The sequence below is a fragment of the Xenopus laevis genome, chromosome 2L (genome assembly GCF_017654675.1).
Source record: "Xenopus laevis strain J_2021 chromosome 2L, Xenopus_laevis_v10.1, whole genome shotgun sequence".
In the NCBI taxonomy this organism is placed as follows: domain Eukaryota; kingdom Metazoa; phylum Chordata; class Amphibia; order Anura; family Pipidae; genus Xenopus; species Xenopus laevis.
In genome coordinates this window covers 86,214,377-86,286,465 of record NC_054373.1, presented here as the reverse complement: position 1 = coordinate 86,286,465, position 72,089 = coordinate 86,214,377, and the positions used below count along the sequence as shown (strand labels likewise).

The window sequence follows — 72,089 nt, the reverse complement described above, 5'->3', positions numbered from 1 at the left end:
CGTTTTTAACATTTTTAATATTATAACGTTATCTTTGAATGCTATTTATAATTTTGCCATAAAAGTATGGGCATCTCTGCAAAAATATTAACTAGAAAAGGCTTTTCACACTGTTAAACACAGAACAAAAATGGGATGTCTTTAAAATGCTACTTAATAAATATCCATGTCAGTTTATTCCCCTTGTAAGCAAGGAACGTCGTTGCAATGCAAAACCTTATGGTTTGACAATTGTTGGTGTTGAGGTTGGTAAGAAAAGATGTGCTTTTAAGGCTTTCAAGTTAACCAGGACAGCTAAAACGTTTGTCAGGTTTAAGGAGGCCAATAAATAATGAAAAAAAAGCTATCAGACAAGCTAAATATGGATTTTAAAAAGGGTATTGCATCAAGGAGTAAAATGAACCAAAAACAATTTTTTATATATGTAAATAATAAAAAAAATTAGTTGGATGGTGTGGGACCATTGTTGTCAGAAGGGTGTCAGTTGATTGATGAGAACAGAAATAAAGCAGATATTCTGAACTATTATTTTTCATCTGTCTACACAAATGAGGAACCAAGTAATGAAGATTTCCTTCTAAACAGTCACAATTCTATTAATTCAACAAATGATGCATGGTTCACGCAAGGGTAATTTAAAAGAGACTAGAACATGTAAAGATAAACAAAGGTTTGGGACCAGATGGTATTCATCCCAGGGTACTAAAGAACTTGGCTCTGTGGTTGCCAAACCTCTTTATTTAATTTTTCAGGATTCATTGAAGTCTTGCAAATTGTTAATGTGATGCCACTATCCAAAAGGGATCTTGTTCTTGGCCTCAAAACTATAGGCCGGTTATTCTGACGTCAGGGGTATTTAATAGCCTTTTATGAGGAGGTGAGCAGGAACCTCAAATCTGCAGTGGCAGTGGATGTAATCTACTTGGAATTTGCTAAAGCATTTGATATAGCACCAAACAGAAGGTCAGTAGTTAAATTAAAGAATATTAGCCTGGAACATAATATTTGTAATTGGATAGAGAACTGGCTTAAGGATAGATTACAAAGAGTGATGGTAAACATTTTTCTGATTGGACCAGTGTTGTCAGTGGTGTACGACAGGGATCTATACTTGGTCTTTTGCTATTCAACTTGTTTATTAATGACCTGGAGGTGGGCATTGAAAGTACTGTTTCTATTTTTGCTTATGAAGCTAAATTGTTCTGAACTATACTACTAGGATTTTGCCACTTTGCACAGTGATTTGACTAGATTAGAAAACTGGGCAACAAATTGCAAAATGAGGTTCAATTTTGATAAATTCAAGGTTATTCACTTTGTCAGAAATAATATAAATGCAAGTTATACACTAAATGGCAGTGTGTTGGAGGTTTCCTAAATTAAGAGGGACCTAGGGTTTTTGTAGATAACAAGTTGTTCCAGGCAGTGTCATTCTGTGGCTATTAGAGCAAATAAAGTATTGTCTTGCATAATAAAGGGCATAACACAAGGGATGAGATCATATTTTTGCCTCTTTACATGTCCCTGATAAGGCCTCATCTTGAGTATCCAGTGCAGTTTTGAGCTCCAATTCTTAAAAAGAATATAAATCAACTGGAGAGAGTGCAGAGACTTGAATTAAACTGGTTAAAGGAGAACTAAACTAAACCCTAAAAATTAATATGGCTAAAAATGCCATCTTTTATATACTGAATCTATTGCACCAGCCTAAAGTTTCAGCTTGTCAATAGCAGCAATGATCCAGGACTTCAAACTTTTCACAGGGGGTCATCATCTTCGAAATGTCTGCGACACTCACATGCTCAGTGGGCTCTGAGCAGCTGTTGAGAAGTTAAGCTTAGGGGTTGTCACAAATCATCAAGCAGAAAATGAGATTGGCCTGTAATATAAACTGATGCTACAGGGCTGATTATTAAATTCTGATGCTAGTTGCACTGGTTTCTGTGCTGCTATGTAGTAATTATCAGTATTAATTACTAATCAGCCATCTCTTGTGACATATCTATTCTGTGTCTACAGGATATTGTGCGTTGGTCCCTAAGCTCAGTAAGTGACAGCAGCACAGAGCATGTGCATTGAATTAACAGAAAAAAAAATGGGGAGCTACTGGGGCATCTGCAGAGTCACATATCTTTACTGCTAAATGGCTGTGGTTGCCTTGGGCTGGTTTAGAAGCCCAAAACATAATGTACAGCATTTCTAGCCTCATTTTTTAGGTAAGCTTTAGTTCTCCTTTAAGGAGATGGAAAATTTAAACTATAAGCATAGCGTGTCAAAGTTGGGGTTGTTTTCTCTGGAAAAAAGACGCTTGCGAGGGCACATGATTACTCTTTATAAGTACATTAGAGCTCATTATAGACTGCTAGTGGAACATCTATTTTCCATAAAATCGGACCAGAGGACATACCTTTACATAGTAAGTAACATAGTAAGTTAGATTGAAAAAAAGACACACATCCATCAAGTTCAACCTTTTAACTCTATTTTAACCTGCCTAACTGCTAGTTGATCCAGAGGAAGGCAAAACCCCCATTTGAAGCCTCTCCAATTTGCCTCAGAAGGGGAGAAAATTCCTTCCTGACTGACCAAAATGGCAATTGGACTAGTCCCTGGATCAACTTGTACTATGAGCTATCTTCCATAACTCTATATTCCAACCCCTTCTCAAAGCTATCTAATGTATCAGCTTGTACGACTGATTCAGGGAGAGATTCCACATCTTCACAGCTCTCACTGTCAAAAAACCCTTCCAAATATTTGTGCGGAACCATCTAATCTTCTAATTGAAATGGGTGACCTTGCGTTGGTTGGAAAGATCTATTGGTAAATACAGCATTAGAGAGATTATTATATGATCCCCTTATGTATTCATACATAATTATAATATCACCTCTTAAGCACCTCTTCTCCAACATGAACATCCCCAATTTGGCCAGTTTTCTCTCATAGCTAAAATTTTCCATACATTTTACCAGCTTAGTTGCCCTACTCTGTACCCTCTCTAATGTCCTGTTTGAACACTGGAGACCAAAACTGTACAGCATATTCTATATGGGACCTTACTGCTGACTGGCATTGCTTGCTAAGGCCAAGTTTTTTATCTACAAGGTTCTCCAAGGTTCTTTTCTATTAGGAATTTGCCTAGTACAGTCCCATTAAGGGTATTAGTGGTTTGGATATTTTTAAATCCCAGGTGCATGGCTTTACATTTATTAACATTGAATCTCATTTGCCACCTAGCTGCCCAGATTGCCAGTTTGTCAAGATCCTGTTGCAAGGGTACCACATCCTGGATGGAATTAATTGGGCTGGATAGTTTCGTGTCATCTGCAAACACTGATACATTACTTACAATACCCTGCCCTAAGTCATTAATGAACAAGTTAAATAAAAGTGGACCCAATAACGATGCCCTGAGGGACCCCACTGAAAACCTTACTTCAAGTAGAGAATGTACCATTAATAACCACCCTCTGTACAAGATCCTGTAGCCAGTTTCCTATCCATGTGCAAACGACTTCATTAAGCCCAACAGACCTTAGTTTAGAAAGCAGTCATTTGTATTGTGGCAAAATCCACATCTACTGCTTCCCTACTGTCCAGCATCTTACTTACCACATCATAAAAAGCAATCAAATTTGTCTGACATGACCTATCCTTCATAAAGCCATGCTGATTGCTGCTCATAATGCCATTCACTAGGACAAAATTTTGAATGTGATCCCTTAAAGGAGAATTCAACCTGTAATAACAAAACCCTCCCCCTACCCTGGGTAGACCCCCCTCCTCCCCCCAGCCCACCTGCCCCCCGAGCAAATGCCCCTAACTTTTTACTCACCCCTCCATGTAGATTCTGGCCTCTGAGTTCACTGGTGCCATCTTCTTTCTTCTGTATTTTTTTGAAGTTTCGGTGCATGCGCAGTTGGAGTAAGTTTCTGGTCCCGAACCACTGTGTATGTGCTGAGATTCACGAAAATTTCTGCATGCATGCGTAGTGGTTCAGGGCCAGAAACTTACTCCAACTGCGCATGTGCCGAAAATGCTGTCAAGACACGAACATTACTGGAGAAGAAGAAGATGGCTGCCGTGAACTCCAAGGCCAGAATCTGCACGGTGGGGGGAGTAAAAATTAGGGGCATTTGCCGGGGGGGGGGGAAGCAGGTAGGCTGGGGGAAGGAGGGAGGGGGGTCTACCCAGGGTAGGGGGAGGGTTTTTTTATTACAGGTTGAATTCTCCTTTAACTAGCCTTCCGATAATTTGCCCGCCAAAGATGTCAAATTTACTGGCTTATAATTGCTGGACTGAGATCGTTATCCCTTTTTAAATATTGGAACGACATCAGCTTTGCTCCAATCCATAGGTACCATACCAGATGAAAGCAAATCTGAGAGAATCAGAAATAGGGGCCAGTCTAAAATTGAACAATGCTCTCTTAGAACCCGGGGTTATATGCCATCTGGCCCTGTCACCTTTTTTACATAAATTTTTATTAAAGCTTTATGAATCATATCCTGAGTCAGCCAATGGCTAGATTGAGCTGAGCCAACAGTGCTGCTATGAAGTTAGTACCATACTGGTACCATTATCTTTGCTTTCTGGATTGCTGTTTTACAACATTTATTATAGTGTTTATATTCATTAAGTGCAGCTTCTGTCCCAATAGACGTGTAGTTTTTCAATGCCTTTCTCTTCTTTCCTATTAACTTTTTACTTCTATATTAAGCCACATAGGGTGATTCTTAGTGCTTCTACATTTACTCCTTAAGGGAATAAATTGAGAACAGTAACAATTTAATATCAATTTAAATGACAACCATTTCTGTTCTGTTTTTAGATGAAAATATAAAGCCCCAATCTATGCTCTGATACATGGTTTTTGTTGTCCCAGTGTATATTTGTTTTATGCACCAAACATTAAATGATATCATATTATGGTCAATATTACCCAGGGGTTCAATTACTAGCCCATTTGCTATTCGTTCTCGGTCATTAGAGATCACTAGATCCAGAATAGCATTTATTTCCAGTTGGCTCCTCAATAACTTGTGTCATAAAATTGTCATGCAACAAGTTTATAAACTTGTTCCCATTAACTGACCTGGCAGTACTGTTGCTCCAGTCAATATCTGGGTAATTAAAATCCCCCATTGTCATTACTTAACCCAAACTAGCAGCCTTTTCTATTTGCATCAAGAGCTTAGCCTCCTCCTCCTCACTTACATTAGGGGGTCTATAGCATACTCCTACAATTAAATTGCTGGACTCTTTACAATCGGTGAAGAGCTCCACCCATAAGACTTCCGCCCCCTGATTTTCTAACACAACCTCCTCCTTTGTATAAGCTTTTAAATCCTGCCTAAAAACAGACATACCCCGCCTCCTTCTCTATTGCCTCTTTTCATCCGAAACAAAATATATCCGCTGATATTAACTGCACAGTCATGCGACTCATTCAGCCATGTTTTGGCCACACCAATCACATCATATTTTCCCTCCAGCACCTCCAACACTCCAATTTTAGACTAGAGGAAAAGACCTTTCACTTGAAACTGTGTAGGTGGCTCTTCACAGTGAGGACAGTGAGGTTGTGAAATGCCCTGCAGGATGATGCATTACCCTGTAATCCCTCATTTGCTAAAAAGCCATCCAACCTCTTCTTAAAGCTATCTAATGTATCAGCCTGTAAAAACTCTTTCTGAATATTTAGACAGAACCTCCTTTCTTTTAATCGGAATTGGTGCCCTTGTGTCAGTTGGTTGGACCCACTGGTAAATAAAGCATTATTAGAGATTATTATATGACCCTCTTGTACATAGTTATCATGTCACCCCTTGAGCTCATCTTCTCTAGCATAAACAACCCCAACTTGCCAGTCTTTATTCATAAATATTGGTATTTCCATACCTTTCACCAGCATAGTTGCCCTTCTCTAATCTTCTCCAATTCCAATGTCTCGTTTGTGAGCTGGAGAAATTATTCTAGTTTGGCTCTTACCAGTGCTTTGTAAAGTGGAAGAATAACCCCCTCCTCCAGTGAATCTATGCCCAGTTCAAGACCTTATTTGCCCTTGCAGCTGCTGACTGGCATTGCTTTCTACAGCCATATTTATTATCTATAAGGACTCCAAGGTCCTTTATCATTATAGTTTTGCTTAGTGCAGTCCAATTAAGGGTATTTGTGACTTGCATATTTTTACATCCCAGGTGCATGACTTTACATTTATCAGCAGTGAATCTCAACTGCCAGTTTGTCAAGATCTTGCTGCAAGGATGCCACATTCTGGATTGAATCAATTGGGCTGCATAGTTTTGTGTCATCTGCAAACACTGATACATTACTTACAATACCCTCCCCTCATCAATACCCTACACCCTACCCTACACCCACAATATCCTCATAAATGAACGAATTAAAAGTGGACCCAATACAGAACCTTATGTGACCCCACTAAAACCTTACTCCAAGTAGAGAATGTACCATTAACAACCACCCTCTGTACCCAATCCTGTAGCCAGTTTCTTACATACATGTGCAAACTACTTCATTAAGGCCAACATACCTTAGTTTAGATAGCAGGCATTTGTGGGGCATGTATCATGTAACATGTATCAAACACTCATCGAAATGTATTACATTTACTGCTCCCCTGTTGTCCAGAATCTTATTTACATTATCAAAAAAAGCATTCAAATTTGTCTAAAATGGCCTATCCTTCATAAAGCCACACTGATTACTGCTCATAATGCCATTCACCAGGACATTATTTTGAATGGGATCCCTTTACAAGCCTTCAATTAATTTGCCCACCATGGATGTCAAACTTACTGGCCTATTATTACCAGGGTGTGATCATAATCCCTTTTTAAATATAGGAATTACATCAGCTTTCCTCTAATCCATAGATACCATACCAATTGACCTATTTTATAAGAAATTGCAAGATGTGTGATCAGTTTCTTTGCACACCATCCAGTGCAAGTGTTTCCCTGTCAAGACCTAGAAGGGAGAAAATTACAAATTATGAAAGCAAATATCAGACCATTTACCAAACTGCAATAAAAAAAAACAAAACAAATATATATATATATATATATATATATATATATATATATATATATATATATATATATATATATGCTTCTTGTATCTTATCAGAGTAATTTTATTTCCTCAGCTTTTCTTCATATTTATAAGTCAAAAGCACAATATAAAAAAAAAAACCATGGCAATTTGTCATTTTAAATATACAAAGACCTAGAAAGACTGGGTTCTATCATGAAATATGTATATTTAAATCCTATTCGTAGAGTTATATTTACTTTATCTTGTTACTGAATGTTCACAGTTTTTACTGTTCAGTGTAATCTGTTTGAAGTAGAGCCCTTCTTATTTCAAGACATAGAAGTTAGATTGTAACACTAATCCCAGAAATTTAATTTTGCAGTGTGGCAAATCACATCCCACTCTTAAAGCATCAATAGAGAAGCCATGAAAAAAAAACTTAGTTCTCTAGCCATTAGCAATTCTGTAACAAGATTTGAAGCCTGCAGTCCATTAGTTGGTAGGCTGCACTGTTCTACCAAGAAGAATGAGCAAAACTGCTCCAATAAAAATTAGTACACACCTGTTTTTCCTTCAGTTGAACGAAAGGTTTAGTTTTCTACACAAAAAGTTGGTAGGTTAATGCATGACCCTTCTTGATTAACATTTTATGGGACTGATTGAGGATTTTTTACAATGCATTGCTCTACATATCTACTGTTTTTAATATGTTGCAGTGGGTCAGATAAACAGGTGCAAAGTTTGGTCCAAGCCAAGTAAGCAGCCACAAATCCGATGTTTGCTTTCAAACATCAGACCAGTAAATATTGCCTACTTACTGGTTGCTATGGGTTACTAGAATTGTCATTAGATGAAATCATTGTACTGCATCTACAGTATAAGCCTGATAGTGTGATCAAACATGATAGTGTGGTGCCTGTTTGCTTAGTGATATACAAGTTCTATGGTCTGTTTCATTTTTCTAAAACTTTCAATTTTTGTGATGTTAGAGAGCAGGGTTATAGGGCTGAAATGAAAGGGGTGCATTTAATGTGCAGGAGTACATCAGAGTGGTTTATGGGGGGGGGCTTTTTATAGCTGCATGTAGTTAAAGGAAAACTATACCCCCCAAACAATGTAGGTCTCTATAAAAAGATATTGCATAAAACAGCTCATATGTAAAACCCTGCTTCATGTAAATAAACCATTTTCATAATAATATACTTTTCTAGTAGTATGTGCCATTGGGTAATCATAAATAGAAAATTGCCATTTTAAAAAATAAGGGCCGCCCCCTGGGATCGTAGGATTCACTGTACTCACAAACATACCAACAAACCATACATGTTAGGTCACATGAGCCAATTAACAGACAGAGTTGTTTCTTTTGCTTCCACCCTTCTTCCTGTTACAGTTAAAGTTGAAGTATTTCTGGTCAGGTGATCTCTGAGGCAGCACAGAGACCATCACGAAATGGTGGCTCAAGGCAAGAGATGTAAAAGGGCAAGATTTACTTAAAGGAAAACTATACCCCCAAAATGAATACTTAAGCAACAGATAGTTTATATCAAATTGAACGACATATTAAAGAATCTTACCAAACTGGAATATATATTTACATAAATATTGCCCTTTTACATCTCTTGCCTTGAACCACCATTTCATGACTCTATCTGTGCTGCCTCAGAGATCACCTGACCAGAAATACTACAACACTAGCTGTAACAGGAAGAAGTGAGGAAGCAAAAGGCAGAACTCTGTCTGTTAATTGGCTCATGTGACCTTACATGTGGTTTGTATGTGTGCACAGTGAATCTTACGATCTCAGGGGGCGGCCCTTATTTTTTAAAATGGCAATTTTCTATTTATGATTACCCAATGGCACATACTACTAAAAAAGTATATTATTATTATAATGGTTCATTTACATGAAGCAGGATTTTACATATGAGCTGTTTTACTCAGTATCTTTTAACAGAGACCTACATTGTTTGGGGGGTATAGTTTTCCTTTAAATATATATTCCAGTTTGGTAAGATTCTTTAATATGCCACTTAATATGATATGAACTATCTGTTGCTTAAGTGTTCATTTTGAGGGTATAGTTTTCCTTTAAGTGGGTAGTCCATGATTAATTAGCAATTTACTGTAGAACTGAAAACATTTATATCTCTCCTACAAGACTCAATTCCTTTCCCCTTTCTTCCACTCCATCCTTCTCCCCCCTTTGTATATCAGATTCTCTTGCTTTCAGTATTCATTTTTATTTTTTCTGCCTTTCCACTTTTCTACCTTCACTCTCCCTTCTGTGAAGCCCTCTCACGTCATGTCTTCCTTTCTCTGCATTATCCCCCCTCATAAAACTCTGGCCCTTCTGGCACGGAAAGGGGTCAGATCACCACACCATTAAGCAGACAAGCTGCTTTATAGCTGTGTTTTTTTCTTCATTATATATTACTTAAGGGATTTAGCTAAATAAGCACATATAGCCTAAAATTCCCCCGCAGGCTGTTTGCGCGCTGAGCTACAGAAGGATTCTGGGAGAAATGTGGTTGCAGAGTTCAAGTCAATGTTTTGGATGTCATTAGAAGCTCAGCTGCATTCTCCTGCTCTGTTCTCTGAAACAAATATATGGCACAATAGTTTGAAATGATTTGCAGCTGTTTTTGAATAGCTGAAAATTGTAAGAAATATGTTTTCCTATTAAGTTATGACAAAGAAACAGAAGTTGCAGTTTCAGCAAGTGTGGTTAAACTCATTCATGGGGGTGTAAATAAAGTAATAAAGATCATTACAGGGGGTATTGAAGAAGAGAGAAAGGCATGGTAACATATATTGGCTGTGTAGTACAGTAGGAAATGTTAGGTGAAGAGGTTTATATGAAAAGATACTTGCAGAAGAAAGTCTGTGGTGTGGTAGGCCATGGCCACTTGATTGGTTGGGAACAAGGTGGACATGACAGGTTTCAGTTGCTAGGGGGCAGGGTTCTCTCGCCTCAGTACAAGCCAGAGATTAGGGAATTCAACAGTTTCCACCCACCATCTTGGGTGGACCAACAACTTGGGTTGGCATTGCCATGTTTTAAGTATAAACTTTTCTCCTTAAATTGTACAACATTATTGATTTCAATGATTACTTTGTTGTTTCACAGATTTTATTTGGAGACAGTTTCACTGTCAGAGTTAAAAAGGATATAGAGAGAAAGGAACATGATAAACAAACAAAGAAGGGTTATTATGGAGTGGCAGGGGTTTAGGGGAAATGAAAATAAAGCAAAAAGGAGACTTTAAAGTACTGCTAAAAAAATCATTGATGTAGATCAGAGCTTGGTTTGTGGGTCTCTGAGTCCACCAAGTGGTGAAAAGTGGAACTCGGCCTCTATACAAATCCACAGTAATCTAGCACACCTCATGCTTGAATAATTATTTATGCTATTTTATGCTGTTGTATTTGTGGGTTTAACAGCCAGTAGCGCCACGCAGCAAGGTGACCTAGTGACAAGGATGTGTTTGCTGAGATAAGGCATCAGTTCCAGTGAGCAGAAATGTGACATTATGACAGTGATGGGGTGTGTGTTTGTGGAGCTCCTTCTGTGCTTCTCCTTTTAATCAGGGATGATTTATTCACTGTATTTTACTTCATACAAGCATTTGACAGCTTGCTAGTCCTGACCAATAACTCTTAACTTACTTGGAGGAACTTCATGAAGTCGTACAAATTGTGCAGTAGGTGTATGTTTAGACTGAGATTCCACTCAGCTTAGATACTGGAAAGCTGATCTATTGATTTCACAGATATACATATGGTTGCAGGACGTACCTCTATTTCTAGATTTGAAGACACTAAAGGGGTATTATAATTAATGTTGCAAAATTTGTACCGGGTCTAGTAATTCACAGCAGCCAATCAGCTGGTACTCTTTGCTGGTCACCTGTAAGCATCCGATGGTTGCTATTGATTACTATACCTGGCACACACTTTGCAACTTTTATTGCATTACCTATAAAATTCAAATTTTGCTTTCCTTTCCAAGCCCCACAATTGTGCCTTTCATTTCATTTGCACACAGCTTGCATACTGAGCCAACTTGCCTCATGGTAACATTTCTTTGGCACTGATTTTATGCACCCTGGATTTAATTCTGGTTATGACTTTGATCTTTCTTTATACCTGAAATGTTTTAGCCATTTCATGCTGCAAGGTCCCTTTAAAATCTCTTTTAAACAATTCTTACCCTCCAGCTGACTGTGCAGAGTAAACACTTGGTTCTTTTTACAGACTGCAGTGTAATTAGAGAGTAATTAGCAATTAAATAAATGTCCCCTTTTTTTGTTATTGCACTCTTCTATAATTTCCTACCATACGCCGCTTGCAAGGTTTAGTTAATAAAACTGTTTTTCTCACTACCACAGGCTTCGGCTGTGTAAATGACATTGTTTCTAGTTACAGTGTTCTCTCTGTGTGGGTTATGGCCTTTGTTCCCTAAGCCTCTGTCCAGAAAGTGCATTTACAAAGTGTATTGTTATTTTTTTCCTAATTTTTTCATATTATAAAATATTTATAATATAATATTTATTTTTGTATATGTAAATTTTTTTAAAGGGTTTGTGCTAATGGAGGAAAATACTTTATTTATCCCTAGGATCTCAGTGTTTTAATTTTCTATTGTTTTTATATAAATGGGTTACAATTCAAAGGATCCTGAAATGGAGAAACGCATTTTGCAATATATTTTCTGCGCTTGCCTGGCAGAAAGCTCCAACATGCATGCAGAAACAAGCTAGTTATATCCCTACTGCCTATTGCAAGCTCAGGTACTGTGAAAATGCATCTTACAGCAACTTATCCATATCATTTAAAAAAGATGCTTGTGATTATCAGCCGTGACATAACTACACACCCTGGCTCCCACGGGAAAATCTCTTAAGATTGCACCCCTGAAACATTTTTTTTCAGGATGAAGATTTGTTTTGTGCTCAACCATCCAAGGTGCCTCTGGGCCCACTATCCTCCTACCTCCCCACCAGTTATAAGGCTGGATTTGTACACTTTCTTAAGTTTTCTCTAAATTATATTTTTGAGGAAAAAGGTTGCCAAGTGCCTTTTATGATAATAAAGTACTATTTTGGTTTACAAAGTTAGGAAATATAATATAGTTGAATCTATGACTAACTCATCACTTAACAGTTAACATTGTGTTTACCAGTTTTGCTGAGAATGTCTTCCTTTTTACTTCAGTCCCTAGAACAGTGATCCCCAACCAGTGGCTCGCACACAATTGAAAATTCTAATTTTTTTATGGTCAGAACTGTCAAATTCGACTAGGGAAAGTCTGGGCCTTTAAGAATTCGAATTTGTCTATTCGTCACCTAAAACCTGCCGAATTCCTGTATAAGTCAATGGGAGAGGTCCAGCGACCAATTTGAAGTTGTTTGCAGCCTTCCTGACAATCAAGTTTTTTTTTCGGAGAAAAAACTTGAATTGAGTTTGTCCGCGTTTTGCTTATTTGATATCAATAAATATTCGAATAAATCGAATTCATGTGAGTTAAAAAAAACTCAAATGAATTCGAAATTCAACCTGTGATAAATGTGCCTCAAAATGTTGTTCGCCAACTCTATGGATGTTGCACTTTGTGACCTCAAAGCAGTTGCTTTTTTTTGAATCCCTGGCTTGGAGCCAAGTTTTGGTTGAAAAACGAGGTGTACTGCCAAACAGAGCCTCCTGTGGGCTACCAGTCCACATAGAGTCTACCATTTAGCCATCCACAGCCTTCATTTGGCATCCCATTGGACTTTTGTAATGCGTGTGTTGCTCCCCAACTCTTTTCACATTTGAAAAAGTTGGGGACCCTGCTTTAGAGGGATTATTTACAAATGCAAGTGCAATGTAAAACAGATGCTAAGTGCCATATTTTTATATCCACATGAATTCCCCAGAATTCCCAGCCACCTGCAGAATATCATGTGCCAGATGCTTTGTTACTAATGAAATACGAATAGCATATGCTTTCTTAGTGGGAATCACCTGAATTGCTGTCATGCTGATGTGTGTTACACACCTAATGGTTTAAAATTGTTTAGTGGTGAGCACAACTTTCCTTTTTGCTATAGTTTCTATAGGAGCAGTGGCCAGCTCCATGTTGTAGCTCCCATCATTCCCCAACTACAGTCAGGTGATCCCCATTTCACAGTAGCAATGTTACAGGTAAAACTATTGGGCTTATGTATCAAACCCCAGACAAAATCAAGTTTGTGAAATGTTACAGGTTATTCTACTTATAATAAACTTTAATTTAAAAAAAAACTCTGAATGCTTACTTTATTTATTAAAGAATCTGAAAAAAATTCAAATTCAAAAAAATTTGAATAGCTCGATTTTTTACTCTAGTTATCGAAAAATAAGAAAAACTTGCACTGAAAAAACGCCTTAAAATTGCCATAGATGGCTCCCATAGACTTCTACATGAACTCGACAGCTTTTAGAATTCTTTGTGCTTAATACATGTCATACATGAGTCGCACAAAAAAAGTTTAATTTGTTGAAAAAATGTAAATACTTTTCACATACAGTATGTGTGTATGTTAAAGATTCTTTAGTGGAAACTTTCTGCAAGAATTTATTTTCGGAATCATGTATTTAAACTGCAAATATTTTAAGGATGCCTTGAATCCTAGGGTTAGTTACCAGATCACCAAAAAATTCAGGGACAAATCAAGCTAGAATGCCTGCAGCGTTGCAACATGCTTTTATCAGACGTGTGACTGTTCCTACATTTGCAAGTTTCCATAATTATAGAAGTGAATTACTGAATCCACCACAAAAGATTCGACTGAATCCCGAATCAAACTATTGATGTGCGGGTTGAGATATTCTTGATCCGCACCCGGCCGTAACCCGTCCACACCCAATACACATCCGGCCCACTATTGCCCCCCTATTCATTGTCTTGAGTCTATAACTTTAGTTAGTGCTAGGTCACAGGTGGGGAGAGCAGGAGAAGGGCTCGACCCAGACCTGTCTGCGACCTGAAGATTTGGTGCAGGAGTCTGCACAAACCCACCCAAACCTGCAGGTTTTGGACCGGCCCGTATATCACTAAACCAAACCCCTCATTTGTGAATGCAAATAAGCCCCTCCTCAAAAAAAGTCAGCATACAAAAAACTGCGTTACCTCTAGTTGTCAAGCCATGTGATATTAAGGGCTCAGATTTAGATCGACCAAGCACTCAAAATTTAGATAAATATCATGGATTATAGGGCTTCAGATCTGAAAGTAGTACAAGTGTACTGTAGGCTTTAGAAATCAAAATTCAGACAATTTGATTTTAATCAAGGCCCTTAATATATTTGAATAAAACGTGTTGGGGGCCTTGGTTTTAAATTAGGAGACACAAATCCTACATTAGATAAAAAAATGAAAGTAGTTTTTAAGATCCAATGTAACATAATCCAAATATTTATTTTAATCCTGTCAGAAAAGATTCAGCATTCTACTAAGAGTAAACAGCCCAAAAAACATGCTTAGTAATGTACAAATAATAAATGTTCATTTATGCAGATTTATTTTCCATTTATTTTCCATTTATGGGCCAGATTCAGTTCAGTGAGAAAAGGTTATCACGTGAAAAATCATGGACGAGATTTAATTCAAAGAAAAAAACTTTTCTCCTCATTTACTTCCATTTTTCCTGTAGACTTCCTGTAGAGATTAAAAATGAGATAATTTTTTTGGAAATAAACTACATTCCAAATTAAATCTTGTCCATGAGTTTTGACATGGTAAACCTTTTTTTTCACTAAATTGAATTGGCTCTATGACTTTTATTATATTCCTGCCCATAATGTCCTAATGTATGAAACACAAAAGATAAACGTTTTTAAAGATTATTTCTATAATTCATTTGGATCTAAAATTTTGTAAACAGAACACCAGTTACAGGAATACATTGATGCTATTTTCCTCAACTGAGCATGGCAGATAAAGAGTTGCAGGCACTGATAACAAAAAAAAAGCAAAGACCTGTCTTTATTTTAATTATTTTATCCAATATGACTGTTAAATAGTAATATCACAAGACACTATGATTAATGTTATCATGAAGCTGGTGGCTGTAAACCAGATTGTTTACTTTATTAGTTGGTTATTTGCCAACATGCAAACATATACTTTACCAGGCAAGTTATTTGCTGCTCATTCTAATGCAATACAGTCAAGGGCTTAGACTGTGTGTAGTGGGTATGTTGAGAAGTCCCAAAGATATTTTGATCTGTGCTAGGTTTCATACAATTTTCTGAAGCTTTTGTGGTTTTCAGCAGAAATCGGAAAAAATCTGAGTTTTCGGGTGGAAAATTCCAAAAATTTGTATGATTCGTTTTTTTTCAATAATTTTTCATTTTTTTTCCTACAAACAAAAGTTTTGACAAAAACTGCACGGATATGGTCAGAGTATTTTTCAGAAAATATTGAGATAAATTTGGACTTTGATAAATGGGCCTCAAATTGCAATTTTATCCACAAACCTCAAAAGATTTGCGGTTTTCCTATATTTTTTTAAAATCTCGAAACATTTAAAATTTATTAAGTGAAAAAATCACGAAAACCTTTAATACCAAAATTTGCCCAGTTAAAATTGTCAAGGTGCTATAGAAGTCAGTGGAAGTGGATCTTATTGGACACCTTTTAATCAAATTGGACTTTTAGTGGTTTTCAGATTTTTTTCCACTAGGAATTGTTTAAAAAAACCGCAAATTTTTAGAGGTGTTATTTTTTTAGTGCATCATTCAGTGTTTTTTTCATTCTCACTTTTTATTTTTAGATTTTTTCTAATAAATTCAATGACATTCACGTTTTTAGAGTTTGTGAGTTTAGTTGTGATTTCCAAAACATCTAAAAACACAAAAATATGACCTTTAATAAATAAGCCTGCACATCATCTGAGGTGAGAAATGGACCAAATTTGCACATATGGTTAGGCAGCTTCCTACATTATAGGGAGGACTCTCTGAATCAGAGGTGTGCTACATTGCAGTTTAGCTGTAGCATCTAATTATATTGTAGCAGGAGGTTTTCTGACTCATGCTATCATATACTCTATACATGTAGCAGATCATTATACAGAGATATAGCCATCATTTCTAAAAAAAACATAGTGAATCTTAATTATGTTTCTAGGTTTAGCTTACTTTTAATTGTGTTTTATGTAATACATTAACATTAACATAATATTTGTGGACACTTTAATAGAAATGTTATGATAAAATTTTATTTTGAAAGTAACAGAATACACAAATAGAACATTTTATAAATTACTAGCATTCACTTGTCACAATATTTTATAGCAAAGCTATAGCGCCATTATGTACTCTCTCATGCATTTTTGCATCAAATGCAATTTATTGTATTCACTACTGCTCTGCAGAACTGTGACAACTTATAGAAGCATATTTAAAATACCACCCACTGTGAATTTGTCCTGTTGTTTTACCAGTATGGCATTATTAATATATGAGGTTTAGTGCAAGGCACAGTACAAGGAGCTAGTAGAAAACATGTAGAAAATCCAATTAAACATGAAAAAATATCCGAAGTAATATTATTATTTATCAAAAGCTTAAGCACCATTATGTCACGTTTTTGTCATAGTTTTTTGTCTATTTTAAGGGGTGGTTCACCTTTAAGTTAACTTTTAGTATGTTATAGAATGGCTAATTCTAAGCAACTTTTCAGTTGGTCTTCTCTATTTATTTTTTATAGTTTTTTTAAAAAAAATTATTTGCCTTCTGACTACAAACGTATTGTCATCTTTCTTGTTGGACAATGGTGCCCAATGGTATCTGCATGTTTTCCTACCCTTTGCTGATTCTAATTTGCCCAATGGTACCTGCATGCTTTCTCTCCCTTTGCTGGGATGTATGTATTTACTGTTATACACTAGTGAAAAGGATTTTTTTTAAAGGTTTTTATTTCTAATTTTAAACACACAACAACAAACAATATAGGCAGATAGGTTACATACCCCTAATTTGGGCCAGTAATTAAAGTCTGGGGATGCAGCAGGTGATGAAGGTTTGAATTTCTCCACAGTGGAGTGTGGGGAGAGGGCAAGGGGGCAGCTTTAGTTAATGCCTTGGTGGCGAGTATCCATGCCCTTTGTGGGCAGTTCAATGTGGGGAGCTGTTCGGGGGTATCTTCGGGTGTCCTGTGTGTGCATTTCTTATTGCCTCTAACGAGCCAGCCAAAGTTGCATGTAATGCTGTAAGGGAGTTTTCGGAATCCGGGTTAAACCAATTGTGTATAAAAGCTGACTGGCTAGCATTAAAGTAAATTTGTAAGTGGGGAAGGACAAGTCTTCCCTTGTTTATTGGGGCCATGATGTTTATTTGCCCACATGAAGGGAGAAGGATGGATGTTGGATCCATGTTGGAGATCCATGTTTTGTAAAAGGTACAGCAATTTAGGAAGGTATATCATTTTAAACAAGTTTACTCTGCCCCATACTGTTAGTGGTCAATTAACCCAGTGACTGGCAGCTACTTTTAAATTACTGGATCAATTTCACCTGGTATATAGTTTTGCATGTCTTTGTAGATGAGCACACCAAGATACTAGAATTAAGGCAGCCACCATAGTCCCTGAATTGCCTCTTCCCCTGGTACAGCGTCTAATGAAAGGAAGAACTGATTTTTCTTTATTAATAACCAGGCCGCTGTAGCTACCAAACTTGTCAGCCAGTTGGAGTGCCATTTTAAGAGAGTCTTGCGGATCTGCCAGAAATAATAAGAGGTCGTCTGCATAAAGTGCAATTTTTTCTTCAAACCTCCCACATTTGAGGACTATGACATCAGGGGTCTGCCGGATCATGAAAGCAAAAGGCTCTATCACCAGGGTGAAGAGACGAGGGGAGAGTTGGCAACCCTGTCTAGTGCTCCGAGAGAGGGAAAAGATTCTGGTAAGGGTGTTATTTATCCATACTTGTATGACTGGGGTTAGATAGACAGAGGTGAAGTCACCACAAAAGTTGTCAACTTTGAAGAGGTTAATTTACTTTCATTTAATATTTTACTAAGGTTGTATTAGACTCTAATAATTAGAGGGATGTACTTCCCAGTCTAGTGATGCATTCTCTGTAAGCTAAAGCTTTTTTTCTTTCATCCTAGTCTAGGATCAAGACTGGGTCAGAGAGGACCTTAATTTCCTCAACAGATACTTCTGGACATAGAAATGTTGCCACTTATCATAGGGCATATTTTCATTCAAAGTCTTCAGAGAAAGACTGGTAAGCTTTGCGTAACTATTTACAATTTTATAAACCTTGTGTTTTAGTATCATTTCAAGGGGAAGATCTCCTAACTGGCTAAGGTGATGAAAGTTGTCCAGGTACATCTAAATTTAATCGGTTACAAAGAGTTTCCAGTATAAATCAGATCTCTTTCTTTACTTTTAGATTGCGATGGAATACTGTGGTGGCAGCTCCATCAGTGACTTAGTCACCAGCATGAAAGGCAGTCCCCTTAGTGAGAACTGAATTGCCTATTTCTGCAGGGAGACTTTAAATGTTCTTCTTGCACCTCTTTAACACACCTTTGTATTATTAACTCTATGTGTCAAAAAGTTTATTCCATCTTTAAAAATAAAATTACTTTCTGGCAGCAAGTGTTTGGTCTTAGGTCATTAATTTCTACAGGGACTAAAATACCTACACAAGCACCGTGTCGCCCATAGGGATATCAAATGTGTCAACAAAAGAGGTGAAAGTCAAAATAAGTAAGTGAAGGTTTTTTTTTAAAATAATGATTATGTTAACAGAAGGAGCGAAAGTCAAAATAATTAAGTGAAGATTTTTTTTTAATAATGACGAATAGTTGGCCACAAACTATGACACGTATGCTACATGTGTATTTTTACTAATGAATTGGTATGCACATGCATACCAATTCATTAGTGGGTATTTTAGTCTCTGTAGAAATTAATAAACAGATTACCTATGACCAAACACCCACAAAGGCTATAACTTGCAGTTTATGCATCAACAAACAAGGAGTTTGATAATAAGATTATTGGTCATAGAACTGCTGTCTCCTAGAGATGATAATGACTACTTTTATAGCTACTTTTTAGAAAAATAGATTAGTTTGAGTCAGAATTGTTACCACGGTCATGTTTTTTGCAATCTATAATCCTGCCATTAATTCCCTAATATGGAAGGAAAGGTTTTTATAATTGTTTTAGGATGAATACATGCAAAACAGAGTAACCTAGAAATCAATTCAGGCGCCCACATAAAAAGAACCTAACACCATGCCTGAAAATTCTTCCTCTAAAGAACACATATGGCACAGTACACACACAATGCACAGTGGCAGAATGGTTGACATTCCCACTCTGTGGGCAACTTTATCAGAGCAGGCTGCATGGCACATTGGCACAAGTTGTAAAAAGCCACTCCTTGGTACAGATGTATAGGAAAACTGAGGGGTACAAGGCCAGAATTTATAAGATTCAGAAGTTTATTAATAAATATTGAAAACTGCACTTGGGCATTATTTCAAAATGGTACAGTAGTGATGGGCAGGTTGACAGAAAGTAGTCCCATGCCCAACCCTACAATCAGATTTCTCTGGTGTCACTGGAAGGAGAGTGACATGTGTGACCCAAAACGGACCGAAAGGTGTCTAGATTAGGGATGCACCGAAATCCACTATTTTTGATTTGGCCGAACCCCCGAATCCTTCATGAAAAATTCAGGTGAATACCGAACCGAAACTAAATCCTAATTTGCATATGCGGTCGGAAGGGGAAAACATTTTTTACTTACTTGTTTTGTGGCAAAAAGTCACGCGACTCCCCTCCCTGCCCCTAATTTGCATATGCAGATTAGTATTTGGTTCGGCCGGGCAGAAGGATTCAGGGGGACAGGGGCAACGAACGGCAGTGGGCCTAGGGGCACCCACTATGTAAATCTGGCCCTGTTCCTTAGTGTGATAGCTGGCAAGTAACAATCAGAGTAGTAACAATTTCTGTTCTACTTGGTAGCCTCTGGTTGCTTTGCTAACTATCCTTAGATTAACTCTTACTTCTAGAGTGAGCAACTACAGAATCTTTCCTGACACTAGCTACTCCTACCGAGGCCTACCATGTCAGGCTCTCCAGTGCCATCCATTCCCTCCAGAAAGTTGGGTCCAATAGTGACTATGGACAACTTACCCCTGGCCAATAAGAAACTACCAAAGAAACATCTAAACTGAACAAAAAATTGCTCTCCCCTCCCCAGTTGTGAAACAGTCCCAGCCCTTGGCTGGATTAACCTTTATGGGGACTACTTACATTAAAGTTGGACAAAATCTTTACCATGGTACTGCTTGGCTTAGACAAGGACAGCATGTAAGAGCATAGAAGCTTAAAGTAGTAGTTTACTTAACCTTACCAAAAAAAGGGGTTTTTGGTGGTCTGTACAATACGATTTAAGTGTTGTATTCGACTTCCATGTAGTTGCTCTTTGCTTGCAACTCCACTGTACCAGTAAATCAAAAAAAAAATTGAAGAGGAACTCCAGCAGGATAACTGCAAAATATTTATTCCAGGTTGTGGAAGATGGATAGAGGAGAGATTGCAAAGAAATATAAGCAATTTTATAATAAGAATGTGGCTAAAACTGTCCCCTCATGTTCAATATCTTTTTTAGTTGCAGCTGCAGACAGACAGAAATACTAATAATTTAAACAAAACACAAAAGAATGAAAACCGTATGAAATGTTGCTTCGAGAAAGTCTCTCTTTAACTTCATTTTAGCAAATACTAGTCCCCATCTTCTCAATATGGAGGGAAACTAAATGGTTTATAATTGTATGTCTCAACTGCATCGTATTTCCTAGCTGCATTCTTGAAATATGGAGAACACTTTTTGAAGTCTGTGAGATCATATAATGAAAGGTGCCATGTGAAAACAAAAGTCCAGTAAATTATGCCACTCAGCACTAGGTGAATTCCATATTTCCCAGTATTTGTGTAATATATGTGCTCCAGCATCCCCTCCCTATTACTTCTAACTGATGTACTTTCCAAAAACTCATTATTGCAATGCATTGAGGCATGGGACACTTTTTCACAGGGAAAAGTCACTAGGACAAAATGCCAGGCAATATGTTTCAGAACTATAGAGCTCTGTGCTTATGGCACAGACCTGCAACAGCCTTACTCTTATACCCCTTAGTTCTCTAGCAGTTGCACCCCGGGGATCAGGAAAGAACCCCTTTTTTGTTCACAATATGAAAATATGTGTATTTTTTTTCACCACAGTCATGTTTTTTCCTAAGAATTACCATACTGTATGTAAAAAGAGTGTGCTGTCAATGTGTAAAGGGAGCCCTGTACTTACACCCTGATCAATGTCAGTTACAGGTAACTTTTGCACCTCTGATGTTTTTGGACTTTTGACCCTAATAAATTGTTAATAAATGATACCCTCTGTGTTTTAATCTTAAATTTTCAAAATACTTGTTTCCCAAATTACATCTTTAAATGTTTCACGAGCAGGAGAATAATCCTTTATATTCTTTTATATGCTCCAAAACATACTGAAGCCAGGATTTTCTGTATTTGAAGGCAGGTTGTGGGCTTCCTGACAATTGTTATGCTACCCTTGTGGGAATGAGTAGCATAACAACTACTTACTTATTGGGCAGGAGTTTTAGATTCCCCAGTACTAAAGTGCATTACTGATGCTCAATGACATGTACAGTATATGTGGCACCTATCTGTTGCTGATATTTTTGGTGATTGATAAAGCCTTACATTTTCCTCATTGTGAGTTCTAGAATAACAATTCCCAATTTCTACTCTACCCCCTTGTTTTATCCTGTTCCCATAGGCCATTCTGACCAATCAGCACTTTACCTTGTCTCTCATGAACATGGAGGAGGTCATGCACTGAATACCTGCATTTGGCATGTTTCCCAGCAATAAACAAAAACAGTATTTTCAGTTTGTTCATGTAATGTTTAGATTTTGTAAATCATTGATTTTCTGTAGTACAATTTGAAAAACATGTCTATAATGCTGATTCCCCACCCCCGCATACTGCATTACACTTCATTTACATGTTGGGAAAACTGGATATTGCAACTGACTGATTAATCCTTCAAGTTCTGTTAAGCCTGGAGGGAGGGCCTAGGGAATCTTCATCAACATTTGGTACAGCCAAACTCTAGAGAATGTGACCATAGATCATGTGTCATTGTATTTCTGAGAAGGGTTGTACTGGCACGTCAGGTCCACTGGGACTGCAACTTTGAGGGCCCTTGATGTGGTCCAACCTTGCACCACATCCCCCACGTGTGTGTGGCACTATGTACTTCAATTCGTGCTACTGTGATCAGGGGAAAAGGGGACAGAGTGGGCCTGGTCCAGCAGGGCCCATGAAGGACAGGGACCAGTGTGTTGCTGCTGGCCCAGTCCGACAATGTTTGTGAGTAGTAAATTAAAAGTAAGTATTTTTTAAAAATGGCAGACCATTTGATAAAAGTTTAGAGATGTTTGGAGGCTAGAAGGAACCAACAAGCCTACCAGTGTACATAAAATACAATGAAAACTTTCTTAAAACAGACATACAATGAAAACTTTCTTAAAACAGACATACAATGAAAACTTTCTTAAAACAGACATACAATGAAAACTTTCTTAAAACAGACAGTTTTGATTTGAACAGTAAACTTTGGGTTTTCCTAACATTTGACAGCTTTCTGGGGATTCTGCCAATTCTTCTAATTTTACCTGCTCTCTTGACTTGTCCTTTGTAGGAGCATGGAGAAAATGATGCTTTTGTTTTTTGGCTGTAGGGTATTCTTGTAATTGGCAAAATGAGACTGAAGTGACATTGACTATGATAGACGGATGAACTACAAAGATGATTAAAGGGGAATGTTGCTGGCAAGAAAAACCCAAGTGAAATTTTGCAAGCCTCATGAGCAAGAGTTGCACAATCATGTGTTGCTGATTCCCTGTTTATTGAGTTGACCATACAGTTTGTGTGAAATAAAAGATGACTGTTAGCAAACAAAACTCTCAGATTGAGTTGTTATGATGCAATTATTGCAATTATTGAATGGTATACATATACTATGTGGTCACTGTATGACAGATTGATTGGCTATGGTATATTTAGATTGAGTTGACCCATTTTCTTTGGTAATCCTGGAGTTATGTATGACTAGTGCTTTAAACATTCGGTGCAGAAACCTGAGATTGTGGACCCTATACAGACAGAGATATAGCATCTATTTGTATACATATATCTATTTATATCATTATTTAGCTATTGATTTGAGTATATATTTCTTTCTGGCTGTTGGATGATGCAGTGAGAGCTGCAGATCAATCACAATGTTAGTGTCAAGTATTAATCATAACCATTTGGAATATTTTTTAGCTGTATCTGCAGTTAAACTCCTTCACCATTTTATATAACTAGTCCCTTTAGCTCTGGCATCTTGCACTAAATGGAGTTATGCTGTGTGTCTCATAAGAAATAAGCTTGTGCATTCCAGCTGTGAGTGCTTTGGATTCAGCATAGGACTTCACCCCAATGAACTGAAAGAGTATTGTACAGGAACATCTAATGGACAGAAGGGGGTTGACTGATCTCCCTTCATTTACTACAGCTGCTGACCAGTAAAAGACTGTTACATTACCACTCTCTCTGTCTCGGGCCCTTGCAAAATGTGAAGCAAAGTGAACTATAACCCCACATGTAATAAAAGGCACTATGATTGCTCAGTTTAAGTAACCTATAGCAACCAATAAGATATTTGCTTCTAAACAGGTCATTAGTAAATTTGGTTACAGCACTTGGCCGCTCTGATGCGGACTGATGAGCCATCACTAGTGCAATTGCACACTCTGCACTAGAACAGCCAATATTCTGATTTAAGCATCATAATTTCTGCTAGCTAACAGCTGTACCATAGTGAAATGGATCTCATCAAGTGATATTCTCTCAAGAATAACAAATAGCCCCAAAAAGCACTTATGAGATAGAGCAACAGGACCATAACTACAATGTAGGTTGGGATGATGGGAACTGTAGTTTTATGAAAGCAGTAGGAAAGTAGATGTGGCAAGAGCAGGATAAATGTAGGAAGCAGGAATTGTCATTACGTCAAGGAGAACGGCAATAACCAACATTCCCACCCTTGTTGTAGACAGGAAGGTCTAGTAGTAGCATGAAGGTATGAAGATTTCTCAGTCCAACCCTGATTTACTACCAATACCTCATTCACAGGGTTCTTATTCCAAGACTTCTCTACAGTTGCTGGTCTCCTTATTGTACCAGTCTAGATATTGGGATCTTATGCTCCAGGCTTACAGCAAATTCCCCTTTGGTGCTAGGTGGAGATCAAAGAGCTATGTGCTCCCTCCTATTAAATAAACTAGGGACAGGAAATGGTTACTATGTCCCTGGGCAAATAAGGGAAACCTCCCTCAAATCGACATATGTCACAGAACCATATATTATGTTTGGGAGAGTTGTTGAAAAAACATGTCAGCCACACCATTCATAATGAGCCCTTGCATAGGGCATAATGACATTGAACAACTTTACACAGTTTTATGGAAAGCAAGAATCTGTCTAGATTGATGATGGAATTACATACAACCATCTGTTTTAAAGAAGAACTAAAATCTAAAATTAATGTGGCTAAAGATGCCATATTTTATATACTTTATATACTTATTGCACCAGCTTAAACTTTCAGCTTTTCAATAGCAGCAATGATCCAGAACTTCAAATTTGTTACAGGGGGTTGCCCTGCGACACTCACCTGCTCACATCATAAATTATCAAGCAGAAAATTAGTTTATGTAATATAAGCTGATGCTAAAAGGCTGATTATTAGATTCTCATGCTAGTTGCACTGGTTTCTGTGCTGTCATATAGTAATTATCTGTATTAATTACTAATCAGCCTTGTATTGTGACATTTATATTCTATCTGTACTGTATATTTTGAGTCGGTGCATAAGCTCAGTAACTGACAGCAGCATAGCACATGTGCAGTGAATCAGCAGAAAAGAGGATGGGGCATATACTGGGGCATATTTGGAGGCACAGATCTTTACTGCTAAAGGGCAGTAGTTGCTTTGGTCTGGTACAAAAGCCAAAAACGTAATGTACAGCATTTATAGCAGATGCGTAACTACAGAGGAAGCAGACCCTGTGGCTGCAGGTGGGCCCAGGAGGGTTAGGGGCCCCACAATGCCCTAATTTATATACAAAATCAATATAAATTGGCAAAACTGGTCAACCTCCAGACATTTTGGGGTCCTGAAAAATAATTTGCTGTGGGGCCCAGTAATATTTAATTATCCACTGATTTCTAGCCTACTCCTTTAGTTAAGCTTTAGTTCTCCTTTAATAGTAAAGACTGCCTGATCCATGACAGCATGGGGCCTGCTATGGGTTGGTGTTCTGTGCTAGCAACTAAAGCTGACTGAGTGGGATGGAGGGTGAGGGGCCTGCTCTAAAAGGGGGGAGGGGCAATTGACACTAACTCTACTGGATAAAAGAAAAGACACTAGTTAAAAAATGATGACCCTAATACAGAAACAATTGGATTTTCTTTTTCCTGTCAATCATGATGTTATCTATTCCCTTAGCACCATGATAATTCTCAGTCATTGTGCAGAGAAGTCAGTCACTAGCACTGTAGACTTCTGCTAACCATGGATCCATTCCTTAATTGCTGCCATGGTTTTCTCAAGCAATTACAGTCATTTTGCAAAAGGTTTGAACCCATTTAGGCAGACACAAGTTATTTTCTGTATGGTGAGATTTTATTTACAGGGCCAAGGCTTGTGTAGCATAGCAGTTGTAAATCTGTCAGTGGTTCTTATGAGATACAGCTTTGGTGCAAATTTACCAGGATTTTGTAAAAGAATCCTTCTAATTTACAGGGGATTCTATATAATAAGGATTGGATGGCATATATCCAATAACTTGTGGATTGTTTTGATAAAACAAAAATCTTGCAGCCTGAATTCCTGGTTGGCATCAAAGGGTCAAATCCTATACACCCATATGTTCTGTGTGCTTTTGGATGTCTCTGTCTGTCTGCATCATTTCCCCTCTCATTCTCTGCGCTGCTTTTGTGTATTTAGTTCTTATTTATTCCTCTCTAAAGGCTTTTATTGATCTGTCAGGGAAAAACATCAGCTGCATGAATAATACCAGCTGCAGGTTAAAGCATTTACTAGAGCATTACTAAAATGCGTTAAAAATATTCGCACAATATATAGACTGAATTTTCGCCAAATATTTTATCGCCAGTTTACTAATCTGCGGTAAATGTAAATTTGTGAATTTTCTTGTGAAAAATAATTGTTCACCAGTTATCGCATTCACTGAAAATAACGCTACGTACACATTAACGGCTGGTTTACTAAACAGCGAAATGTGCTAAAGACAGAATATTCACAAAATTTTACCGCCACCTATGAAGTGGCATAAAAGTATTTTTTTCACCAGAAAATTCTCAAGGGGCAGGAAATATCCCATAATACTGTTTTTTTTTACCCATCATTCTTTGCTGACAGGAGACAGATCTGTAGCTAATGCTGACAGGATGTTTTGGCTTCTGCTTCTGTTGCAACAGCAGCAGTTTCACCTCAGAGGTGTATTATTGGCAGCGGGCTTCACAGTCAAGGATTCATCAGCCTCTACGCTTTTTTGGTTTCATTGTGATTGGCTACATTAAACTGTGCATTTTTATGACGCAAAGAGATTGACTGGTATGATTTATTTTTCATATGATTTTATTGGCAGAAGGGTTTATATGATGCATACATGTTTGATTGGTGTTACTCTGGTAATGTTGTTGGATGGTATAATCATCAGTCAATAAAGTTCATACGTTTTGAAGATGCATTTCTGACCATTAATGTCACAGTAAAAATTGCCATAATAACCGCCATAAAACAAGACTATTTTATAGCATAAATATTCACAAAAACGTAATTTGTCGCCAGAAAATTCGCAACTTGCTAAAATTACCACTAACGTAAGCTGGTTAGTTAACGTAGTGACCGCAAGTGATCGCAATGACTTCTGAGCGCATCGCTGTTTAGTAAACTTAGTCGCTGCGAATATTCTGGTGGAAAAATATTCACAGCGATAACATGCGGAAACTTAAAGTCAGATTTAGTGCCATACACTTACACAGAGTCTACAGAAGGCATTTAACAATGACTTTATCATTTTGCAAGGGAAAAGAAATGCAAAGGGCCAATAATGTGCACTTTGCTGTTGGATAAACAATCAGAATGAAGGGGTGGTGGTGGCACTGTTCTAGCACCGCATATGGCTGGAGAAGCGCTGCAACATTCAAACAATACAAATTATCTGCTTCCATGAATGACATAAAAGGTAATACCACAGAGTACTGAGATCATTATTCATTCTTAGTTGATGACTTCCTTAAGTAAAACAGAGGTGATATCACTGCTGGGATCCATCAACAAACTGACATTCAGTGTAAATTTACATGGCAGGGGGTGTTGTTATGGGTGGGTGGTGGAAGTATAAAGAGTTATTAGATTCATGTGCTATGTATACATTTTGTGAATAAAGGCTGGTGACGTAACTGGAGGGCGCCCTGATCTTACAGATACCAGAGACTGTACGGACTCCATAAGGGGACCGTTCCCTACCAGGACGGAGCATAGTTTTGTTTTTTATATGAGATGCCATGTGAGTGCATTTTTTAATAATTCTTTTAGAATAAAAAGGTTTTACACTATTCACTGCTGCATATCTTTTAACAGCTACACAAGAAGGAGAGTGAGATAGACGCTGGAAAGTCTCTTTACACTCCAAGAAATAAATTTATGTTTGTAAGTAACCACCTTGAAATCTGTTAAGGAAAATTCAAAAGCCTTTCTCCATTTTTATAATCAAGGTGGTGGCAAGACTTACAAGGGTTCACATTTAGCGGTGATATAGCTAAGCCCTACTTCTGAGCACAAAGTGGTGTTATTTGAAACAATATTACCCTATATTTTGTCTGTTGGTCCTGTGCCTATGGTGCTGGCTCTTTTTTTCTAGATACTGTGTTTCGGGCTTGAGGGGATACATGTGCGAGCCAGATAAGGATTGTGAACACAATTGATTTTGGGACTCAAATTTGTTTTGGACTTATAGGTTTTGTGAATAAATTACATTTTGTTTGAGATTTGGGAAGGATTTTGAGATTAGGTTGAGATTTGGGAAGGATGCTTATTTCATCCCCTAGATACTGCTGGTATGGTGGTCAAACAGAGTGAGAATAGGGGATAAACAGTTAATTACTGTTCTATATATTAAGGGAACTGTGGCTGAATGGCTTATACACCAATTTGTTCATATAACTATAACCTTGTTCAGATCTAAGGGCGGCCTGTACAAAGGTTTTACTTTCAAAAAGACTTAATATAAGGTCATTTGTATCAACAAGTTGGAAAAGTGCATGCCTCTTATCAGGCTTGATATATTACATGTGTGCCTTTCTATGCGTTGTCTTTGATAGAAACAATCGGATGGAGGTGCTTTGACGACAGAGTGTGTGACTTCAACAGACGTGACATCACACGCATGTGCAAAAGCTCTCCTGAAGCCAAGGAAACTGTGCTATGCATGTGCACTTTGCTTCACTGACTTCACCGAAATGTTCTGCGCATCAGCTCACTGGATTTTTTTGTGGAAATTGTTACAAATCGTCAAAGATCTACAGAAATCAGGGGAATGTATCAGAGAGACGGGAGCCTGGGGGACAGAGAGGAAATACTGGTAACTCCCGATAAAATCAGGGGAGTTGACAGCTCTGCATTCATTTTGAAAATGTAGCCAGTATGTAAGCCTTTCACCTCCACCATGCACCCTTTTCAGCTCCTGCAGTCCTTCAGCTCTGTTGGTTAGGGGAATCACAGTTTTCAGATATTATCAGCAGACATTGAGAGGGCCAGCTTATTCCTTCTCCCTGGGTGAATTCCTGTAGCAGCTTCCTACTTGATTCAGGTCATGTGTCCAATCATCAGGGAATTCTGCTCCCTAAACTCTCCTTCCTTTTAAAGGCATAGGGGCAAATTCACTAAGATTCGTAGTTGCGCCAGGCGTAACTTCGCCGCACTTCGCCAGGCGCTTCGTAAATTCACTAAAATCCGAAGCTGCACTCAGGGGTAGCGTAAGGTTGTGAAGTTACGCTAGCGATGGTTAATTTGCATACGGCGCCAAATTCAAATTTCAATGGAGGAATATGTAGCAGCACTACAAATGCCTGGGAAACCTTCAAAACATCAAATAAAATTTTTATTTTCCCCTACACATGTGCCCACTGTATAGTTAAGTTGCCATGAGTTAGGAAATGTAGGGGGGAAGGAGGGGAGCCCCAAAAATTTTTTCGATCTTTTTCAGCCTATCACCCATAATATAGAAAAAACGCCAGCGTTTTTTGGGACTTAGAAAATTTTGTAACTTTTTTTTGAAGAAATCCCTATCTACTCTATTGCGCTTCGCCTGGTCTGAGGTGGTGAAAGAAGTCTAGCGTAAAAGGTAGTGTTCAGAACAATGCGCGCATTAGTGAATTTGCGTAATTATGTCCATTGCGCAAATTCGCCAGGCGTAAGGGTGCGAAGTTACGCTAGTGAAGTTACGCTAGTGAAGTTACGCTAGCGTCCGTTAGTGAATTTGCGAAGTAATGAAAATGGCCAACGCTAGCGAATTGACGCTAGCGTTAGGCGCTTCAGCGCATAGTGAATTTGCCCCATAGTGGCACAAGTTAAAGACATAATAACAAAAAATATGTAACCCTTTCGACACCCCTTTGTTGGTGTTACACTCCACGTGTGGCGCTTACCTGATGGCACGGAACAAACTTGAGCCTGGTATGGAGAGAGACTGGGTACCTGGTACTTACTAGCACAGTGCTTCCACCTAATGGGATCTGGGAATGCACCTATGGATGGCCCCACTAGTAATACAGTAATAACACACACAAACTATTGGTTAAACTGAATAATGGTTTATATAAAATAAATGGGCACCTAATACATGCAGCACTCCTAACCGGTGGCAATAGGGCCTCACTAACTAACTTGCTATCACAATCTGTCTATCTAACTAAAAAGGCAAAGTCCTTTAATGTCCTTTAATAAACTTTTGACTTTTTTATCTTGAGCTCTCTTTAGGGTACTGTCCCTATAAACTGGATACTCACACAAATCCTCTACAGATACTTTAGAGCTCTCTTCAGGCGAATCCAGCACATTCAGTCATACAGTGTGACTACCAGCTCCTTTGGATGCTCAGAGAGGAATCTCCTGCTGGTTGCTACTCCAGTCTGAATTCCTTTCACACTCTCTGTCTCTCCAGGCAGTGCTGGGCTAAGTCAGCCAGGCGCCCAAGGCAACCCGACCAACTACATCGCCCCCTTCTGAAGTGCGCACACGCACAGGCGCGCGTGCACACGGGCAATCAAGCACACAAGCAGATTGTGCGCACGCGCTTGTGCAGAAGAGTGCGCGTCTAGGAAGAGTGCACGTTTGTGTGCGTTTAGGAAGAGTGCGCTTCTATGCACGCCTAGGAAGGTTGCGATTGCTGCTACAGGTGGGGAAAGAAGTGGCCGAACTAGGGGCAAGGCGCAGAAGAGGTGCGGTGGCTGGCGCCCCTCCAGATTTGCGCCCTAGGCATGTGCCTCTTCTGCCTACCCCTAGTTCTGGCCCTGTCTCCAGGCACAGTATATGACTTACCTGTGCCAGCCCGATCCAAATGTCTGCTTTTGGTGGAGCCTCTCAGCTCTCTGAGCCCACCAGCAGCTCTCTGGCTTCCTTCTTTGTTGACCATGCGGTTCTCTATGCCAGGCTCTCTTCTTTTGCCAGTCTCTGTGACTTCCTCTTCCTGCCAGCCACTCACTAGCTATTGTGTCACTTCCTACTGCACTGAACAACTGGTTGCTAGGTAACAGCTTACAGCACACAGACACAGGCTCTGTGCTTCTGCCCTTACAGGGATAAGAGCAAGGGGTTTGCACCAATTCCCTACAAATATATATTTTTTAATGGCATAGTTACAGCAATTAAAGGCATAGGGGTAAATTTATCAAAGAGTGAAGTTCCGCCACTATAGTGAAATTCCGCAGCTCACAATTCATTTCTATGGGATTTTGAAAGTCATTTTTATCAATGGCTGAAAATAAAAGTTCACCCTTTGATAAATACGCCTTTAAAAATCCCGTAGAAATGAATGGAAAGTGGCGGAATTTCACTCTAGTGGCGGAACTTCACTATTAACTTCACTCTTTGATGAATATACCCCATTGTGTTAAAAACATAGCAGCACACATTAAAGGCATATTAGTTTGTGCTACAATTTTTTAACTGGTCACAATTGCTGTAACTATGCATTTCAAAATGTTTTTGTTACTATGACTTTAACTTGTGCCACTATGCTTTTAAAAGGAAGGAGAGTTGAGGGAGCAACATTTCCTGATGGAATTCACCCAGGGAGCAGGAATAGGCTGGCCTTACAGCCCCCTCACTGCTTGCTGATCTGGGGGACTTTTGCCTCAGAAGGGCTGAGCTGCTTGGACCCATTTAAAGGAACACACCACACCCAGGATTTTAATATAGAGGCAGCGCTGGAAACAGCACAGTTTTGCACATTTTTCTACCCACATTGCATAGCGAGCAGGGCTGGATTTATATAGCAGTGCCCCTAGACCTGCTGCTGTTTGTTGTCCCATCCCCTCCCCTTTATTCATGCACATATACAAATTTTCATCATCGGGTCTGGAGCACTGGGGATTGGCACACAGGAAATTTTAAAAAAAACTATTGTATTTCCCACGCATACCCAGTGTTTCTGAACCAGTGTGGATATGATTGGGTGGCACCCTTAAAATCCCACCGCCCTAGGCCTGGGCCTTGGTGGCCTTTCCACAAATCCAGGCATGATAGTGAGTCCTAGAAGAAACATCTCTCCTCAAGGCAGTTGTTAATTCAAAGGTTCCCTTGCTTCAATGTTTTCATGCATCTTATGCAGAAAAGCAGGCCCATCCAAGTATAGTGAATAGCATTTTAATGGACATACTTTTTTAGCTTTGCACTTCAGCTTGCATTATCCACACTGGTTCAGAAACACTTGGTATGCGTGGGAAAAACAATCGTTTTTTTGTTATTTTAATGGCATTTAGTCTTGAGTTCCTTGTCTTTCTGTCTGATTGACCTACTTACCACGGTGGTTCACAAGGGACCACAGACTGAGAACCACTTATGACTCTAAAGGGCAGACCAGTGCTGCACGATATACACTATTGAATGTCATTAATGTTTGCGACCACAAAGGATTTTACAACTTAAAACTGATTTTTTTCCTTTTATTCCAATTGAAGACATTCTAAATCTGAAAATAAATTATTAAAAAGCGAATGCATGATCCACAAATGGAGAAAAAATAGGCATTAAAAAATCAAATATATTTTATATATATAAATATATACATGTTTATATATTACTTTTTAAGGATGATATGCGCACAGAAACATTCTGGGACACAAGCACAAATATATTTATATACACAGATATGCATGCATAGATATATTTGCATGAAGGGAACAAAGAATGCTTGCTAAGTGACACCATCAAATTAATGACATCATAGTGATATCACAGCTACTGAGCACTTCCCAGTTTGTATTCAGTAATGAAATGTAAAAAGGACTTTTAATAGAGTTTTAGAAAACCATAATACTAGAAGATACAGTGGGATTTTGAGTATTCATCTTTTAAAAGGAAGTCATTTATTTTTTAAATACTGATAATATGAAATGATTATTTTCCAGAAACAATTTTTCAATTACATTCATCCGATGTGCAAATTTTCTACCTACATATGGGTATTCACTAATAAATAATTATGCATTCTGATTTCACACCTGCCTTGAACCTTCTGGCATTGCAAGTGTAGGCTTTACTCTCAATCAATATGCACAGTTTATATTATAGGTTGGCTGGAGTAATCCATAAGCAAAGTATGAAACTATCACTAGATAATATCCTGTATTAACCAGTTGATTCTGTATCATGATACTTCATACCCACATATGTTTAAGGTTCTTTTTGTTTTAAAATGGTGCATGTACTATATATATATCTGCATGTGTGTGATTGCTTATGTATGTACATACATGTCTCTATATACACATAAATACACGCTTATACATATTTATATATGTTGGATACACAAATATATGTATGCATGTTTCTGAATGGTGTTTATATTTCTAAAAGTATATGTGTTTCTGCACACTAATTAGCATGCTAATTTTAAAGGGTGCAGTATGTCATTTCACCAATAGGGACAATATATAGCTGGAAGCAGAAAGTCTCTCACACGTTACATTCACCACGTGGTAGAATTTTAATGCTGAAGGCACTTCTTATGTAGCCCAAAGGGACCGTTTACTTGCTGGTATCGTCTCAAAATAAAATGAAGATAAAGATGGAGGCGAGTAGAGAAGATGCATGTAGGTCCTGCAGATTTCTACATTGCATGGTAGGCTTACACTGTGATTTTGTTCTCTAAAGCAGCAAGTTTCTTAGATACTGCTTCAAGTGATATATAGGTTAAAGAAAAAAAGAACATTGTTTGTACTTATTTACCTACCTGATTAAATTGATATATTCCTTTATCAGTGCAAAACCATTCACAGGTATTAGTTGGTATATTTACTTAGGGGCCCATTTATTAAGCCTTGATTCTTTCAGATCATGCTTTTTGACTTCAAAAATCCCCAAAAAAATGTGGGATTTGTTATGTGACAAAACTGTAACAAATCTGAATGCAAAAATACTTCAGCTAAAACCTGTTGAAAACATGTAGAAGTCAGTGGCAAATGTCCCTTTTACAACTGGAAGTTGATAGTTTTAGAGGTTTTCATATATTTTTGATGCAACAAGTAATAGAAGTTATCATGCGACATCTTTAAAAAGTCAAACTTTTTGCAACTTTTCAGTGACTTTTCCTGTTCGAACTTTCTTTATTCAGATTTTTTAATAAAGTTCATGACATATGTAGTTTAAGAGAAAGTAAGTGCTTTCAAAAACCTCTAAAACTACTAAGATCCGACCTTTGATAAATAGGCCTCAAAGGTTTTTTTCTTTTTTTTATAATGAATGTATTTTGAAAAGAAAAATATTCCATTATGAATGATTGGGGATTATAGCCCCACAGCTTCAGGGACACAGCTTCATACATATGCTAAGTTAATTTTGAAAGGATATTCTTTTTTGTAAGCTGCTGGATGAGATCTTCAACCTTAGTCTGGAATTTGACTATAGACTCGCACTCACATGGGTTTTCTTCTGTATAAAGACACATGAAAAATAATAATAATAATAATAATAATTGCAGCCAACTGCTGTTATTAAAAGCAGTTTGTTTGTGTTCATTTTGGTACTCACCCACACATATCTTCATCTGAAGCTTCTTGCCAATCTCCTTCATTGCCTTGAAATCCGCTGTGTAGAAGGAATGCTCTGCCTGAGGTTCAGAAGCAATCATTCTGAGCTCTTCTTCCACAGCATTTCCAACGCCAACAGCGAACATCTTGTAACCTGCAGTAGTCCAGAAAAGGAGCTGTTAAATCAGGTTCCCATAAGCTATAAGTCCCCGTTTTACATGGGCAAGCCCATGATCTATAGATGATGTTGTTTTGCACAGGTATAGAATGAGGGGTTTTATAAGCTGTTGTTAGTAATGCATCACACATTTCAAAATGTACCTACACTGCAGATTAACATATATAGTACAACATACCCTGTGTTGTTTCAGACGTGAATATGTGGTTCTTATGTTATAATAAATAACCTTTTTATTTTCTACATAGCAGCAATCCGCTGTTGAAGTAAAGACAAATATCTTACCCAGCTCCTTAGCTCTGGCAGCAGCATCATTGATGTAATCCTGAGATCGCCCATCAGTAAAGACAATGCCAACTTTGGGTACAGCTGGTCTACCTCCACTGGAGATGGCAAAGCTGTTGTCGACAAGATACTGCAGGGCCTGACCTGTCATGGTGCCCTTTTCCATGTAGGACATTTTCTTTACTGCAGATTTAATGTCTTTTTTAGAACTATACCTGCCCAGGGGGAACTCTTGTCTAACTGAGCTGGAATATTGCACTAAGCCCACATGAGCCCTCCTTTCGCCTACATCCATAGAATCCACAATCTGGTTGATGAACTGCTTGACGAGTTCAAAGTTCTCAGGCCGTACACTCTTAGAGCCATCAATAAGGAAAACCAAGTCAACAGCAGAGGCTCCACAGGCTAAAACAGGGTACAAGAGCAGCATAAGTCAGTATTTTATTTTTCTGTTCAGTAGTAATATACATAATTATACAAACATTTTTGCAAAATTGTGTGCAAACAATTAAACTTAAACTATGCATATTCATCTTTTTATAAATTGTGTCCAGGCACTTGAGTTATAATGGGTACACACAGGTAGGCTGTAGGCCTATACTCTAGCTATGGTCAATTGTGTATGCTTTCATAGGAGCAAAAGATAGTGGTGTTGCAGAAAGGGTTCAATGTAACACTGCGGAAGGCTGTGATGGCCAAAACAGACTCAATTGTTCTCTTGTGTTTCTGCATTTTAAACCTGACACCTTACATTGGTGGTATGCACAAGTGCTTTATTATGCTTGTAATTTTTTTTTGCCATGTACCGACCGATAATAAATGAGGCCCAGTGACTCCAAAATCAACAATGTAGCTATTCCAACACTGTTTCATTTTCCAATAACCTCAGTCTAAAAGCATTTTTTTCACCCTCTACTGTAAGTTAATTAGTCTATCTCCTCACCATTGCAAGTCTTGCCATCTTCATTTAGGGTGAAACCATCCCTGCAGGCACAAGTGTAGGAACCTGGGGTGCTGACACAAATTTGTTCGCAGTCATGATCTCCAGTAGAACATAGGTCAGCCGTTACTGGAACATAAGAGAAATCATATAACCATAAATATTCTGTAATATATTAGTAAAATATAATGACCCATTTTTATTTTGTAAAAAACATGCTTTAGTCACCACAGAATGCTTCCTGAAATTTCTTGCTAAGTTTCTCAATCAAACTGTAACTTTCCACATAGTCAACATGTTCATCTAGTGGTTCGCTGGCAATCTGACGCAAGGTGTTCTTATCCACACGTCCTACTCCAATAGCATATATTTCTAATCCGCTTTCCCTTGCCCGTGCAGAGATATCTTTCACAGTGTCCTGGGGTCGGCCATCAGTAACAACGATTGCAACCTGAGGATAAAGATAAACGAAGGGAATACTATGGGAGCACATAATTGTAGGAATTCACTGTCCACTCCTCCCAGTTCATTATTTCTTTGTGCACTGTAATATCTAATGATTAGACCAGACACCACATATTGATCAAGGTGATGTTGCTAAAACTTGTACCATATAACTGTGCTCTCTGTGCTGGAATCTCTTTGGAGCCCATGTTGTATCAGGCAAAAAAGCCTAAGGATTATTATAAGATGGCTATTTCAGATGAGACACAAATGATCACTTCAACTGTCTCATATAAGGGATATAAAAACAGCAATATAGCTGAACTTACTGGCCCATAGAAGACCTACAAATAGCCTACATATGCAAATATTTGCACACTACACCACCAATATGCACCAAATACAGCATTGCTTTTAAAAAGAATCAAGCATCAGTATCTTATAATTCAAACAACAAAACAGACATCTATAAGGGCATGTTAACCTAAGCATGCAACATGGTTTATCTTTACTCCTGTGAGCTTCTTATTTGACAGACATAGATTAGTATGGTCAGTGTGCTTGCAACAAACTGCAGGACAGGACCCCCCTAGGGTTTCATCCATCAAATTACAAATTAGAAAATAAAAGTCCTTGTCACAGTCGAGAAAACGTCTTAAAATTATCTGTCAAAACACATCAGCCTTTGCAATCAAACACAATGAAATGAATCTGGAGTCTGGAGTCTGGACCTACATGATTTAGAAACGTACAATTAATAACATGCACAGTCAGGTGCACAGCACATGTATTCACAGTACAAACTGATATGTGAAAACTTTCCAGATGTCACCATAGGGCCAGACTTGTACAGTTTGATGTTACTTGGTGTCAGAAAATGCAATATTTTCTAGGTCAGTAAAAGAGACTTCTCATGGAGCTTGTATTGTCCAATCCAAATTATATATCAGACAGAACTTATGTATTCATGACATGGTGAATAGGACATCACTGCATATTTTCATAAACTGTTCTAAAAAAATACTTTTTTTAAGCTCAACTTAATGATAATACACTGTAGGTCACAGATGACTAACCTGTGACTAACCTATGCCTGACTAAGTTTTAAGGTTCCTGAAAATAAGCCTTTATGAAATCAAGGGAATGTTAACCTATATTGCCCATTTCCTATATTTTGCATGCATTTTTGTAAATGTATCATCCCTAACTTCTTATATTTCTTATATAACATGTAAAACAACTTTGAATTGATCCTATATAAATGGTAGGAAATCAATAAACAGTGAAGAAGAAGTGGGGGTTAAAAATAACTTTTGCATGTCTTTAGGGCAGTCTTTCAGTAACTGTATATGTCCCATAGTCAACCACGTCTGTCTCATTTACTTCATACATCCCAACCAAGTCTTTGATATAATTCACTTTTTGTACTGTTCTTTTATTCGTGTCCCATAAATCCTTGATAAGAATAAGCTCTGTGAGTGGCATTTGTTTGTCCTTATTTTGCCTCTGTTAAACTGAGTTGAAAACAATAGTTTCTGTGTTTCTAAAAACATTGTGATACACAAATCCAATTATCCCACTCATTATCAGGGGTCAACTCCGCCAAGCTTTGCTAAACCAAATAACCAATCCCTCTGATAGCTCTCTGTTTTCCCTTATCAAAGTTGCATTCTTCAGCTAAATATCTTAGAAGTGCGTTGGCATTAAGTTTGACTTTTAGAGCATAGAGACAAAATAGAGTGTAGTAATATCCTTGACAAGATGAAAGTATCACTAATTCATTGTCTTGAACTAGGTCCCCTGATTTTGTTTGTTGAGATGTATTCACCTTGCCACGTTACATGGGCCTTACCATCCCATAATACTGTATTCTATTTCAACAACCAAAGTACATATGTAGGTAGTTCTGTGTAGTTTTTATAACTTGAGATATTTTCATTAAGTTTCTCTTTCTATTGTAAAGTTTTTATATCTGCAAAAGTGTGCAACACACTATCATATGGTAAATTACAGGGCAGTTTAGAATGTGCTGTTATAAAGTTAGAATATCAACTATTTTTTTGAAGAGACAACTGCGTTCACTCCTCTATTTATCCAAATATTGATTCTTTTCCCCAACAAATCTCTGATGTATTGAACATTATACATTCCTTTCACAAAGTGTCCCTTTAAACCTTTCTCACCTTATTGATGCCAGGAGACTTTATTCTGGCCCCCTCAGACTCTGTGAAGGCATTGTTCATAGCATATTGAATAGCAAGGCCTGTCATTGTGCCAGTTGAGAGTGGCTGGACTTTTTTCACAGCTTGAAGAAGTGCTGGCTTTGCTTTGTGTGTTTTGAGAGAAAATTCATTTTTCACTGTGCTGGCATAGTTTACCAACCCCACTCTGGTCGCATTGGCTCCAACATCCAGCGACTCGATGACCTGGGACAGGAAGACCTTGGCTTGCTCGAATTCAGAAGGGCGAACGCTACGTGAGCTGTCTATGATGAACAGTATGTCGGTGGGTCGGGTTCTACAATTGGGTCCTTTTTCAGAGAAAGAAATAAAAGATATAGAATAACTGTATGGCACACCAATGTTTTCCTATGGAAGAGGGGAAAAAATTGGAGAGATAGCATAGAAACTAGACACTACAAAAATGTAAATCTGAGCTAGTTGACTTTGCAGCTGACAAGATCGGTCGGAAATAAGTGACTTCCAGTCATACCACAAAATATAAACGAGCCGTTTACCCCTAAGACCCTATAAGATACCGTAAAACAAAACAATCACACAAATCAAGCAATATATGTGCCAAAACTTGCCAAATTTGATGCTAGACATAGAAGATCAGACACCTGAAAATGTGTGTATCTACATGCCTCTGCTAATCACAGCATGATTCGCTACACTTGCTCCTAAGTCAGTAGACCCAGTGTTTGTACAGTTAGTTTGCTATAAATGTGATTATGTGAATATAAAGGGGAAATACAAATGAATGTGTGATTCTTTTGGCGCTTGTGTGACTATTGATGCATTTTGCTGTGGGAACCCCGAAAATACCATTAGGTTCAGGCTGACAGTATCTTTAGGGTACCTACATGTAAATAGGTACCGTAATGTCAAAACAGCATTAACACCCAATTCCTGGATGCAAGTCTGTTGTATGTGCATGCCCAACCCACGAAAAGAAAGCCTGGGCTTACTGGCAGCTCGTGGCTAATGTTCATTTCTATAGTGTAAGGAGGGTATTTAGGCACTAGTGCCTCTGTGAATTAAAGGTTTTTGCATCTGTGTGTACCTGCACATGACACTCACCAGGTACACACTCTCCAGTTGCTACTTTAATGTTTTGCTTGACCTGTTCCCTACCATGGCAGGAACATGGCAGTTGCAGCATAGTGTTCACTATACTGTGATCCTATTCCTGTGCTATGCCTCTTTAAAAAATGCTCCCATTTGGTTTTTGTAATGAAATAGATTGTATATTATATGTACAACATAAGTAAAATACTTTAATATTAAAAAAAACTGCATATTCTTCTATGTTATCAAATTTTATAGCTATACAGTGAATACAGTAATTCATTCTGATTTGCTATTTGCATGCAATGTATCTGCAAAAAATTTATGTCACTCTCATGTCACGTCAGTGCATCATCAATTTATTGATTTCGATAGAGACACAATCATATGGAAATACAAGAATGGCTTCATTTCACCTCCTGTCCAATGATGGTTCTTGTCTTTGCATGGTTATGTATGATTGGTGCTCGATTTCCTGAGCTATTTTTAGTTTTAGGGAAATTTGAGGCATCTTTTAAGACTTAATGCTTGTGTTACCAGATATATATCTTTGTAAAACACACTGATCTTAATATTATCATTGATTCACTAAAAGCTGGAGCTGTTAAGTGTGGTGAAATGTTCTACAATTTGTTAAAGGAATGTAAAATTGGCCGTTACAGAACCCAAACAGTCATTTTGCCTCAGTGCCAGGATCATCCATTTCCCCACAGCTCTGAAGGTCTAAACGCAAAGGTTAAATCAGCAGAACAAATCAAATTTAGAACAGGCTGGTTCTTAAAAATCTAATTCAGACATAGACATCTTTCAGTACTCCAGATGTTGCAGAAGTACAAATACAACTGAAATGGTGAGGGATGCTGGCAGTAACTAATTATTAATAATAAATAATAACTATTCTTATATTCACGTTTTGCTCTACTAATATAGTGGCTAACAACCCAAGCATTTGTATATCACAAACCTGTAAAAATAAAAATTAAAGAAAGAAAAATTGAAGAGAGGCTTTCATAGTAACTTAAAAGTTGTTGGAATTCTGTGGCTAGTACTGTATGTAATGTTATACTTGAGTAATGATTTCAGTGTGGCATAGTTGGAGGTTTAATTGGGGCAATCACTCACCCTTCTGTGCTTGAAGAGAAGCTCCATGAGTGGCATGGTGATAGCAGAGGAGAAGAGTGGTCAGGAGACACAGAGAAGTCCTCATGTTGTCTGTAGTGGAGTCAGAAAGCAGAGTGAGGGTGATGGAGTGGGGAGTGTGTGTATCAAGGTATGCTACCTACACCCCTTTAAACACACCTACAGATTGATTGATAGAGCTGGGAGGGCGTGTGTGTGGAATGGGTGGGGGCCAAGTTCATGGCTGTGTGGTAAGGAGAGGAGGGCTAGGTGTCTAATTTAAAAGTTGTGAAAACATCAGTGTTAACTATTTTATCTGAACACAGAAAGAAAACTTGGAAAAAAAAGGTCAGAGCAAGAATAGCTATTACTGATCCTCGCTTAGGATGTTACCCTAACCACCTAGGCTAAGGGGGGGCATCCCATATGCTGAGAACAAATGAGAGTGCAGAGGGCAGCAGCAGCAGTGTCAGGACACATCTAGGAGTGTTAGGAAGGGAGGAGCTGCTGGAATGCACAGAATGTTACTTGTACATCCACAGTCTGCTACTGCACACACCGTGATGGGTTAATAAGTTTGAGGGGCCCTAAATGAGAACCTTTCAATGTGTGTTATAAAGGAGCCCTGTATCTGGTAGAAGAACATAAAGGTGTCTGTTCAACTGCAGGGCTAATTCCAGCTAGTGCGTACACAAAATATCCACACCAGAGTTTACTGTCACAAGGCAATAGGCTGCTAGCAGACGCACAACACGCACAACATGCCCTCTGCCACACGGGTTACTGTGCTCACTCTGCTCTTGCAAGATTAAAAGGAAAGTTTTTTTTAAATTTTTTTCACAGTTTTCTATAAAATGTATATATTATGAATTTGAAATGGAGCTATACAGAGACTGTATTATTTTACTACAAATATACCCATATGAATACTATTCTTCTTTTTACCTATAACATAGACGTCACATACACTGACATACACTGTGTGCTTCACTGTACTCCATATCAACACCCTGTTACTGCTCCAAAAGACTGACCTCTCCCTGCCCTGCTTTCCCTTCATTTTCCCAATAGAATAGCATTTCTGTATAACTGACCTGTCGTATCTCTACTAGGGATGGGCGAATTTTTTCGCCTTGTTTCGCTGCAGAAATGATGCCTATAGACTTGTATGGAGTTGACAAAAAATTTTGACCCCCATAGACTTTAATGGGCGTCTGCGACATTTTCGCCGGTGGCGAATTTTTGGCGAAGCGAAATGTGTCAAATTCGCCCATTCTATATATATATTTCCCTAAAGCATGTATAACTTTCTCTATAACTCATTATATTTCTCCATATAAATTATCCCTATAGCTCCTCCCATTTCTCCTTATAGCCTCTCCCTATAAGTCCTCATTTCTCTACACATAACTTTTACCTATTACTCCACTAGTTCTTCATAGAAACCTCCATACCTCTATATATAATCACTCCCTTTAAAGGAGAACTAAACCCCCCTAATGTGAAAAGCCCTTTCCACTACCCTCCATAGTGCCCCCTACCTGCTTCTGCCCCGCATAGTGCATTAGTGAAAAATGACCCCTAATTGTGAAACTCACGTATCTGTGCAGAGTAGTGCAACGGGGCTCAAGGGCGGCATCATGAGTTTTTTTCTTCTGCTATTTACGGAGTTTCCCACGCATGCGCAGTTGAAGCCAGCATCTGGCTGGCACCGGACTGTGCATATGCCAGTGGCGTAACTATAGAGAAAACAGACCCCACAGCCACAGGGGGGGGGCTGGGGAACAGGGGGGCCTGGACTGTGGTGGCTGCTTCCTCTACAGCTAAGAAAACCCCCCTCCTCCCCAGCAGCTCTCTTACATATGGTGAGGAAGGGGGACGCAAGTCGTGTGGGAGGAGTCAGGACAGGGTGGAGGCAGGCTGGAAAGTGGGCGGGAGGATGGGGATCGGAGTGCCCCTCTGAAGATTTTTTTGCAGGGAGACCCGGCGCAGTGTAGTTACACCACTGGCGTTCGCCAAATATCTCTATGTCAGCATTCCCTTTCGGAAGAGAACCAAGATGTGGAAGATGGGACCTTGAGCTCCGCACTATGCTGAGCAGAAGCAGGGAAGGGGCACTATGGAGGGTAGTGGAAGGGGCTTTTAAAATGAGGAAGGGTTAATTTTCCCCCTTTCTCTCCATATAAAATATTATTATAACTCCTTCCCATATAATCTCTCCTTATGTCTTCTCTATCTCTCTATATAAAATCTAATAACTCCCCGTTTCTCTCCATATAAACTGTCTCTATAACTCACTGTCTCCCTGTATATTAAATCTCTCTCTAACGTTCAGTAAAATCCGCATCTTAGTGAATTTGCGTAGTTATGTCCATTCACCAGAGCGCAAATTTGCCAGGCATTAGGGAGTGAAGTACCGATAGAGTCTCCTTTGCCCTTTAGTAAAGGAAGGGTAGGGATTTAAAGCTATAGGAGCCTAGCAAATCCTATAGGGCCCTACAGTTCCATCCGGCTTAATCCTTGTGTGTGGCCGAACCAAATCCGAATCCTAATTTGCAGATGTAAATTATGCGTGGGAAGGGAAATCATGTGACTTTTCATTTCAAGGAAGTAAAACATTCTTTTCCCACTTTTACCTTTCCCGCCTCTAATTTGCATATGCAAATTAGGATTCAGTACGTTATTCAGCCGAATCTTTCACGAAGTATTCGGCCGAATCCCAAATAGTGTATTCAATGCATCCATAGTTTTAAGGCTTTTTATTTAAGAGCACCAAGGAATGCAAAATCGCAACCACTAGTGATCATTCATTCTGCACTTGTATCTAAGACACAATTGCACTCTAAAAATTTATGAGGTGCAGACCACAGGGAGAGAGCAAGGAAGCTCTGTACTTACTGACTCAGTTTCTTTAGGGAATGCTCATGGCAGGACAGGGTACAAGGTGGAAACTACACTCATTGAGCAAGTCAGGCAGCTGGTTCTGCCCCCTACATTATTTTAAGATATAGAAATAAAGCATCAGAGCCTTAACTTTCAACCCCTTTATTTTTATTCATTTAATTTTTTATTTTTTTCCTTTCTCGCCTACCTTTCAAGGTCTTTTTTACTTTCCATATATCTCTTTCCCTTCCCTGATCTTAAACAACTTAACAGTATCATCACTGCTTTTTTCTCTCTCAATATTTTCATCTTCTATTTTCTCCTTTCTCCACCCATCTCATTCTCTGCCCTACTCCACCTCATTCGTTCCACATTCTGTTCCCTTTTGCTGTTTTTTTTACCCAGAGTGCCATTCTCCTTGATCCCCTATTTGTCTATTTCATGAGTCTTTATCTCTGTCCCTGCAAGGGTTAAGATGGCCATATATGCTGCCATTATATGCTGTTGACTTGGCCTCTTCAGATCAAGGTGGCAGCTTATTGGCTCATACATGGGACTTTCACATGGCAGCCCCATTAGTGGCCAACTAATGCAACCCTTTCTTGATGGGTCTGCATAGGTCTCTGTTTTGATGCAGTTGAGCTAAATAATCTGTGAGCCAAATGATTGAATGAGCCCAACTTGGTTCTGTATGTTGGTGGCCAACCCACTGTTGCATCCATGGGGGGGTACCAAAGGTTAGGGTACCGCCCAAGGATTGTAATGACTACCAAATACCCTTGGCCAGTGCTGCTGTTAGCAGAAAAGTGTATTGTTCCCCCATGGTTGGGGCATGTCCTTCTCCTTTAAGTGTATGCCCAGGTTTACTCTGTCATATACAGTATATACCTAAACACAATACTATTATCACCACAGGACATTTTTCCTTAATGCCCCCCTTCTTTCCTTCCCCATTCTCTGTCATTGTCTGCTTTAAACATATTTTTATAGTGATACATTTGCAAATAAAAAGAGGGGCTGGAGGGAGAAGCAAGTTGGAGTATTGCTTATTGCACCCCCACTATGTAGACATACTGTATCTTCTGCCTACCTTTAGTTTTAGCCCTTGACTACACAATTTCATGTTATAAATATTCTTTTTACACATCCCACTGCGGTGTTAAAATAGCGATATTTGGTTTATTTCAATACCATTTTTTACATACCGTTCATAAAGATGCCCTTTTGTGTTTTAGGCTGAAAAAAGGGGAAAAATGCAATTTTCTTCCAGACTAAAAGCCGGTGGTTTAAATGGTTTCCATTCATGCATATTTTTGTACACGACTCAGATCATGAATGAAAGCCATTTGAGCTGCGCATATTTGAATTAATGAAGGCCTCTGAATAGCAGAACTGAACACATTTGTAAGACTGCTGTAACACCTTCTGTCATGCCATACAGTCTCACCTCCTCTCCCAATACAGCACCCCTATATCACAGCCTATTACTGTAACTGCTCCTATATTTTTATATTAGGCTTCCAGTAACAAACTTCCCTGAGTTTATAATGAACATCACAAGAAAAAAACCCAATGTGAGAAAAGTGACATTTTATTTCATTGCATTTGAAATAACAGATTGGCATTTTTATATATAAAAAAGATATATCTTTATGGTTCTATTTAGGCTGAATTGGTGCACTAGGAGTAAATGCCATTAAGATGGGCAGAGTTTCTTATGCAGGTACAGGAACAAGTTACAAAAAAAAGCATTTGCACTAAAAGCCGTCTCATAAACTAATTTTAAATCCACAGAATTTGAATACTTTATACTGCAGAAGGAGCAGGGTAGATGTCAATTGTTAATTTTATATTCATATTTCGCTTTCTGAATTTTACTTTTGGGTGACGGATCTACACTCTCTGCTCAGTGGGAAAGTATTACAAAAGGCAGCATTCCATGTCTGATCATCCAAACTGTATTATAGATATAGCTAAAAATACTTTGTTGCTTTGTGATAAATTCATCAGTAAATTCATGAGGCAGTGGTTTCAAACATATTCACCATAACAGGTCTACATAAAAAAAACAAGGCAGGAATGGAGAATTAAAAAGCAAGCACTTTTTCCAACAGTAGCCCAGCCAGCGGGCAAATTCACTAAAGGGAGAATTTTTGCCTGTGAAGTCTTCACCAGGCGGCAATTCGCTACCACTACGCTAATTCGTTAAAAATGCGAAGTGGCATCCCAGCAGCTGAACACTGGCAAAGTTTCTCTAGCGTTAATTTGTCAGAGCAAGCATTTCATAGCGAACTTTTGCTAATGTTCATTTCTGGCGAATTTCCGCTAGTGACAGCCACTTTGCCCTTTAATAAATCTGCCCATTGGTTCTAAGACTAAATTACATTGTGACCTACTTATTTGGATCTGGATACACACCTCGAGTAAGGCTCTGTGGTAGGTTTCACCAATTTTATGGTAGGTTTTGTGACTTAATTTTGAGTGAAGTTAGCAAGGTGTCTCACATAGTTTTGCTCTACTCAAGTTTTTGACTTGCAGTCCCTTATTACACATGACATAAAACATTGCCCTTCACATGTTAACAGTCATTTATAGCATTCTCAATTCATCATCATCTAATAGATCATATACAGCAGGAGCATATGCATATACAGTAGCAATATAAAGTAGATAACCATTCCAATAGCGTTACTATAGTGGAAGCATTTCCCCTGGGGGACTGTGCACCCACTGTAAACTATCAGCAGGGGCAGGTGCGTGTGTGTGAGTGTGTGTGCCAGGCACCTGAAAAAAAAAATTCTGCAGGGGGGCCCTGCCAGTTCTCCAGCTGCTGCATAACCATTGAGTTTCTTTGAGGCAGAGAAGGGATGCACTAAATCCAGGATTCAATTAGATTTTTTAGAATTTGGATGAATCTTAATGTTAAGTAAAACTAAAGTGGGGTATTTTGAGCAAATGTATTCATGCAAATAAGTGTTCAGAATCTGTTCTGTATCTGACTGTATTGTAGTTGGTCCAATCAAAAATGTTGTTCACTGCTTCAATTGCCTAGGCCTTGTGTGTGTCGGTCAATTTATGCTGAAGCTTTAATTTATTCATCTTATAGTCTTTTCTTGCCTGAAGCATGCAATGAAATACATTGCAATCCAGCTGTGATAATATATTTTTTAATAACTAAAGAGCATTCTTTATTAGAAAGGTTCAAAGTTAGGTTTTTGGTAGAAACAAAGTAAAATATTCCAAATAAGATATTTTCTTTCACCTTTCCTATCCCCATCCTCTATTGATCCTACTTGTGACACAGTCTTTATAATATGCATAGTAAATTGATGATGTGAATTCATTAACAAATTTGGCATGTGTTTTTCCACTTACAGTAAGCGTATTTCAACCACTATTATTCTCAGTCTAAATACAGTGCCACAACCAATAACTTCTCAATTAGTAAATTATCTTTGCGTCCTCAATGTTTCTTAGGTGTGTGTGAATAATGAGTGTGATAAGTGAAGTTATAAGGGAAGACATAAATATGCCATTGTTCTTTACTCTCTGCACATTTGCCTGGTTGTTGTTTGTCATCATCTATCCTAGCAAAGGGTTGGGCCAGTAGCTGGCAAGGACTGCTTGTTTGGTTCTTTGGTGGAGTGTGGAAAAGGGAATTCAATGGCTTGTAATCTGACTGCTTCCTCATAAGAGGGCAACACAACCTACAGGAGATAAACAAAGAGACAATTGTGTGGTTACATAGAGATAAGAAAGTTAGAAAGTCATAGAAAGCTACACTAACACAATAAAGTAAATTTACCCAGTTTAAGTACATTATTAGTATTAGTACATCAATCACCAAGTCTGAATATGTTACTTGCACCATTACCTGACATCTGTATAGTTATTAATGCAAGCTGACTACACCCATGGATGCCCAAATGAAACTGATCTCATGGGCAACTGGTGACATTAAACAATGTCACCAGTTGCCCAATAGAAACCAGATTTTTACTCTACATATTGGAACAATTGGATCTGTCTTTCAGTAAAATATGTGGAAGATTTTGGCTGCTAGTAGGTTGTTGGGAGCAGGGCTCCCCCTGCGTTTCACATTTTATATACAGACAATAACTTCATAATGTATAGACCAGAAGTTGAAAACAGATTAGAGTTTCTACAACCTTTCATGAAAAATAGGTCAATTAATTTAGATTTATCTACTAACTAAAAATAAAGGGGCACAGCCTTATAGGAGCTTTCAGTGCTGCAATTTCTTCATTAAGAAGCTCTACAAATTACAACCTCGGTATCAAAAATAGACTTTTATAGATGTGAAAACATCTTGCATTTCAGCTGTTTTGTGTTCTAGAACACAGGTGTACCCAGCAGACAGAGGCAGAGAAGACAAAACAGGCTCTGACGTACGTAACCGCTGAAGTGTTCAGCCGTTTCAGAATGATGTGCTAACAAAAGGAACAATATGAATATAGTCCTCCTGATCCCAGACACATTCATACAGTTCATTGGACAACATTTTAACTTTCTCACCTTTGAGATTTCGTGCTGTTTCTTTTCATCTTCATCTTTGGAAGTATTTGTATGATGAAGTGATACAAATACTTTCCATATGTGTGAAATAAAAATTGCCTAGAGGCAGAAGCAAAGCTATTACAAATTGCATACAAGTAACATAGGGGATATTATACTGAACATTTATGGAGTTTTAAAAGCAAACAAAATGCATGGCTATTAAGCATTAGAAAGGGTGCCCATACACAGGCACATACTGGCCCCTAATTAACCTCTTTGGACTGAACTGTGAGATGGTGGGCCGATACATAAAAAAACCCCATCACCTTTACCTGGCAATGGTCCAGAGGCAATTCAGTAAAAAAATGTAGCTCATCGTTTAGCACATAAACGTACATGGAAATTTATAAATTAATTAGGAGATACACTTGTCTCATCAAATTGAACCCAATATCTGGTCAGTTTGTAGAAGGTTGTCAATCTAAACTAAAGATCTGTTGGCCAGGTTGCCAACAATTTATAGATCTTTGACTAATAGATATTTTGCCAAATCACGCAGATGCAGTTATTCTGGTCCCGGAACAACAAACAAACCTTATATGCATATATAACTTTTATTTATAAAGTGCTACTATGATATTTATTGCTGTAAAATTGTTAGGGATGCACCGAATCCAGGATTCTGAATCCTTCTGCCCAGCCGAACCAAACCCAAATCCCAATTAGCAAATTAGGGGCAGGGATGGAAATAGTGTGAATTTTTGTCACAAAACAAGGAAGTAAAAATGTTTTCCCCTTCCCACCCCTAATTTGGTTCGGTATTTTGCTGAATCTTTTGTGAAGGATTCGGGGGTTCGGCCGAATCCAAAATAGTGGATTCGGTGCATCCCTATTGTACAATACACACAGGAAGTACAAACAGTGTAATAAATAAGTATACTTTGCAGAAATTAAGTGCCATGATGTAAGAGACACAGTAGAAAAGGGATTAACAGGTTAACCCTTAGGAGGGAGCAGAGTTTAAAACCAACTGCAGGGGAGAGAGATGGGAGTCTGGGAGATCAGTTAGTGGGTGGTTCCAATAGTGTAAGCAGCATAAGAGAAGGGCATGGATTAAGGTTTTAGCAGTTGCTTCAGAAAGAAAGGGGTATATCTTGAAAATATTACAGAGGAATATTACAGAGAAAAAGGTGGCAGGTTTGTCACTACTATGAACTGGGAAGGATAGGGTCTGGTCAAAGATAAGCTCGGCACACATGAGTGTGCCAAATCAACAGGGTTAATGTCATAAGTAGTATTGGTATAAACAGGAGAGAGGTCAGGTTTGGGCACAGAGACAATGAAATTTGTTTTAGCTAGGTTCAGTTAGAGGCAGGATTGAATTATCCAGGAGGAAACAGCTAAGACCCAGTTAGAGATGTGGGACTGGATTTTAGAGGTTAATAAAGGGTTCTGTGCTATGTGGATGTCATGTGCATATAAGTGATATTTAAGGTAAAATACAGAACCTTGAGGCACCCCACACTAAGCTGAACTTGGCAAAAGGATTTGTTAGAAAAAAACTGTTTAAAAGGAAGGAAGAGAACCAGGATGCAGCTTGATCATATCAAGAGGATAGAGAATTCGCAGAATTGTTGAATGTATGGTCAACAATATCAAAAGCAGAGGACAGATCCAGGAGAATGAGATTATTTCCAACTCTACATAAGGTTGTCTCAGTGGAGTGTATAGGCCAAAACCAGACTGCATAGGGTCCATTCAAGATTAAGATCAAGATTATTAGTGGATCAAGGACAGAAGCCTACTGTTTTAGCACTGATGAAGTAACAGGATCCAGTTAGCAAGTTGTACATAGAGAGGACAGGAGAAGATGAGAAATTTTAGACAAAAGAGTTGAAGGAGAAATAGATCTAGGAAAGTTAAAGGAAAACTATACCCCTCAAACAATGTAGGTCTCTATAAAAAGATATTGCATAAACATCTCATATAAAATGTAAAACCCTGCTTCATGTAAATAAATCATTTTCATAATAATATACTTTTTTATTAGTATGTGCCATTGGGTAATCCTAAATAGAAAATTGCCATTTTAAAAAAATAAGGGCCGCCCCCTGGGATTGTACGATTCACTGTGCACACAAACACGCCAAATAAACTATATGTTAGGTCACATGAGCCAATTAACAGATAGAGTTCTGTCTTTAGCTTCCACACTTCTTCCTGTTATAGTTAGAGCTGTGTTATTTCTGGACAGGTGATCTCTGAGACAGCACATAGACCATCACAAAATGGTGGTTCAAGGCAAGAGATGTAAAAGGGCAGTTTTTTACTTAAATAAATATTCCAGTTTGGGAAGATTCTTTCATATGCCACTAAATTTGATATAATCTGTTGCTGAAGCATGCATTTTGGGGGTATAGTTTTCCTTTAAGGAGGTTGAAATTATTGGTGTCTATGGAGAGGAGAATCAACTTTGCTTTTGAAAAAGTCTGCAAAGTCCTTGGTAATATGTAGAAATGTGAGTAATTCAGGTAAGTGATGTAGAAGGGAGCAGAATATGGGAAACAAGCTTTGTGGGGGCCCCTGAGATGAAACCCCGGTGGGTCCTGGACCCCCAGTCTGATGCTGAATCAAAAGAGGAGGTTAGATACAGGAATTGAAAATAGTAAGGACTGAGAGGGGGGGTCATCAAGTGACAATTTAAATCACACAATATAAATTGAAGAACTTTCATAAAACAGGAAACGACATAGAGGCAAATTCACTAACGCGTGAAGCGGCTAATGCTAGCGCAAATTTGCCAGCATGACGTCATTTCGTTACTTCGCCAATTTACTAACAGGTGCTGGCATAAATTCGCTAGCGAAGTGGACCTACTCTAGTGCTACTTCGCACCCTTACATCAGACGAAGTTGCACTATGGCGAAGGGACGTAACTACGCTAATTCACTAACGTGCGCATTTTACTGAACGTTACTTCTTGCACCAGACTTGCCTTCGCCACCTCAGACCAGGCGAAGTGCAATAGAATAAATAGGTCTTGCTTCAAAAAAAGTTGACATTTTTTCTAATTCCCAAAAAACGCTGGCGTCTTTTACTTTTTTAAGGGTGATAGGCTGAAAAAGATCGTAAATTTTTTTGGGGGTATCCTCCTCCCCCCCTACATTTCCTAACATATGGCACCTAACTTATACAGTGGGCATATGTATAGGGCAAAATAACAACTCTATTTTATTCTATAAAGCTTTCCCAGGCTTGTGTAGTGTAATGTATTTGCTGCTACATATCCATCCATTGTACTTTAACTTGGCGAGTATGCAAATTAGGCATCGCTAGCGTAACTTCGCTTTGCTTGACGAAGTAACGCTAGTGCAACTACGCTACCTTTCGCCTCCCTGATCGCAACTTTGGATTTTAGTGAATTAGCGCTGGCGAAACTTCACCTGGCGAAGTGCGGCAATGGCGTTGCTAGCGTATTTTCGGCGCTTAGTGAATTTGCCCCATAGACTGGATTCAAAGTCAAAGAGGAATGAAGCAGTGACTGTGGCATAAGTAGGCCTGTAATCAACAACCAGATATGGAAAGTCAAAAGCCCCAGAGTGCGTTTACAACTGAATCCTACTCCCATGCCAATCAACTGGTGAAAGTGGAAGTTCTTCATTTTGGGTCCGTACAAGGGCAAAAACACTGCAGACACAGGCACTCTTGATCAAGTTGGAAGCCAGATGGCCATACATTGACCCAAAACTATAACCTCCCTGGTTGATATCTAATTGGGGTGCAGGTGTATGTACACTTTAATCCTCTGTAGGAAACAAGAGTATCAATTCACTACTTCTTGCATAATGCATTGCTTCATCCTCAAGCTGATGTGCTATTAAACAACAACACTAGACAGCTAAAGAAAAGAAACAGTTTGAAGCATTTTTTGAAATCAAAATCATGTTTTCAGATACATGTTTTCTCCATGTAAGCTGTCACTGCCACTGAATAAGGCCAAAGGAAAGCAGACAGAAAAGAGTTATGATACACTGCATTTGTCGCTTCCTTTGCAGAATGAAGCAGTGATAAAAGTCAGCTTTGGAACATGGCTTCTGTCACCTCCACAGCAGGATGACACAATGACATGTGTAGAAAGAACTTTGTGTTACTTTCCATATAAACAAGTCTGACGGTGCTGAGACCCAAACACACAAACAAGTCTTCTTTCAATAAAATCCAATGGCTAGTCTGCACTATTAAAAAAAGGAATTTTCTTTTGAGAAATATGCTTCAACCTCCTGACAACATGAAGCAGAAAGAAAAATATTTTTGTGAAATGTGCTATCTCTGTGAAAATATCAACTCATCTATTAGTCAGTCCTGATAGGTTCTATCCATGCAAGTGTTTATGGAAGGAGTAGACTGTTTCTGTCATTCTATGTAACCAACCAGCAGCAATCAACACATATTTTTGTATATTTTGATTAAAAAAATCTGCAACCAAAAAGAGAGCTGAATCCATATAGTTTTTTTGTTAAATCTAACAATGTGAAGAGTCTTTGTCCAAAACTGGGTTGCTTCTACATAAATGCAATGTTTTGCTTATTCCCTGCTAATGGAGCAGTACATTTGCTTTTCAAATCATCCACAGCGAAGGTAGCTAGGAGGATCACGCAGTGATATTCAAGCTATTCATTTAACCTCTTTGTGAGAAAATTGCTTGCAACATGTTGTATAATCATTTGACATTGCTTTCTCCTTGATTTTGTGTTGACTAATAATGGAAATGCTATATATTTAAATGGAGAGAAGATCAGCTTTAAACACTCCTTCCGCTGAACACAAAATTGCAGCTTCTACAAAGTACGCTGATGATTTTTCTCCTTTAAATGTCATTAGGCTTAAAATCATGCTGAGGGTCTAATTTCCCTTCAAAATGTGAAAGCATGGGCATAGGAGTATATGGGTAGACAATTTACCTTTAAAATAAGGACAGAAATGTACATGACATTGAAGAGAATCAGATCCATGATGTATTGCCGAGAAGATGTATTTTTCCTAGGAAAATAGTTCTAAAAAAGGCAAAAATGGAACATTATTAGGCTTTTTTAGCATGTTTTTTTTTTCATTTGCACATGACCCCCCCCCATGATTGCCCATTTGTATTTGCAGTACATGCCTGTTGAATACAATATGGGCAGCATGTGACAGGACAAGGGTGTCCCTTTGCACACCCCCAACTGTGAGCATCATTCCAAAAGACAGGAACACCAGGGCACTAGGAACAATGAATTTACTAAGTGACAAAGGAATCCATTAAATACAGGGCCCCCTTGCATGTATGCCAGCTGTTCTCTGTTCTTATGCAGGATTTTAATCCAGGATAAAGCACAGAGCACAACTCTTTCCTCCCACTGGTACAGTGCATGGTGTATAGGTACAGGGGCGTAACTATAGAGGATAAAGACTATATATATATATATATATAATACTAATCTTTCAAGTTGCAATTATTAGAGGGACTCTGAACCTCTTAACAAACTGAATATTACTCTTTGAACATTGCAGGCAATTTTTACTTTGCCTAGAAAATAACATTATGCACAGTAAGACTGATTCGGTAATGCTGATCGAGTGTATTCTGAAATAAATCACAGGCTTAACACTTTTGCTGTGGATCACTGCTTCCAATCTACAGCCACCAAAATCACAAATTGTGCTGCTTTTAAGGGTAACCTCGAAAGTGACAGTATGATAGGACCGTAAACACAGCATCAGAGGAAGTTATTGACCTCTACTTACCATGGAGCTGACATACTCAAGCTTTAAGTAAGATGGGAATGCGGAGAAGCAACTGCACTGAATCAGAAAGTTGAGGCACATGTCAAAGACTATTTGTGCTGGAGCTTGCAGCATGGGCTCTATCTGTAATACAGTAACATGGGTTGTAAGATCACATATTAGAGTATAGACCGAATTTCTAAATCAATTGAGGTCCCTCACCAATTTATCTTTTATTGTTACTCCGTGAGGGGTTTGGTTTAAAGGTTGCTCGATATAAATGCTGCAGAACATCAATGAACTGCTGATAAGGTCCAAAAACTGCAGGGCCAAAAATGGAATAACCAGGGGGCCACGTTTCTAAGAAAGGATAATAGTCAGAAATAAGTTCATGTAAAAGTAGGGATGCAGACAAATCATAGCTGATGCATAGCTGAACATATATTTCATTTGTGATCATACAGATGCCTTCCCTTTTCTATTTCCCCTGAACTGAAATCTGCCACATATGTTTTAGGCAATTAATTCATGTTTAACAGAGACTATTTATTCTGTCAGTAAAGCCAAACCGGGTCCTGGTCACACAAAGAAGGAAAGAGGTGGAAAGCGAAATTTGGCTGACAATCTACCACAGAGGTTAGAAACAGTTTTAGGCTTAACAAAAGCATCTTTTTACATGAATGCTCCTATGTCATTAAAGTATTGCTCTTATTTAATTTAATTACCAGTTTTTTTACTCTGAACCACTTCTCTGCTTCTTACCCTGTTTCCATCCATCTAGTTTGTCAAGTGGCTGGAAATTAGTGCACACATCCATAAATGCAATTCAAGTGAATCGTTTGGAAGCAAAATAAATGTTTGACATACCATCAGTATTCCACACGACAGCGAGAGGCTAATCACAAATAGGATGGCCAAGAGTAGGTAACTGGAAAGAACTTCTACTGAAAAAAAAAGAAAGATTTCTGATTGACAAATACAGCTGTATAGATGAAATATTACACAGTTATATAGTAGTTGTATTCAAGGCAAATTCTGTACCAAGTCATTTAAACATATAAGGATATGGTTGGATTATATGTTGTTAAAGACTGAAAATATAAGATGCTTCAAAAAATGGTGTAAACATAGGTGGAAAAATTGGTCCCTATGCAATATTACCCAGCTCAGCCACCCTGTACTGATGTTGAAGGCCTAATGGAAATCCTTTACTGACAAAAACTCACCCATTACAGAGGAACAATAAACTTATTTATAAAGATGTTGTAATGTTTAGGCTTGAATTAGCACAGTGATTTGCAATAATATAACTCATTTATTACAAAGGACTCAGCAACATATTTAAAATACACCATTCTAGTGCCAGGGTAAACCATTGAAGTCAATGGTACAAATGTACATCATGGAAACTTTTGGAAACTTTTTTTAACACCAAAATTTAACTCCCGGACAATTAAAAAGCTTTATAAATACATGTGATTTTACAAAGCTTACCATATTGGTAAGCTGTTATAATGATTAAATAAGAATTTAATCTATGAATTAGATTCCATAGCATCACCAGGTTTGCTTTGTTTATAGTGACAAATATAAAAGCATTAGCCAGACGTTTCTTTTGACAGCCAAGTTTTATGTAGCCATTACCAAGACATATACAGTAGAAGAGTAATAGGGAACTAATAGTTTTCTGAGAGCTTTAAATATGTTGCAATTACTCATATACTGCAAAGAGACTCTGAACAGATCCTGGGCGGTTAATTTGTATGTTTATATGAGAGGAACAGAATAGTTGCCTGGTCTGCTCCATACCCCTGTAAATGCCATTTTGTGGCTTCAAGTAGATTGGGCAGTTGTTATGGGTGTATTCTGAGGCTCAGCAAAGAAGGAATGTTTTTTCATTTTTATGGATGTTTTCTTTTCCTGAATTCCAAGGAAAACTGCAGTCACCAGCTCCCAGTTTGTTTTTGAATTTACCACTAGATAGGGAATACCATTCAGAAGAAGTACCTGGAAGAAAACCTTTTTTGACACTTGCCTTTTTTGACATTTACACTGAGTACTTAGTCAGTAAGATCTCAATACATGTTCTTCAATACATGTTCTTACATCGTTCCTCTATAATTACCCTATGCAAATAAAATGTTCTCTTTAGTTTTGGTACATGCTAGCAAAAGAAGACCCGTAAGCAACCATATTTTCATAATAAATACAGTTAGAGGGAACTCTGATTAAATTTACTCTAGTCTATATAAACATTGCATGAATATGTACTCTTTTTTGTTGATTCATTTAAGCTATTTTTTTCTCCCAGAAACCAGCAGGACATATAGAAAGTGGCATTTGTGTGCTCCAGTTTAACAACATTATTTGATCATTTTCCATAATTGTGCCATCTTATTGCTGAATAAAAAATGTACAAAGTATGCTGAGCCATAGAAATAATATATTCACAAAGTCAAATGACTGGGATAAACTGTGAGGCATGTAGCTAGAGTTATAGTGCCCGTAGCCTTACCAGTAGGATTGTATTTGTCTTTCTTCTTGTTCACATCAAGAGTTTTTTCAACCAAAAGAAGAATGTTCATCACCTGAACAAAGCAAAGAATAAAGGTTGAATATGTCACTCAACATAAAAAAACTATAACTCTGAAGCTATAAATGAACTTACTGTGAAAAATGAACTCTTCCCTTGATCATTTTCGGTGCTCTGAGATAATTCTTTTAGTTATATAGTAAATATGCTTTCAAGTGCACATTGGGATATGCATTAGCCAAACTATTTCTAATGTCCCAAACACCCTCTAATATCTTGATGTCCTCTAATTGTACTCTTAATATTATATTTAAAGAACTACATACCATACAGTAAGTTATAATAGAGAAACTTGGTATAGGGCAAAGGGCAGTAGTTTGTGCCAAAACATAGGGGGGATTTTCATTTGCCCAATGGTATCTGCATGCTTTTTTCCCTTTGCTGGGCTGTACATATTTACTTTTATACACTTGTGAAATGATTGTTAAGTAACTTTTTTGTATTGCTGCTATTATTAAAGGGGTGGTTAACCTTCCAGTCTACTTTTATTATATTAGAGGATGGCCAGTTCAAAGCAACTTTTCTTCTTATATATAATTTTAAAGTTTTTTTTTAATTCTTTGCCTTTTTCTGACTCTTTCCATCTTTCAAATGGGGGTCACTGACCCCATCTAAAAAACAAATGCTCTGTAAGTCTACAAATGTATTGTTTTTGCTCATCATTCTATTCAGGTCCTCTCCTATTCATATTACAGTCTCTTATTCAAATCAATGCATGGTTGCTAAGGTAATTTGGGCCCTAGCAACCAGATGGCTGTAACTTTTTTGATTTTTTTTAAAAAAATGGATTTTGATAAATAACCCCCTGAGTGTTTGTGTGCATCTTTACATTATGAGTTCAGTGCTGCTATATCTTGAGTTAAGCATTACCATTTATAACATCATTTTGTTAGTGCTTATGGCTGGCATGATTTTTATGGAGCAATGATGAACACCATGGACACAGTTCCTTATTACAAATCTTGTGCTGCTTGTGTGGGCAACAGTGTCATGCAGGCTTCTCCGAATATTTTGTTTCCCCTCAAGGCATTGTTTCCTGGCAACATAATTTGATGTAATATCATTTGGTACGTAAACAGGTTTAGATTAGAAGATGAAGACAGATTCAAATTATAATGCTTCCACTAAAGTGGCTTACCTAGATACAGCTTTAAAACAAGTGAAAATTAAAAGCAAAATTTTTTATAAAAACTTACCTGGATCAATTGATAAAGCAATTTGTAAGGTTACGGTATATTGTATAAAAAACAGTGTATACTAATATATGAACAAGGTACAAATATATTGCCTAAACATGTATTTAAAATGTATTTTCTAAATTTGGCTATGCACCCTAAGATCTGCATGTTTGGTGGGTCGTTTTGATTGTTTAGCTCCCAAGCCAATCAGAAAGTATTAGGGGCCTGTAGAGAAACTACTATGACCACAACCTGATGCAGACCTTGCCTGATTATATTTTACATCACATACAGACAGTCTGATTGATATCTAGATGGGTCCTAATGATATATTGGTCTGAAAAGTCATCTTTTTGGTACCATACTTGCCCTTGCATTTTTAGGAGGGTAATATAGTGATAATAAAGGTGTGATAAAGCAATTTCATGAAATCTATTGATTTCTATTATTCATTTATATTAGTCCTTTCCACTGGAGAATACAGCTTAATGTAGTGGTTCCCTACCAGTGTGGCTTGTACTCCAGGGACCTGGATCAGTGCACACTATGAAAAATACTTAAAATTTCGAAGTTTTTTTTGGCTACTTCGACCTTCGGCTACGACTTCGACTTCGAATCGATCGACTATCGACTATTCGACCATTCGATAGTCGAAGTACTCTCTTTAAAAAAAACTTCGACTACCTACTTCGCTACCTAAAACCTACCGAGTACCAATGTTAGCCTATGGGGACCTTCCCCAAAGGTTTTCTAAGTAATTTCTGATTGAAGGAAAATCGTTCGATCGATGGATTAAAATCCTTTCAAACGTTCGATTCGAAAGGATTTAATCGTTCAAACTAAATGCAGTAAATCCTTCGACTTTGATATTCGAAGTCGAAGGATTTTACTTCGATGGTCGAATATAGCGGGTTAATTAACCCTCGATATTCGACCCTTAGTAAATGTGCCCCTATCTGTGAGATTTGTTTGTCAAGCTATCTCCACGTTTTGCTTTATTGCACATTAACAAAGGGAGCTTTTTTCTAAACCTCTTGTCAGTTTCTTCAGCAAAACAAATGAACAAATAGTTTTTTTTATTTATGGGTGCCTCCAAAAAAGCTTTATTTTACAACTGGTTAAAAAAAGATCGTCCCTCGATAACTGATATCATTTCATACCCTTCATACCCTAACTTTTTATTTATTTATATTAGCAATTATTAACATAAAAGGTCACTTTTAGTATGATGTACAGAGTGATAGTCTGAGAAAACTGCAATTGGTTTTCATTTTTTATTTAGAAGCTCTCTAGTTTGCAGATTAAGCTATCTGGTTGCTAGGGTCCAAATTACCCTAGCAACCATGCACTGATTTGAATTAGAGACTGGAATATGAGTAGAGGAGGGTCTTAACAGAAAGATGAGTAATAAAAAGTACTAATAACAAAAAAAGTGTAGCCTTGTTTTTTAAATGGGATCAGTGACCCCTATTTGAAAGCTGGAGAGTCAGAAGAAGAAGGCAAATAATTAAATAAAACTATAAAAAACAAATAATGAAGACCAACTTAAAACTTGCTTAGAATTGGCTATTCTTTAAAAAACTAAAAGTAGGTAAGTGCTTGAGCAATGACATCGGACAGGATCAACACATAAATAAGCTCATATACAACATATGTAACACTTAGGGGGGTTATTTATCAAAGTCCAAATTTATCTTAATATTTTCTGCAACAAACGCCGATCAAATCTGCTTGGGTTTTTATACTTATTAATTATTAAATTTTCCCTAAAATTTGCTTTGCGGGAAAAAAAAAATCAGTTTTATTACGAATTTTTCAGACTTTTTCATAAAGTGCATAAGGTACAAAATGACATTCAAACCATGATTTTTTATGGCCACGTTTCTTACATTCTTGTATTGTCCTTAACTTCATCTCTACCCTCTTTGAAGATTATCTACATCATGCCAATATATTTGTATTCTTACTAGAGTTTTCTTTGTGTAACAATATTTTGAACTCTCTTTTCCTTAGCCTGAGCATTGCATCCTTTCTTTTAGTTCTTTTCTTTTTTCCCTACCCCACTCTTTATTTGCAAATGGCTCTGCAATTGATATCTCTCAGTTGTCATTTCTGGCTCATGCAGTTATATTGAAGTTTTTCATTTTATCTACAACCTGTGCTATGTGGCCTGAATTCACATTCTTCCCATTATTAACCCTGCAGTACAGTCTGCTCAGTTTTAGCCTTAGGGCAGGATACTGCATATATTGTATATTTATCCTGTTGTGCTTTAGATTTTAAAGGACGGAATTTTTGGCTGTTGGAGATTTTTATTTAAGAACATGTTGACCTGATTTAAATAGTCTGATACATTCAGAAAATAATAATTAGTACACTGAGCATATCAAGTGCATTTTTCCCATAATAATGATGAACTTCACACACTGATGATACATACCCTCCTTCCCATATACTTGAAAGTTGCTGAAGGGGAATAAGAAGGTATTGGGGGGATGTGATGTACTGCAGGGGGCAATAGGAAGCTGCGGTAATACAGTAAGGACAATGACAGCATTACCCAATGGTCAGCCGCAAGACTGTGCCACTTTATGTGAGTTCCTAGCAGCTGCAGTGTAACAATTTCCCTCTACAGTGATATATGGCTAGGACAGGACAATGTTGTTGCTGCTACGGTTCCTTTTTTACAGCATTTTCTTATCTGCAGATATGAAACATTTTCATCTTGTATTTCACACTCTGTCTCCTTCTGAATCATCCACAATTTAACTTGCTTTGTCACAGCCAGTAACTGACATGTACATGACACAATTTGTTTGCTATCCTCTCCTTTCTCTTCCCTTATTTCTATATTTATATGCATTTGACAGGATCACCAGCCATTTATCTTTAATGGACATATCTTTTACATCTGCAAAACTCTCTCTTATCCACCCATGTCCTTCAGCATCATGTTGTAAATCTTCTGTTTAACTTTCCTTTTTTTATTCCAAATTTACAGCGCTTCATTCTAAGGGCCAGATTTATTAAAGGTCAAGTTGTATTTAACCCGAAAGATTCAAGGTTTCAAGGGTATTTTTCAGGTTAAAAAAAAACCTTGAATTTTTCTGGGTTAAAAAAAACTAAAATTTTTCGAGATTTATTATACCCCAAAGCTGGAAATAGCTGGAATCCCAAAATACTCAAGCTAAGACATTTTCGAGGACATGTAGAAGTCAGTGGCAAAGGTCCCTTGAACCATTTGAAGATGTAAATAGCCTTCATTATGTTCGAGTTTTTTTTGGTGGGTTTTGCTTGTAAACACAATTAATTTTAATGAAAATTTTCCTGCAGAAAACTCGACTGATTCAAGCTTTTGGGTTGTTCACCTCGAATTCACTGATTCAAGTTATTTCTATTTGAGTTTTTTATTAAATCGGAAAATAAAATTGAATTGTGAGTTCATTCGAGGTCTAAAAAACCTCACAAAGCTCTAAATGACCACCTAAATGTACAGTGCTCTTTATGTAAGTCATAACATCCTCAAATTGAATCCCATCCATGAGTTTTCATGTTTTGCTTGTTTTCATCAAAGAGGTAGGCCACATTGGTGCATATATAACAATATCAGGAAGCAAGTTTGATTTGGCTGTGATTGACTCTACAGTGAAGAGCAAATTTAATCGGAAAACATACCTTAGGGGCAGATTTATCAAAATGAGATCAGAGCTCACTACAGAAAAATTCACTCACTTTCTATTCATTCCTATGGGATTTTTAGAAGCGTATTTATCAATGGATGAAAGTTCACTATTTGATAGAACTTCATTGTGTCCACTTTGTGATTCCTGTTTCTTTTCCTATCTCTCTCTCTGTTAATATTATTGGCATCATCCATATTACAACTAGGGCAATATTGAAGTCTAAATTACTTTATAAACCAGAAGGTTTAAAGAATTTTACTGCACTATTAGAACAATCATTGCCATACTCACCTGAGCAAACTTCAGGACTGAACAGTCCTTAAGATCTTCGATAAAATCATTAGAATAATGTTGTTTTAGCTCCTTGTGCATAGGAAACAACTTTATATCCCTGGCATAAGAAGCTAGGACAACACATTCCCAGGACCTAAAGGACTCTTGGGGCCTGGAGATACAATATCTCACAGTTAATCGGGACACTGGTGGCATCCCTAGGATATAAAGAGGATAATATACCACCTACTATAATTTATAAGAGTATTAGAAATCACCAATGAGTTCTGTAACCACATAAAAAGGTCAAATAGTCTTAAAGTATAATATATCAGTGCTTTCCAACTTCTGTGGTACAGAGGGCCGGAATTTTTCTGGCCTACATGGTGGAGGGACGATAATGGAAGCCATTGTTGACCACTCCCTCTTTAAACCACACCTATGTTACCACAAGACCATGTCTACATTAATGGTGGTAGCACACCAAAAAACAAATCGTTTGTGCTCACTGCAGGGATATCACTTATCACTCATATGTGAAAAAAGTTAAGTCATATCAAGACATACCCTTACATCCAAATGCCTCATCCACCCCTGTGGATAACAGAGCACCCCCCAGCACACATCTTAGGGACCCCTAGCGATTTTTAAATGCTAACAAACCCCAGAACAAATACTAGCCTTATGTTCCACACACAGGCAGAGTATGGCACACCCAGGGATCATAGGGCAGGCAGAGAATGGCACACACAGGCAGAGTAGGACAGACAAAGTATGGCGCACAGAGGGAGCATAGGGCAGGCAGAGTATGTCACACACAGGGAGCATGGGGTAGGCAGGGTATGGCACACCCAATGAGCATAGGGCAGGCAGAGTATAGCACACACAGGCAGAATAGGACAGACAAAGTATGGCACATACAGGGAGCATAGGACAAGCAGAGTATAGCACACACAGGGAGAATAGAGTAGGCAGGGTATGGCACACAGGGAGCATAGGGCAGGCAGAGTATGACACACACAGGGAGCATAGGGCAGACAGAGTATGGCACACACAGGGAGCATATGACAGACAGAGTATGGCACACACAGGGAGCATAGGGCACGCATAGTGTGGCACACACAGGGAGCATAGGTAAGACAGAGTATGGAACACACAGGGAGCATAGGGCAGGCAGAGTATGACACACACAGGGAGCATAGGTAAGGCAGAGTATGGCATACACAGGGAGCATAGGTAAGGCAGAGTATGGTACACACAGGGAGCATGGGACAGGCAGAGTGTAGCACACAGAGGGAGTATAGAGCAGGTAGAATATGGCACACACATGGAGCATGATCTCAGATGTGAACAGTACAGGGCTTTAGGGGTGTGAACAATGGAGGTATTGCAAGTGTGAACAATGTACAGGGATTACATGTATGAACAATACAGGGGATTACAGTCTGAATTTGAGGTCTAAATCTTGCAGGGGCCAGTTAATCTCTGTAGTGATAATTTTGAAAGTTTATATATGGTAAATTTCAGTAAGTCATGTGACATGTGAAATAATCAATAAGCACTAATTATAACAAATTACATTATTAAGCATGTTTATAAAGACAGCGCCGGATTAGGCCGCGTGGTCCTAGAGCGCGCCCGCCCGCACTACCTCACGCAGGTGCAAGAGCGACAGCGTGCAATCGCCAGAGCACTGAGGAATGCTCCCCACAGATTGGCTGGGCCGCATGCCGCCCCCAAAAATGTGCCGCCCTAGGCCCGGGCCTCTGTGGCCTCGCTACAAATCCGGGCCTGTATAAAGATAAAACTTACAGTATATTCATGGTTCTTGTGCATTATATAGTGAAAAAACGACCCCCTCTTGTAAATTATAAGGATGTTATAAGTTACCGAGGAGTTTCATGAACATATAAAAACACGAGGTCGAAGGCAGAGTGTTTTTATACAGGTCATGGAACGCCAAGGTAACTCCTAATATCCTCATATTTTGGGTACTTTATTTATTATAATACACAAGTTTCAGTGAGTCATGTGACAGAAATCACCACTCACCTTTTACAACTGATGACATCAGTACTCACATCAGTACTCACCGTATATAAGAATATAATTTACAAGTTATTCATGGCTTTTGTGTATTATAAAGGTATAATACAGTTTGAGCAAACACAGACCAATTATGCAGCTAAGTGTGACCAACTATTCCATTTCATGGATTTCGTCATAAACCAAGTGAAAAACAAGTGAAACACAGGGAGGCATTGATCTAAAGTAGAGTTTCTAAAATTTATTTTTCGATCAGTGTTGTATTTTTCAATTTCATTTTTTCTTGCTCTAGCTTGTTAGGATGAAAGTATTTTTTCCAGCGCTATATCCTTGCTTTGCTTTTGGCTATAATAATTATGCCTTCCTCTCAGCTAAATAATCCATAAATCCCTTGTCTTACTGCCCTAGTATAAACAATATCTGTATTTTTTCCTGAACATATCAATGGCTTCTCTCCTGCGAGTATTCTGTGGATAACTTTCTGCCATAGACATAATCAGACTTATAGATTTTCACCTAATTATCTGACTTGACAGCTCCTCCAAGTATAAACAAACAAAAACAAAAACAAGACAAAAACAAGCAAGAAGATAAAATCTGCCCACTGATAAAACCAAATAAAATCAATTCCCAGTTCACCAATTTAGCGCTATGTGGACACTTCTGTGTGCCCACAGACATCCTTAGAGTATTGCTAAATTATTGTTTTAACAAAAATATTTCAGTATTTTGGAAACTGAGCAAAACACAAAGACATAAATATTTTTAAAATATCATCTACTTTTAGGGGGTTATTTAACAAAGTCCGAATTTATCTCAATATTTTCTACTACAAACTCTGATCAGATTTTCACGATTTTTTCTGATTTTTCACCTGAAAACTCAGATTTGCACGAAACCCAGCACATATCAAAAAATCATTGGGACTTCTCCCACTGACTTATATGCAACCTCGACAGGTCTGAGATGCCAGATTTTCTGATTCTGACTTCAACGACTTCAACATCTTCAGGGTTTAATAAATTCCAAAAAATTTGTGAATTTTTCGTGATTTTTGCATTTGGAGTTTAGTAAATAACCCCCTTAGTATTAATATAAATTAAATGTTTTTATTTTTTCCCCATTCTCAGCACAGTGTACTTGTGTTTTATGGAGGTACTGTTAAAATAGCAAACACCACAAATATATAATTTAAATTGTATACAGAAATGCTCATCACACAATTCATTATAAAGCAACATGCTTCAGTAAGGTCTGCTTCATTTGTGTGTGCGTGTGTATATACATGCAGCCTCCTTGCAATGTTTTATCTTTAGTTTCTTATAGGTTTTTCTGTTTTCAGCTTAAAGGTTAACTTTGGCTTCCATAAAAACTTGTTTCGATTGTTTATTTATAATTTTGGGGAAAGACAAAAAGTAATTTTTAAATCTAATGTTTTTCATGGTATCACTTCTAACTCCCGTCATTTCAGGAACCAGCTGTTGCTAACATGACTAATGGAAAGACATATGTAAGGTCAATAATCATTTCTGTGATACTTCTTTCTTGGCCTGAAATCCCACCTAAAATGATTTGCAAGGATTCATTTATGGCATAGATAGGATCTTTTCTCAAACTATAGAATTACATTGATTTACAAAATGTGGAACTCTGATCAAACTTATGCCTCTATAATTGAACAGGGGTGAACTTTTCCTTTAATTAATTTTTGGGAACATTGCCCAACTAATGTTTTTTTATAAAGTATCCAAACAACAAAGGCATAGCGAATGTCTCGAATGTCAGGCTATGGGTGTAAAGTTGTAGTGATTAGTTGGGAAAAATTATGTTATCTGTATATTGTATATATTATATCTCCTTATGAAACCATTTTTTGTTACATATAAAAGAAGAAACATAATTTTATGGTAATAAAATAGTAATGCTCATGCACTTTCATTCATAGCACTCAAATTGACGGAATAGTATTCCATGGTAAACCATTGATAGTTCCTGCTTTATTTTGATAAATATAGTACATAGTGGAAAATAAATGTTGCAAGAAATTCCAGATATTTTAGGAAAGGCTTATCAGAAGGCTTTAATCTTTTTAAATGTACAAAAAAATGAATGAGGGCTTTATTGATAAACTCAGGCAGAACTAGAGCTGTTAATTAATGGGTTGTCCTCATAATTCCAGTGTTTTTATTTATTGGAATTTGTTTCACTTTCCAGCTCAGTTCCTTGCAAAGATTGCAAACAAATGGCTTTTGGGAACATGTGCAGTGTATGTAATAACATTTCACAATCGCAAAACATTTTTTGCAACAAAATATTTAACAAAACTTCAGAGCAGGTGTTAACACTAACCTTTGCTGTATATAATATTTATATTGATATAATATTCACCAGCAAATGGTTATACATTGTAAGCAGTGCTAAACATTTACAAAAAAACATTTAGGACCCTCAATTTGCATGCTTAATCATTCACATTTTAAATTGGGGCAATGCTAGGTTCTCAAAAGGCCTAGCCACAAGCCCATAACATGCAGCCAGTGAGCCGAACAGAAGTGAAAAGAGCAAAGTGCAAAATATGCACAGAATCTGCTATGTTTTATACCCACAGTTTTATGGGATACATGGAGGGGAGCCATTTTATAAACACATGCTAGATTACTTATGAATATTAGGTACAGAAATGGAACCTGTTATCCAGAAGGCTTGGGACCTGGGGGTATCCAGATAAAGGATCTTTCTGTAATTTGGATCTTCATACCTTAAATCTACTAGAAAATCATGTAAACATTAAATAAACCCAATATTCTGGTTTTGCTTCTAACTAATTATATCTTAGTTTGGATCAAGTACAAAGTACTGTTTTATTATTACAGAGAAAAAGGACATTTTTAAAAATTTGGATTATTTGGATAAAATTGGGTCTATGGGAGACGACCTTTTCATAATTCGGAGCTTTCTGGATAACGGGTTTCCTGATAACGGATGCCATGTGTGTATAGTAAAAACTGCAGCTCATGTTTTATTAGATGTAACCTATACCTTGGTCCTCTCTGCTGTGTTTGCATAGGCTTACATTTTAATACAATTAGCCTGGTTGCAAAACAAGCAACTACCAGAATCTGGACCAATCTACTTCAAAAATACAAAAAAAGAGGATTTCCGGACTGTCGTTGTATATAAATAATATAAATTATAGGAAAAGATAACCAGCTGTTTCACATTCATTATCTAGTAGTTAAGCGGATTTTATTTAGACAAGAAGTTTAAACTTAATGAGCCTTTTTTCAAACTAATTTGCTATGTAATACACATAGCTTGTCTTTTTTAAGCATCTTTAAAAATTGATAATAAACCTAAGAATCTCACATACATAAAACATACACAGCGTCTTATTATTTAATATGAGCAGCAGAGCCGTCCTAAAGCATACTCACCTTTTTAATGAGCCACAGTAGAAAAAAAGTCTGGCACATACAGCAATTTATTTCAAAACCAAGGGACATTATGTACCAAAAACTTTTGAAATAATTCCAAGGCAGCAAGAATATCCCAAATTTTTAGAATACTACAGGGAACACTGGCAGGCACTGGGCAGACTTAGAAATGTGAAAGCGCCTCACCATATGAAGGGTTCAGTAAAAACATTCTACCTCAACATTTGGGATAAGACTAAGGGGACTTTCAAGCTCTCTTTTTTCAGCATAACATCCTCTGGATGAACAAGCGCTTTAAGCGGTTTACATTTCGAGTTTGGAAGAAATTATATCTGAAATAGACAGTCTTTCAAGCTGTAGAATAAAGAAACTCTTTCAAGATGTATAATTTCCAGACTGATGCCTTTTTGAATGGGCAAATGGTTAACTACCTTAGACCCAGCTTTTCAGCAAAACTGTATGCAAAGAATTATGCAAAGGAAAATAAATGATTAGAAGACATTACATCACATGTATGAAATAAGACATTTGAGAATTCAGTAACTGTCAGGTCCATAAGTATATGATTAATTAGTACAGTCTGTAGATTTTTTCTCATCTACAGGGAAAACCGGAATATTTATTATTCATGAAAAAGTAAGATTAAGGAATTAGAATCTTCATAGCAAAATCAGGTTAGGTAGAGCATGATGGATGATAATAATAAGTTACGTTGTACAATACAGAAGGCATGGTGAATAAAAGCATAGGAGGTGAGTGACTTAGCAAGGCAAGTAAATGCGTCATGCACCTGTTTTGTGCTAAATCCTTCACAAATAAATAGACGATTTGGTTTGTAAGTTGCCTCTTTGGTTCTAATATTGAAATCAAATGGTAGAATGAGAAATTTTTAAGTAAATATTTGGATTCATTTGTTGTTCATTGATCAGCTGTTTTAGTCCTCTGCATTAAAGGAACAGTAACATCAAAAAATGTATGTGTTTTAAAGTAATGAAAATATCATGTACTGTTGCCCTGCACTGGTAAAACTGATCTGTTTGCTTCAGAAACACTACTATAGTTCATATAAACAAGCTGCTGTGGAGCAATGGTGGAAATTGAAAAATGGCTAAATGGCACAGGATAAGTAATGGATAACAGATAACACCATTAGACAGACAGAGCTTATCTGATATCTGCTGTGTAACCTGAGCCTTTTTTCCTTTGAATGGCTGCCCCCATTGCAACACAGCAGCTTGTTTATATAAACAATAGTAGTGTTTCTGACACAAACACAGCAGTTTTACCAGTGCAAGGCAACATTGCATTATATTTTCATTACTTTAAAACACTTTTATTTTTTGACATTACTGTTCCTTTAAGAAATATATTTGGTATTGGGCGGGGTCAGGTACTGGGAATAGTAGCAGTTGGAAACACTCACAAAAGCAGAGTAACTGCAATTAGGCTTTTTATTCCATTACCACACAACATGTTTCGGGCACCTGGCCCTTTCTCAAGTTCACTTGAGAAAGGGCCAGGTGCCCGAAACATGTTGTGTGGTAATGGAATAAAAAGCCTAATTGCAGTTACTCTGCTTTTGTGAGTGTTTCCAACTGCTACTATAAATCGAATATATAAGGGATGCCAGAGGCGGAGCACCCAAGGAATCACCACAAGAACTGTTTGAATTAACGCTAATCAGTGTAAAAAGCCTTTTTGGAGGTACTGGGAATAAGGAAGATCTGATGGCCACCCCTATTTAAATGTTCCTCATCCAATAAGGTAGGCAATCCTGCAAATGTTTAACTTTGCAGAGAAGCACACTGTCTAGTATAAGATATATCAGATGCTTATCAGCAGAGTCCCCACGTACATTTTTTACACAAATGATTGCTGTTTAACTGTGACAATTTAATTGTACAAACCCAACATACGGTTTCTTACTCCCCACCCCAAAGGGCATGCACAGACTCCTTTCCCTCGAACTGCTCATTTCCTACCAAATCAAATGCTCCAACAAAGGGAAATCGACAACAATTTTTACATTTGCTAAACCGATGGAAACTGGGTGAATTGCTTAACTCATCAATAAAATCATGTGTGGGGTTTAAGTGTATCTTTGTGTATACAGTATGTGCCTACATTGATTTCTGTGCAATCTGTTAGAATGAGAGCAATGCCTTTACATTGCTTCAGAAAAATATATGGCCCTATTCTTTGCTGATGAACAAGACACTTATTTGGTTTAGATTTGTTGGTTTTGCATCTTCTTCCCAGATTGGAAGACACTTGGTGACCCTTGTAAAAAGGTGAATCAGAGAAGGAAGCTTTATCGGTTTGATGCACAGAGCATACAATACACTTATTCTTTATTACCCATGACAATGGACTGGTCTACTTAGTGCTAACATTATAACAACAAATGAACATAATAAACATATTAGAATGTGGTAATTATTTGATTGATCAAAACTTATTGTTTATTCAATTATACATTTAGGGTCCCATTTATAATTGCCCAAGCTTTTGTGCTCAGTCAATCATAAAGGAAACCCCCATGTGAATTTACTAATCCTGCAGGGTTTCTCACTGAAAAAAGTATGGGCTTTTGTAAAGAAAAAGAGCCTGTTCGGTCAGACTTACAAAGATTGACAAGCTTTTTTCCGCGCGAAACCCTGCGTGATTAGTAAACTAATTTTCCTTTATGATTGCCTAAGCACGAAAGCTTGTGCAATCATAAATGGGCCCTCCCACCACCTGGTCAATATATATTTCACCTTGTCCATTTTATTACTTTTCTTTTTCCCATAGTTAATCTGGACATTTGTTAGCAATTGCAGTAGCTTACCCTTTTTGAAATGTCCTTCATAGACCTAATGGAATCACACATACAAGTTTGGATTAACTATTTAGATTTAAGAGACTGTATTACAAGGCACTTGGCAATAGTATCAGTATTATAGGCCCCTGTCCAGGACCCTAGCATAGACTGAGCTAATTGGCTTCTTTTACTTACCATATGGTATAGAGACAAGGTGTGAGCTACAGTTCGGGAATTAAAGCAGCTGGACATCTTGGAGCCATTAGAAGATTTTGGTGCCATATCTGCTTCTCTTGCTTGGTGACTGTTTCAGCTTCTTTCTGATTCTCTGTTAATTCTGCCTCACTTCCTTCCTGTATCTCTTCAGCTTTATATAAAGAAGCAGCACAGCCACATAACATCTAAAATATCAATGTGGCATACAAAAAGAGGAAATGAAAACATCAGTTGTGGTTTTTGAACTATAAGACAGCATTTTAACTAAGGAACTCTCTCTCTCACTCTATCACTCTCTCTCTCTCTCTCTCTCTCTCTCTCTCTCTCTCTCTCTCTCTCTCTCTCTCTCTCTCTCTCTCTCTCTCTCTCTCTCTCTCTCTCTCTCTCTCTCTCTATATATATGTATATATACATCTGCGTACTGGGGTGTTTTCCGAACAAAGATTTTTAGTGAAGCAGTATTCAGTTGTATGAAATTAAATCAAATGTGAAAAACTGGCTGTGCAAAAATTTGGGTACCCATGTAATTTTGCTCATTTGAATGCATGTAACTGCTCAATATTGATTACTGGCAACACCAAATTGCTTGGATTAGCTTGTTAAGCCTTGAACTCCATAAGCAGGTGTGTCCAATCATGAGAAAAGGTACAGTATTTACAGTAAGGTGGCCAATTGCAAGTTGTGCTTCTGTTTGACTCTCCTCTGAAGAGTGACAGCATGGATCCTCAAAGCAACTCTCAAGAGATCTGAAAACAAAGATGATTCAGTATCATGGTTTAGGGGAAGGCTACAAAAAGCTATCTCAGAGGTTTAAACTGTCAGTTTCAACTGTAAGGTATGTAATCAGCTAATGGAAGGCCAGAGGCATAGTTGCCTGTGTAAAACCCAGGTCTGGCAGGCCAAGCAAAATACAGGAGCGGCATATGCAGAGGATTGTGAAAATGGTTACAGACAACCCAAAGATCACCTCCAAAGACCTGCAAGAACATCTTGCTGCAGATGTACACCGTTTTACAATTCAGAGCATTTTGCACAAAGAACATCTTTATGGCAGAGTGATGAGAAAGGCCTTTCTGCACTCTCGCCACAAACAGAGTCGCTTGTTGTATGCAAAAGCCCATTTAGACAAGTCACAGTCATTTTGGAACAAAATGCTTTGGACTGGTAAGACAAACATTTAGTTATTTGGTCATAACAAAAAGTGCTTTGCATAGTGGAAGAAGAACAACCACATTCCAAGAAAACACCTGCTACCTACTGTCAAATTTGGTGGAGGCTGTGTGGCTAGTTCAGGGACTGGGGCCCTTGTTAAAGTCGAGGGTTGGATGAATTTAACCCAATATCAACAAATTGTTCAGGATAATGTTCAAGCATCAGTCACAAGATTGACCTTATGCAGGGGTTGGATATTACAACAAGAAAATGACTCTAAACACACTTCAAAATCTACAAAGGCATTTATGCAGAAGGAGAAGTACAATATTCTGGAATGGCTGTCACAGTCCCCCGACTTGAATATCATTGAAAATCTATGGGATGATTTGAAGGAGGCTGTCCATGCTCAGCAGCCATCAAATTTAACAGAACTGGAGAGATTTTGTAAGGATGCATGGTCAAAAATACCACCATCCAGAATCGAGACACTGATCAAAGGCTATAGGAGGCGTCTAGAGGCTGTTGCATTTGCAAAAGGAGGCTCAACTAAGTATTGATGTAATATCTCTGTTGGGGTGCCCACATTTATGCACCTGTCTAATTTTGTTATGATGCATATTGCATATTTTCTGTTAATCCAATAAACTTTATATCACTGCTGAAGGCTACTACTAAGGCATGTTATATATTAAAAGTGGCTAATGATTCAGCATTTTGAAGCCTACATTTGCAGTGCCACACTTTGAAACATTAAAGGGATAC

At 37.9% G+C, this 72,089-nt stretch overlaps 2 protein-coding genes across 3 annotated transcripts; both read right to left on the bottom strand.

Moving 5' to 3' along the window:
* Positions 1 to 33,330: 33,330 nt before the first annotated feature.
* Positions 33,331 to 40,914, bottom strand: matn1.L (matrilin 1 L homeolog). Its single transcript, NM_001086332.1, is given in 8 exon segments — positions 33,331 to 33,678; positions 34,348 to 34,428; positions 34,528 to 34,680; positions 34,990 to 35,394; positions 35,933 to 36,058; positions 36,158 to 36,380; positions 38,557 to 38,903; positions 40,786 to 40,914. Coding segments are annotated over 8 exon segments (1,473 nt in total). The 5' UTR covers positions 40,871 to 40,914; the 3' UTR covers positions 33,331 to 33,625.
* A 4,326-nt stretch (positions 40,915 to 45,240) lies between these two features.
* On the bottom strand, positions 45,241 to 70,320 carry laptm5.L (lysosomal protein transmembrane 5 L homeolog). 2 transcript variants are annotated; one of them, XM_018246693.2, is made up of 8 exons: positions 70,152 to 70,320; positions 56,462 to 56,534; positions 54,814 to 54,890; positions 54,169 to 54,306; positions 53,968 to 54,090; positions 53,145 to 53,237; positions 48,202 to 48,300; positions 45,241 to 47,372 (listed from the first exon to the last, which is right to left on the bottom strand). In XM_018246693.2, the coding sequence occupies exons 1-8, from the start codon at positions 70,236 to 70,238 to the stop codon at positions 47,253 to 47,255; spliced, it is 810 nt and encodes a 269-aa protein (XP_018102182.1). In that variant the 5' UTR covers positions 70,239 to 70,320; the 3' UTR covers positions 45,241 to 47,252. The 2 variants fall into 2 exon arrangements, with proteins under 2 accessions (XP_018102182.1, XP_018102183.1); XM_018246694.2 differs by having other exon boundaries at positions 54,814 to 54,887; positions 70,152 to 70,319.
* Between the last annotated feature and the right edge of the window lie 1,769 nt (positions 70,321 to 72,089).

What these genes read in the sequence shown, in the direction of transcription:
- laptm5.L (XM_018246693.2), bottom strand. Translation starts at nt 70,238, where the DNA reads ATGGCACCAAAATCTTCTAATGGCTCCAAGATGTCCAGCTGCTTTAAT. An exon ending in AGACAAATACAATCCTACTG is followed by an intron (nt 54,891 to 56,461) that starts GTAAGGCTACGG and finishes TTTTTTTTTCAG; the next exon opens with TAGAAGTTCTTTCCAGTTAC. An exon ending in TGTCGTGTGGAATACTGATG is followed by an intron (nt 54,307 to 54,813) that starts GTATGTCAAACA and finishes ATCCTTTCTTAG; the next exon opens with AAACGTGGCCCCCTGGTTAT.